The sequence below is a fragment of the Equus caballus genome, chromosome 2 (assembly GCF_041296265.1).
Source record: "Equus caballus isolate H_3958 breed thoroughbred chromosome 2, TB-T2T, whole genome shotgun sequence".
In the NCBI taxonomy this organism is placed as follows: Eukaryota; Metazoa; Chordata; class Mammalia; order Perissodactyla; family Equidae; genus Equus; species Equus caballus.
In genome coordinates, this window is record NC_091685.1 from 11,001,660 (window position 1) to 11,073,391 (window position 71,732).

Below are 71,732 nucleotides of genomic sequence, written 5' to 3' on the forward strand. Positions count from 1 at the left end.
CTTTTCAGTCTAGACAGGATGAAATTGGAAAGCCTTGATCAGGGCGCTGAGGGGAGGCATCAGCTCTGATGCAACAGTGAGGAGGAGGGGGAAAGAAAAGGCTGTAGCCAGGGTGGGGCTGGAATGGGAGCCCAGCATTCTAACCCCCGTGTGGACTTAACGCAAGTCCCTGCAGGAGAAGAGGAATGAGCCACTGCTAAAGAAACATCCAGGGTCATAAGCTCTGGTAACCGAGGCTTGGGGTTCACAGTACCTGGACTTTCTGCCTCCGGTTGCAACCCAGGAGTATCATCGTCAGAACAAGGGAGGTGATGGTCTCACCAGGCTCCACATAGAGTTCAAGATAAAGGCTAATGTGTGAATGGTAAAGTGGGTCACAACCAGGAAGCAAAGGTTCTCTAAGCCACGTTCTGGGAAAAACTGATGAAGGCAGAAAGGCTGTCCTCCCTGGAAAAGAGAAGGCAGGAAAGATGGGGTCACATCTGGAAAATGCAGCGGACTTTCAGAGAGTAGGAGAGCAGGCAAGCTGGCGAGTGTCAGAACAAAGATAAAAACAGTGCAGCCCCCAGTAGGTACTTGAAAAATATTATTAAATAAAATCACAAGGAGGCAGAATATAAGAAGAGCTTTCTAACCGACAGAGCCACTCGAAAGAGAGGATGCCTTGTCACTGGCAGCTTGTGGGCAGGATTCCTACATCAGGTGAATAAGGAATTAGGTGAGTCAGAAACGACAGACGTGTCACCTCCTTGCTCAGAAACCACATCTTCATTAATGCAGCCTCAGTTGTGCTTCCTTGCTCTGGCATTGTCAGCTCGCACTGAGCTTAGGTACCACTATGACCCCCAGATTCTTTTCATACAAAGAACTGTGAAGCAGACCTCACTGCCCTACACTCAGGCAGTCACTTTTCAAACCCCTGTTTTCAAACACTTGAACCTTGGTAAATTCCAGTTCCGGCATCTCCACTCACGCTTCCAGGTGTGTGAAATTAACAACAGAGAGTAGCCTCAGCAGCCCTGGCTGCAGGCAGAGGCTTGCTGCCCCTCACTGGAGACCTGCCTTTGACTGAAAGGCAGGGAAGCAGAGAGCCGCTCTGCACCATCTGACACCTGTAAATTGTTGGTTTTAAGATGCTGCTGTGCATACGGTGCCAAGTGCCCCAAGTCCCTGGGCTGGCTCCCAGAAGGCACAGAAGGAAGTCAGAAAGACAGCCAGGGCATCAAGTCTACCAACAGGGACCCCAAGAAAAGACGGATGGGGCATGTGAGCAGCCTCCATGGCCCTTGGAGCCCTGGCCAGACAAAGAGGCATCGTACCCAAGCATGGTGGGTCCAAGGGCCGCAGGCCACCCAGGTGGCCCGGGCACGCAGCACTGGCACTCACAGGAGACCAGCGCATACCTGTGGGGCCTACTCACTGCTCCTTCCTGCAGGAAGCACCTTCCCAAACAGCCAGGGCCTCGTCACACACACACACACACACACACACAAACCCTGAGGCCCTGGGGGCTGAGCAGAGATAGCAGAGGAGGTCAGGCCGCTGTGGGCTCTGTGCGCAAGAGGCGAAGGCTGAGCTCTCAGGCCCACTCCCCGCCGACATGCGGGCAGAGCCGGGTGAGGCCCCTGACCTCGTTGGGCCTCCTCTTCACTGCTCCTCAAGGTGGAAAACCCCAGAAACCTGGGGTCCACCCCCTCGGCTCAGACGAGACACCAAGCCCAGCCAGTCAGTGGCGGATCTGGGACCGGAACTCGGTCCCTGCCCCCAGCCCCCAGCCCCCTCTCCACCTCACTGAGCTGCCCCCACGCCTGCGCACGCAGCTCAGAGAGGGTCTAGGACACACCTCGGGCCTCCATGCCAGGATGCCACTGAATACCAATTAATTGTCGCAGCTCCGGAGGCTGCAAGTCCACAATCAAGGTGTCGGCAGGGTCACTCCTCGGGGGCAGAGTCTGTTCCAGTCTGGCCTGGCACCCTCCCTCGCACCCCTGGGCTTGTGGAGGCCTCGCTGGTCTCTGCCTCCTCCTCACATGGCCTCCTCCCAGGGGTCTCTGACTCCAGTCCCCTATTTATAAGGACACCAGACATTTTGGATGAGGGCCCACCCTAAAGATGTCATTTTAACTTAATTACCCCTGTGAGGACCTGTCTCCCGATAAGGTCACATTCTGAGGTCCTGGAGGCCAGGCCTTCAACCTGGGAACTTGGGGAGGACACGGTTCAGCCCATAACAGAGGGGTCTGTGATTCTGCTCAGGACCCTACACACATTCACACACACTTGCACATGCTCACACACGCTCACACACACTCACATGCTCACACACTCACGCTCACACACACATGAACGCACATGCTCTCACATGCTCATACATGCTCATGTGCTCACTCACACACGCTCATGCTAGCACACACATGCTCTCACATACTCACACGCTTACACACTCTGACACACTGGCAGCTGCAGCAGAGCAGCCACACTCACAGGGCGGCGTCCTGGCCGCATGGCTGCTCTAGCAACGCGCTCCCAGGAGGAGGGGCTGGCACGCACGCCCTTCACAAAACTTTCCAGTAGAGACGATAGGTGGGAGGAGGCGCCACTCTGAGGCAGGGCAGCAAGGGCAGGTGCTGCCCCCGGTGAAGGTCCTGCCCGCCAGCCCCATTGGGAGGGCTCTGTCACAGTGCTGCCCCACCCCACAGCTCCCTGAGACCCGCTGCCCCAGCCCTGACACGCACACGCACACACACTCACACACACCCCCCAGGACCCCACCTCACCTCCTGGGTTCCAAGAGGCCACTGTCCCGCCAAGGGGACAGAGACCATGAGGTCTCCTGGTGACTCTTCAGACAGCCGCTCACTTGTTCCTGTGGCCCAGTGCCTCCCTCCATCGTCACTCCCGTCTACGCGTCCACTCTTCGTCACACATGTGCCCAGTCGTTCGTCCTTCACATTCATCTGGATCGTCCACTCGCTGACCCCACATTCATTCCCCTGGACAGCCACCGACTTGAACACAAACCCATCTCATTTATGTCCATAAATGTTATCGGTGAGCGCCCGCCGGTGCTGGGCAGGTCCCAGGCTCAGGGCACAGAGTGAACACACAGCCAGAGCCTCTGCTCTCGGAGCTCCTGTCCCAGAGGAGGAAAACAGACAAATGTTTCAGACGCTGGATGTACGATGAAGAAAACAATTCAGAGTAACGGGATTGAGACCGACGGGGCAAGAACCCTCTCTGGAAAAGCTTCTCTGAGAAGACACCACTCAGGCTGAGACCTCAGATTGAAAAGTAGTTGCCCATGTAAGGCCCAAAGGGAAAAGCATGCTAGGCAGTGGGAACAGCAAGTAGGGAGGCCCTGAGACAGTGGTGCATCAGTCCACATTCCAACAGGAAATAGGCAGCACATTCTAGGAATCCTGGGAGGATCTCTTCCCAGAGGAGCTGTGGTGAAAGAGAGGGTGTAGGGAAACACACAGAACAGAGCAGTGACCCGGGCACAGGTCCCAAAGCTGTCACCAGTCTAAAAGGGAGGGTGGTGGAGGGGCAGCTAGAACTGAGAGTCGGCCTCCTGGAGAGAAGTGAGGGCCTTCCGTTGAGGGACACAGCCAGCCTAAGACACCCGTAGGGAGAGAGCACGGGACTAAACACCCTGAAGCGCTCAGCTCCCTCCTCCTGATCTCCTGGGGTGCCTCCCACCCACCAAACCCCGCTGGAGGCCAGGCTACAGGGGACCCAGCTGATGGAAGCACCCAGCTCAGTCTTGCCTCGGGGCACAGGGCAGGGCCTAGAGGGGTGCAGAGAACACCTGGAGAGCACGCAGAAGACGGGCCCAGGCAGGGATGGTCACTGTTCCCAGGGGTCAGAGCAGCCAGTGTGGCCAAGTGAGCACCTGGGCTGGTGGGAGGTGGGGCTGCGGGGCGAGCAGGGAGGGGCGATGGAGGGAGCAGGATTTACTCTGCCTGCAGTGGGAACCCACGGGAGGAATTCTGCAGGACAGTGACTGGGGCAGACTACTCCTTCAGAAGCCCCTGCCGGCCGGCCGCTGGGCGGGAAGTTCACTTGTCCACTCAGGATGGGCTCTGGCATTCACCGGCCCCCCTGACCTTCTCTCAGCCCTCCCCAGTTTCAGCAAGCCCCCCTCAGTCCTCTGTGCTGGGCCATCCTGCCCTGTCGTGCACTGAGGATGACGCAGAGATGCACAGACCGGACTCCACCCTCCAGAAGCCAGCATCTGACAGCAACAGCCAGGTGCCTGGTGACCTGGGACACAAGGAGGAGAGTGGAAGGAGCCTTAGGGAGCGCCCGGCGGGGGTCTGGGGTGGGGGTGGAGCGTATGGGGCGAGACCCAGGCTCTAGGCCAAGAGACATGGTCTCTGCCACCCACTCACTATGTGGCCAGAGGCCAGGTGGACAGCCTCTCTGAGCCCATGACCCGGGGGTGCTAATTCTGCCCGGCCACCCCTCAGGGCTGCTGCAAGTGGAGGAAAGTCTGGGGAGGCTGTGGCACCAAACCCATTTCCACGTCTTCCTGAGCATACAGCTGGACTGCATTTCCCAGCCTCCTCGCAGCCCAGTGGGGCCACATGACGAGATGCCAGGCAATGGGACGGGAGTGCAGTGACGTGTGCCACCCCCAGGCTGGCGCCAGAGCACCCACCTCTGCTCCTCCGCGCCCCTGCCCCATCGCCCAGCTGAGTGCAGAGGCCTCCAGCACCCTCGGGATGGCAGAGCCACAGAATGGAGGCTCCTGGGTCCCCGAATCACCACACGACCAGGAGCGCTTGCACTGGACTCTTAATGTGAGTGAGAAATCCACTGCTGTGCTAAGGCCCGGAAAGCTGGGCGATTCCTCAGTTGCAGCAGCCTAGGTAGCCGGCACTGAAGCTGAAGCCCCAGGGCTGCCTTGACCCGAGGGATGCTGAGGGCCCTGCGAAGTTGGGGGGAACAGGTCAGAGGGTACCCAGGGGCCCAGCCATGTGGGGACGTGGTGAGGAATCTGGATGGCACTGTGATTAGAGGATTTACAGGTGCCCCAATTCCCAGTCCCCCCACTACGTAGCCTGCATCCCCCCAACCGCCGCCCCCCTCAGCAGCCCAGGAGGTTGATTCAGGTGCGAACCTTGAGCCTCCGTGCCTCCTGTGGAATGCAGGCACAAGCCAGCCTCAGGCTCTGTGGGCCGGGGCGGTGGGAGGCCCCACCCAGGGACAGGCTCTGAGGCACCCAGGCATGAGGAGCTACCACCTGAGAGGTGGGGGCCAAGAGGACAATCTGTGTTATTTAGGGCAAAAGAAGAGGCAGCCCCATGTCCCCCACCCCCACCCCAGCCCACTGCAGACGGGGCTCAGAGTGTCAGGCAACCACTGACTGTTTAAGTGTAGGGCCCTGCAGGGACGCCTGGCCTTCACCATCAGATGGGGAAATGAAACCCAAGACCACAGACACACTCAAGCTCCCACAGTGGGACAGGAGTGGGGCCGTCAGGGGTCAGCTGGGAGTGCAGGGACCTGGCGCCAAGAGCAGCTCTTCCCTAGGCTGCCCGTAACCTTGAAGCTAAGACCAACCACCTTGAACAGAGACCGTGAGGATTACAAGAGTGAAGGTAGGACATCCCCACAAACACCCTACACGGCCAGGGCGCTCAGCAAAAGATGCTCCATTCAGTGAATCTGCTGCCCTTCGTGTGATAACCTGGAACCCTCTGCTGCCCAGCCGAGGGAGTGGGGCGCACTGTCCAGCCGCTGGACACTCATGCTGGGCCACATGCTGCCTCCAAGGGCCCGAACAGCCACCCCAGGGTCGCCCTGGCCACAGGCACTCCTTCTTGTGTCCCCAGGCCTGCTCTACTAAACTGTGACGAATAGAATAAGGAGGCAGAGAGGAGAAAAAGAGGTGGAACAAAAGAAAAAGGAGAAGAAAGAAGGAGGAAGGATGGGCCAGCTTAGGGGCTGGCGGGCAGCGGATGGGGACACCGTCCGCCCCTTGATGAGAAATCACTGGAGACCTTCCTCTGAGGCCTCAGCACCTCGGGGATTTGTGCTTCCTCCAAGCAAAGGGTCTGTGGGTATCCCGTGGGCACAATAAATCGCACCCAGGCGTGTGTCCCCTCTGCTGGGGAGCCAGGATGAAACGACTACCCGCCTCTCCAGGGAGCAGGACCCTAGGCAGGAATCCATCCTACTTTCCTACACTTTCTTTACATCTTTGCCTGATGGCTTATCTAACTTTACTTCCCCGTATTTTAGCATTTTTTCCGTGTAGATTGCTCCCAGTCGCTTCTGGGAAAAGACTGTGAAGGGAGGAGGAGAGAGCTCCACTCCCTGCTCGGCTTGGACCACAGGACTCTCCTCCCTCGGCAGGCCCCCTGCCTCCAGGAACGCAGCTGCGAGCTGGCCAGCCTCTCGCCTGCCCATCCGGCTGTCAGCTTGCTCTAGACAGAGGGCCCCACAAGACGCCAGGCCGTCAGTCAGGCTCACAGAAGATCAACCTGCAGGAGGCCTTCAAGGTAACCTGGGGGTGATGAGAGGAGGGGGGACGTGAAAGATTCAGCCAGGAACCCTGCAACTCCCGTATCCCCATCCGTGGATACACAACCTCCAAAGCCAGCCCCTTACCCTCCCCTGAGGCTGAGAACTGCCCACTACCTCCTCCCACCCTGCCCCGGCTCTAGGCACGGGATGGGGCTGGGCTCCTCGGCCCCCATCCTAGGGGGTGTCTTAGTCAGTCAGGGCCGCTATAATAAATTGCCATAGACTGGGTAGCTTAAACAGAGGGAATTTATTTCCCAGGGTTCTGAAGGTTGGGAGGTCCACACTCGGCAGCCAGCACGCTGGTTCTGTGAGAGCCCTCCTCCTGGCTTCAGACAGTTCCTCCCCAACGTTTTCGCGGGGTGGGGGCCGGGCGGGGGTAGCCAGCTCTCTGGGTCTCTTCTTAGAAGGGCACTGATCTCATGGAGAGGGCTCCACCCTCACGACCTAATCACTTCCCAAAGGCCCCACCTCCTAACACCATCGCCTGGGAGGTTAGGTTTCAACACATGCATTTTGGGGACACGAATGTGCAGTCCACCGCAGGTGGGGAGGTGACAGATTGTGGAAACTTCCACCTGACCCTTCCCCAGAACGCCCTCGCAGCCTACTTCCTCCCTGGAACTCTGCTGGTGCTGATGGGCAAGCCTGGGACGCCCCCCCCCACACACAAACTCCAGGCTGAAACGCCCACCGTGAAGGGCAGTGCAGGTGGTGAGTGACCTCTGAAGGTCACACTAGCTCTCCTCATCCCCATCCAGCATCCAGTAATCATTCCCTGAGCACCGACTCTGTGCCGGGCCTGGGTGGCAGAGGTATGGCGACACCACAGGCTGGGAGAAGACAGAGGCGGGGGGAAAAGTGCGATCAGGGACATGAGGATGAAGTTGGGGATCCTAGATTGCTCAGGGGGTCAGAAAAGTCTTCCCAGAGGAGGGACACTGGGCAGGGCCTTGAAGGATGAGAAGAAGTTTGCCAAAACCCTCAAAAAACTAAGAATTTTTCTATAGCACGTTCTTTGTTCACTTCCAATGTGTCATTTGGTCTTCCAGACTCATGACTCATCCAGCAGGGATTTAGAATGCGTAAATGTTTAGCTCTGGAAGTCTCTTTAGATAGTATTCTCATTTTAAGATTAAGATGACTGGGGCCCAGAGAGGGGAAGGGACTTTCCCAAGGTCACACAGCAGAGGATTAGTGACCAGATCCTGAAAATCTGAGTCTCGGGACTTCTCGTCTAATGTTGTTCCCCCAATGGCTCCCTCACCCCCTTTTCCTTTTCTACCCAACATCTGGCCTGACAACTGCCTGGCCCTGCCAGCCAGACTCAGGACAAGTTTTACAGGGAGGTAGCTGACTGGGGTGAGGGGTGGGGAGCAGGAGGGTGAGAGTAACCCCACAATGTTTTCATACTTGAGATCTGAAAACACGATTTCCCCAGCAAAGAAGCTTAGCGTTAAGCGGAAAATCGGCCGGGAAGGGCATGATAGCATTTCTAACAGTACATTAAATGCAAGCTGAGAACCCGACAGACTTAGGAACATTCAGCACACTCTAGACTAATAAACATTTTACAATATTATTGCACATGTTCATTTCACTTTGTACAAATAATCATTCCCTTCACATCTAATAAGTCTGTTTGACACATAAGTGGTCTTGGGCAAACACCTCGGAGGGTCTTGTTTTTCTGCGCATTGATCATTTATTTGTGTAGCCCGCCGGGACAGTGACTAATGATTTTGAGGGTTTAAACGTCCTCAAACATCGTCTTTGTCTCCCCGCCTGTTATTGCATAAATGTAAAATAATTTCATTTTGGCCGCAGAATGTATTGTTTTTCACGTATGAAAAATGCCTGCCCTTCGCTGGCTGGCATGGCATCAATCAGTTTAAAACAACATTTGGAGGAGCCTGGTCTCCAGCGAGCTCGCGAGGTCCCCGGGTGACAGGCCCAGGAACACCACTTACTGGGGAATTTCCAAACAAACCTGCCACCACCACCGCGTCAACCCAGAGGCCTCCTCGCCCTGCGAGGTGAGCACGGGTCCTCCCCTCCGAGGCCAGGGAGCCAGGATTCACTGCTGATAGCTTGCGCTCTCCTTTCTCCTTCTCCTCCTCCTTTCTCTCCAAGAGCAGTCACAGAGGTCTCTGAGCCTGGTGCTGCTGTGCTAGGAGCTGGGGGAACAGGGATGACCCCAACACGGTCCTGGCCTCCAAGAGCTTAGAAGCTGGGCAGGCCCCCACTAGCTCAAATAACTCCTGTGTGGGAAACAGGAAAAGGGGCTCCCTGTGGGTGGGCTCAGCCACTTGAACCTATCACTTGGTGAGCTGGTGCCTTTGTATGAATTAGACAAAAAGCACTCTTTCCTTTGGGCAGAGGAAGCCCGCGTCAGGGCACATCCCTCCACCGGGTGTTCTTGTGAAGCCTGCAACCTAAACAACCATACACAGAGGCCACCCTGGTGGAGGGGGAGTGGAGGTCAGCGGGCAACAGACAGACTCAGAAACAATGCTATGAAATACACGTGCCGTAGTGAGACAAGCCATTAGGAGTGGAAGCCCAGAGGAGGACAGCTGACGAGGCAGGAGGCTTCGTGGAGGAAGTGACCTTTGAGTTTGGCTTTGAAGAAAAAGTAGGAAGGGACAGGCAAAGAAGGGGAGCAACAGCCCGGCCCTCCCACCGAACAGAGGGAAGAGCCTGCCCACACAGGCATGAGGCCAAGGAAGCCAGCCATTTGGAGGGACTGAGCACAAGGAGAAGGAAAAGAAGGAGGGGAGGGAGAAACAAGAAATGGGTGTGTGAGGAGTGACGGATGGACAGACAGATGAAGGGGTGGATGGACGGATAGGAGACAGAGATTGTATTAAGAAGTCTGAGATTTCTCGAATGCCTTACTAAAAAATCTGTGCTTTATTCCACAAGCAGTGAGACTGGGGGATTCCTATGGGCTCGGGAGCAGGGGATGACAGAGTCAGAACTGCATCTGAGATGGTCACTCTGACGTAAATGAGGCGGAGAAAGTGAGGCCAGGCACTGAGAGGGCCCCCCTGGGCTCCACCAGAGCCACCATTTGGAGTCATCTTGTGAGAAAGCAGGAAGGAAGAAAAGTGATGTTTATTGAGCATCAATGGGGTAAATGATATATTTATTCCCAACTGCGTCATGGGAAAATGAGGCTCAGAAAAGTGATGTGTCTGAAGTTTCTTGTCTGCGGAGTTGCGAGTTGACCCCATGTGCCTGTCTCCACAGTTTGCGCCTCTGGCTGCCCAAGCGTGTCTGGCTGAGGGATGCCCCAAAACTGAGCCTCCTCATGCCTCTTCCTCAAGAAGCCCCCAGCCATGGCGAGCACGCCCTCACGTCTGTTCCAGCTGCCAAATACAGCCCCACTGGCCCCACAGGGCCTCCGTCTGGCCCTCCTCCCTGTCTCCTGCCCACTAGTTCCAGAAAATCCTGGAGCAGATTCACAGGTCAAGAAGTCCGGATGAGGCTCTAGCTCTGGCCTCCCTCCTACCCCACTCCACCACCCCCACCACACACAGTTTGCAAGACAATGTGGCATGCCATTCTACCTTCTCTGGGCCTTTGCACATGCTGTTCCCTCTGCATGACTCTCATTCTTTCTCTGTCTAGCTAATGACTTCTTGTCCTTCAAGGCCAGCTTCAGTGTCCTCTCTTCCAGGAAGCCTTCTCTGACTCCCATGGGTGGAATACGGCCTCCTCTGTGCTCCTACAGCTCCTGACTTTTCTCAAGATGGCACTTACATGTTTAGATTTTTATGGTCGATCTGCCTCATCTCTGTCTATCTTACTGTGGGCTGCTGGAGAGCAAGGAATATGTTTTATTCATCTCTCGGTCCTCGGCTCCTAGCACAGGGCCCAGAGTAGAATCAGAGAGTATTGTAAAGATAGATAAGTGGTCACATGGATGAATGGATGGGTAACAGTTACATGGATGGATGGGCGGATGAATGGATGAATGGATGGGTAAGTAGTTACATAGATGGATGGGTGGATGGATCGATGGACAGACAAACAGCTTCTCTCCCTTATGGGAAATAAACTTTGGACTTGACTCCACGACTTCGAGGAAGAGTCACCTGACCTGGAAAAAAAAATGCAATCTTAAAAACTGAGGCTCTTGATGGTACAGAATAACTGAAGATAACTTATGGATGCACAGACCCGCAAATCCAATTCATCCAACTTCACCGAGGAGAAGGCCAGACAAGGTGAGAAATTATTATGCAGGCTGGGGCTCAAGGAGGACCCCAGCTGGCAGTCATCAGGTCCCAGAGAGTCTTGTGCACAGATTTCAGGGGCTGGACCTTTACCGTGAGGCCGATGGGGAGCTGGTGGAGGGTTCTCTGGGCACCATAAGGAGCCATCAGCATCTCTTGAGTCCTCTAAGTGAGGATGAGATCGAGGTCAGAGGCCTTAACCTTAGGGATTCCTCCCTGTCCATCCTGCAAAGGCTGATCAGAAAAACAGAAGGTTCGCCAGACGTCAGGTCCCCATTCTGGGGAGAGATGGGTATTGTCAGAGTGACTGGGACCTGCACCGAGGACACCCAAAAAATTACCCCAAGGCCCCATCTTATACTCTCCCCCGGCCCCCTCTAGCTCTCTAGCCCCCTCTAACTCCACTTGGACACAGATGGATACGCTATGTCCACGAGGGCCAGGAAATACATAGTTCTTCTCCCACCTGCTCAGCCTGCAAGCAGGCAGAGATTCATGAACAGGTACCACATACCAGAGGGCCCATCATATAAACCATTTCTTAATTCATTTCATAAGTACCTATTGAATACCTATGAATCAATCAGGATTTGATCAGAGAAGCAGATTCGTTACAGGGGTCTGATCTTATGCAGTTGCGGGAGGTGGTTGAATGTTCTGCAGGCTTCTGTGTCCTGTCCTAGAAGCTGAAGTCCACAGGATGGGCAGTGAGGAAGGGAAGATAACGTGAAATAGAAGGAAGGACAAATCACAACCATGAGGGTTCTTGACCACTCTAAGCCCCTGACCTCAGTGACTGCATGTCCTCTGGGAGAAGCTGGAACCCTTTGTCACGGAGCTGCACACGCACCGGGCCCAGGACCAGGAAAGCTGAAGGAGGAGATGGGGGAAGAGCCGGAGCTGCCGCGGGGCCCTGGCTGCTGCCCCAGGTCAAGCAGGCCAGCCAGCAGAGAAGTGACCAAGCGTGCGAGCTTGGGCCCCGCACTGACCTTCCCCGCACAAAAGAGATATGGCTGCTCTTCACTGCCACCTGCCAAAGCTCAAGGCAAATCTCTCCTGCAGCCCTTGCTAACCTAGAACTAGGCAGGGAGGGAATTCTGGGAAACGAGGTTCCCGCTTAGCTAAGCTGGCACCATGGAAAAACACTAGGCCCGCCGGGTTCCTGGCAGGGAGCTAGTCAGTGGAGACCAGCAGAGAGAAATCACAGTCCCTCCCATCCCAGAGCTTAATCTCATGACAAAGAAAAACAATTTTTAAAATGCCACAGTCTGATCGACGTTATGGCAGGGCACATTTAGTGACTGTTGAGGGCACGTGCCAGTCTACCATTGAGAAGACGTGAATTAGTTAGGATTCCATTCAGACCCAAAATATCAATAGGGTGAACAGATTAAAGCTTCCCTCTGACTTCAAGACAGGCTGTTTCGGTGGGTCCTACACTATCAGAGATCCAGTGCCTTCCGTCTGGTTGCTATACCACGTGTGGCTTCATTCTCCTGCTCACTTCATGATCCAAGACGTCTGCTGGCTGATGTAACAGCTACTAGGTCACAATCCCAACCATCAGAGAGGAGGAAGTGGAAGGGACACACACACACACTCCCTTCCAGGACACTTCCTGGTCACTCCACACGTAACTGCAGCTAATTGGCTAGAACTCGATTACACAGCCACACCTAGCTGCAAGGGAGGCTGGAAAGCATGGTCTACTCTAGCTGGCCATATGCTCCACCAAAAATTAGAGGGTCTATGACTCTGAAATAGGGAAAAAGTGGGTGCGATGGCTCAACCAGCAATCTCTACCTCAGGTGATATATAATAGTGGTCAAGACCTCAGGTTCTGGAGTCAGACCACCCTAACTCCACTCCTAGCTCTGCCACTTTCAAGCTGTGTGATGTTGAACAAAGCAATTACCTCCTCTGAGACTCCATTTCTCTAGGCACATGACAGCATTATCATTCCATGCCAAGCACTATCCTAAACACTTTCCATGGATTGTTATTATTAATCCTCACAATGAACCTATGGGTTAAGTAGTACTATTATCCCCATTTTACGGATGAGGAAACTGAGGCTCAGGGAACCAAAATGACGTGCCCAAGATTATGTTGATTCATAAACACACACTTGGTGGGTGCCTGCTCAGTGCCAGCCTCTGTGCTGGGAAAATGCAGGGAGACCTCAGAATGGTCCCAGCTCCGCCAGGGCTCTCAGCTGGGGAGGGGCTCCCTGGGGAAAGCAGGAGAGGCCTGCTCTCTCCACTGCTACAGACCACCCCCCATGGCACAGGTGCAAGGGCTTAAACTCAACTAAAAATTGAGCTGGCTGTAGGAAAGGATGGTCAAATATTTCTTTGTTTCCTTCTTCCCAGAGCTCCCAGCCTGTGCCCACAATTGTTCAAGGGCATCGTCCCAGCCCAACATACACCAGCTTGGACTCATGGTCACAAAGCACTTCTACATCCACTATTGCATAAGGTCCCCCTTTTGTAGATGAACCTGGAGTCACTTGCTCACGATGACACAGGAAGTATTCCAGAAGCTTGCACCAGAGGTGTGGGAATGCCCAGTCTGTGTAAGAAATGACACACAGCTCAACAGCTCAAGTGGCCACGGCACTGAATGGGGCAGAGGGTGAGCATGGAGCCCACTGAAGAAACTGATTTCTTCCAGAAGGCAGCAGAGAGCCAGCCTCAGGGTGGACGATGCCACATGGGAACCCTGCATTTGGGGCTGCACATTAGGGTGGCTTTGGAAAAAACAATCAAAACTGTTGAGCCTGATTTCTTAGGCAGTAACTCGGGGCACCGACTTGAGCCCTCCCAGTCACTGGCCTCAATTTGCCCACATGTGACCAGACGGCCCCTTGGTGACTGTGAGAAGTTGGGTCAGAGATTGCCGCTCTCCAGGCCTCAGTTTCCCTTTCTGCAGAGCACTTCCTTCACCATGGTCCCATTTCTAAACACAGAAAAGGCAGGCCAGGCCACACTCCGCACACACGAGACCTTGTTCTAAACTAGGCCTTCCACCCAGCCTAGTGACAGGGCTTTGCCAGGATGTCTCAGGAGACGGGAAGAGGGAGGTAGACCTGGCACTCCATTCCTGGCCCTGGACTCCTGCCCTGCAGAAAGGGTTAACAGCGAGTGCCTCTCGGGGTGGCTGTGATGAGTAAATGACACAGTCTCCATAAAGCGCCAAGCAGAGTGCCAAACGCCCTCCACAGATGGGGATCCCCTCCTCTCCCCCTTGCGTTGCCCAAGAGAAAAGTCTGGGATGGGCACTATTTGGCAGCAGAGAATGCCAGGAGTGGAGACCAGCCCCCTCTGGGGTCCCACGATGGTTGTAGCCAGAGAGAAAGGACTTTTCCAAGCTCACGGAGCACGACACAGACCAGCCAGGCCCAGCACTCAGGTCCTCGGAGACCCACTGAGGGACCTCTGTCCAGACCACGATGCTGTGGGGGTTGTGGGGGGCTGAGCACTTGGTACTGGGACTTGCAAAGTGTGGGCCAGGGTCTCAGTGCGTCCTTGATAAACATTCAAGAAAACCACCCAGCCACATCCCCATCACATCTCCATCGCCTGTTGCCTTGAGGAGCAACCGGGTTATTTGTGATTTCTGACATTCGCCCCCTCCCTAAGCCCCCATCCCTTTCCTGTTTGGCCTGTGAATTGGAAAGGGCTGTAAACAGGCAGGCGGGCTCCTCGCCCCCGGGGCCGCCTGTCAGCCAGCCAAGGGAAAGGTAGGGCCCAGGGGACCCCCAACCCCACCGCCCCACGCAGCCCAGCTGAGGGGCTTGTAAAGATAGGATTTGTTTGTTTTTTTGGATCTGGCTCAGGATCTGGCTGAGGCTGGGCCCATGGGGAAAAGCAACTTTTAAATAAATGCTTCAAGATTGTGCAAACATTTCAGTAGTATTGGAGGCCTGGCGTTCTGGGTCAGGGAAGGAAAAAAATACCCGTCAATCATTCCAGAGATGAAAACCCGATAGCAGAGGGGTTGGAGAGGACCAGGGCTTGGGTTGCAGGGCTCAGCCGCGGCTGGCTGGGACCAACGACACTTAAGCCCTCTCTCAAAAAATCATTTGCATGTTAATCAATAGAGCAGCCCTGTTTGACTGGCACAGAGAACACAGGCGGCTCGCAACATGATCAGTGTGATGTGTGCAGAAAGGATGCGACTCCAAGGCACACAGAACTGGATTTTAGCCCTGGCTCTGCCACTGATTAGCTCTGTATCTCGGGTAAGTTATTTAGATTTACTTGGCCTCAGTTTTCTCATTGGTAAAATGGGGTTGTAACATCAATCTCATAAAGATGTTGTGAGAATTAATAAAATACAGACTGCAACAGAAAGCCTGGCCTAAGACAAGAGCCAGTAATAAATCATGACAATATTACAAGCTGCCGTTTATCGAGCATCTTCTATGAGTGGGGACTTGCATACGTTTTCAGTGATCCTCAAAGCATGCCCCCTGCATGGCCAGGCATTCCCAAGCATATCCTATGCCCCTATTCCCAGCTAGCTCTCTCTTGGCTTGAGTGGGCTCAGCCCCTGACCTCAGGCGCTCGTGGTCTTGAAACAAGGAGGCTTGGAGCTGAGAGACTGCAGGCTGGGCCAGAGAAACATGTACACAGCATGGAACTGGGAGCCAAGGCTCTGAGCAGAGAGTCCAGCCAGCTTCTGTGGACGGGAGATTTGATGTAGGTCTTGAAGGATGAGTAACATGTCCACAGGCAGGCACTGGGGAAAAGCATTCCAGGTGGAGACCAGCTGAAGCACGGGCTCCCAAGTAAGCCCTGTCTGTGTGCAGAAGGGTAGGATGGAGGGAAGAGGGGCATTCAGGAAACAAAACTGGTGAAGTTAGGTCTAAGTGCAAAGAATCCTGCACTGAAGGGGTCCAAGTCGGTTTCCCGGGCCAAGGGAGTGTCTCCTGCTCCCTGGTTCTCCTCCCCGCAGCTCTGCAACTAAGGCGGTTGCCCATCTCTCCATGTCTACGTGTCCCTATTACTCCTTCCCAACCCAGTTCAAAGGGCTCCAGGGGATGAGAGAGTTTTGAGGTTAAAGTGCTCCACCAACACTGGGTACTACTATTTTACATGCGCACACACGGAGACACACACATGTGTGTACACACACGTGCACACAAATGCACACGCATGCACAGGCTCAGGGATCAGAGAGACCTGGCTCCAAATCCCAGCTTCTCCACTTGCTGCGGCATGACCCCAAGCGATGCATCTATAGAATGCACACACAGTGCCAGTAAGATGCCTGGCACATAGTAGGCCCACACAATATGGTTCCCATCCGACACATTGACAAACTCAAACTATCTGTTTCTACTTCAAGAGGAAACTGCCACCCAATAGGGTCAGTTCCTGCGACTGTGTGGCCCTGAGATCAGCCCCCTACCCTCTCATCAGACAAATGGGGAAACTGAGGCTCAGAGAAGGAAGAGAGCCCGTCCAGGTTGGAAGCAGGGGCAGAGGAGCACTTGCAGAGAAGCCTTTGTGGAATGCCCAGTCGCTGTCTGAGCCATGGAGAGCGAGCAGGACTCCAAAGGTGGGTCCACGTGGGAAGGGCACTTCAACAGAGGGAACAGTGTGAGCAAGTGCCCAGAGACCTCAATGGGACACCTGGGGAAAGGCGAGTCACCTCATCTGTCAGGGTCTGTGCTGGAGTGGGACAGGGATGGAGCTGGGGAGTGGGGGCAGGTCCTCGAGTCCAGGCCGGACGGGCCCTGCAGGCTGTGTTTGGGAAGCTGGACGCTCTTGAGAGCAACAGGGAGCCCTGAAGGGCAGCAGCATCGGGTCAACATTGCAAGAAGAGTCTACAGGGTTAGAAGCAAGACTGGAGTCTTGGCCCAGGGCCACACCAGGAAGAATGGAGAGAAGTGGGTGGATCTGAGAGACATGGAAGAGATATAAGACTCCTCACGGAACATGTATTTTCTATAAGAGACGAAAGACACAGAGTGGACACAGCAGAGAAGACACATTAGATGATTTTAATTTTGGCTGAGCAAAGCACAAAGAGCCACCTTTAACTCACAGGACTGTGCCTACAGGATTTTGAACAGAGGAGAGTACTCAGCACAGAGGGCTTCCTGAGGCCCCATCTACAGGGTCCTGCACCACAACCCCTCCCCGTAAGGCTGCTCACCCTCCGCTCCAACCCAGGGAAGAAAGCAAAGGCCTCATGCCCAGAGAAGGAGGCCCGCAAGGCAGGATAGAGGAGAAAGCCCAGATCCCGTGGGGGGGGGGGGGGGGGGGAGGGCACACAAATCAGATGGCAGTGGCCCAAGTTCTCCTCCAACTTTATCTCCTTCCCCTTTCTTCCTGCCTGGCTCCACGCCCAGGGCTGCCCTCAGCCTCTGACTATGCACTTGGAGCCGCTCCCTGACCTCTCTGCCCCTCGGTGGCCTCCTCCGTAAAGGGAAGGCAGCGGTCCTCAGCAAGCAAGGCTGCTGGAACCGTGGGCAGGTGCCACGCACAGAGCGGCGCTTAAGGGCATCATTCCTTTCCACAAGAAACGATTCCATTGTTTCCATGTGTGTGGTGCCGCCCTTTCCAATTTACAAATCCCTGCTATTTGCTCAGCACAACCACCCTGTGAGGTGAGTCTTATTCACGCTGAGTCGGGTGAATCAGGATTAGAACCCGCATCCCTCTGACTCTCCAGCCACACTCTCCCCTACCTCTCGGGGAGCCGTCTCCCTCTCCCGCAGCCGGTTGCCGCCGCCTCCTCCCCTCCCGCCCCCAGCCCCACGGCTCCCCCTCCTCCCCCTCCTCCCCCTCCTCCCCCTCCTGCCCCACGCGTCTTCCCCTCCCCTTCCTCCTCGGCGCCGCCCCCTCCTCCTCCTAGTCCTCGGAGCCCAAATACGCGACACCTGGAGCAATAGCAGCCGCCCCGCGGCCTGGGCCTCATTACGGGCGGCCCTTATCGCGCCGTGCATCACATTATTTCATTTCAAAGAATCCGCAGAGAAGCCCGTCCCGGCCGACAACAGAAAGTAAAAACACAGCTGACTCCCATTAGGGCCCTCTCACAGGCTCCGCGTGAGGTAATGAAATATGGAAGCGGTGAGATATGTAATGCTTTATTAAGCGGTCTCAGCTACAACGGCGTGCATGCCAATTACGCCTGCAGGCTACCGCCCGCCCCCGGCCGCGGACCACCCAGCGCGCGCCCGGCCCGCGCCCCGGCCGCCACCCGCCACCCGCCAGGGAGCAGGGGGGCGGAGGGAGGAGCGAGGGCAAGAACCGGGAGAGGCGAGGAAGAAGGGGAGGACAATGGGGGAAGGAGAGGGGAGCATGGGGAGGCGGAGGGTGGGAGGAGGGAGAGGGGGGAGGGCAGAAAGAGAGGAGAGGGAAGAAGAAGAGGGATACAGAGGAATAGAAGCGACAGTGGTGGTGCCCAGCGCCATCTCTGGGTTGTGGAAAGTCGCAAAGGCATCATTAGGGCCCCTGAGAGAGCCAGAGCTATTCTCTCCTCCAGACCTGTGGGGCCCTGGGAAACTCAGAGTGACCCCAGCAAAACTGAGAGGACTCAGATTCTTAGAGGACCAGACAGGGAAGAGCCAAAACTAAGGCTCAGAGAGGGAAAGACACTTAAGGAAGGTCACACAGATGAAACCTGGGCAAGATGAAAGGGAAGCCAGACCGCCTGTTTCCTAAACCAGATAGTTTCCATTCCACCAAACTGCCTCTTCTTTTCCCTCTGATGATGTCTCAATGGCAAAGTGCTGGCATTATTGCGGGATGAGAAACATGTTCTTGTTGTACATCTGACTTTTTAACATCCCAAAATCCTCTGCCCCCTCTAACTGGACCTCCATGTTTTCCAGCCTTTGCACAAGTTTCTGACTCTGCCACTGCCTCGGCTGGCTGTTTAGCCGCTCTGAGAGTCAGTTTCCTCATCTCTACAACGGGGATAACAAGTCCACCCCCTTCGGAGCTTATGGTACAGGTTAAATGAGATAATGCACAGTGTGTGGCCCGTGGTAAGCATTCTGCGGTGACAGCTGTGGTTCTTCAGCACTACGATGAACTTATCCTGTCAGTCATTCAACAAATGATTTCCGAGTACCCACCTGGTGCCAGGGAATGTACTCGCTAACGTCCCTGCGTGGAAAAGGCGAGCAAGGTAATCTGAGCCCCATCAGGAAACTCTGGTAAAGGTTCAGCTGCAGAGAGGGAAGTGAAAATTACTGGCTAATATGGAATTTGGGATTATCTGGGGATTTGCATTATCCATTCCAGGAGTTCTCAGCCATATTACTACCTCAGTACAAACAAGCGATGGTTCACTGCCTCAGGAGGGTCCAGCGCGGGGCCTAGGGCAGATAACCAGGCTGCAAGCGGCGCGTACTCCCTGATGCACGCCCAGGGCCCCCGCTTACACCCACGCCAGCCTTGCAAAAGGCAGGAGAACTGGAGAGCTTTATCTTAGAGAGTGACCGGCAATTCCCCGAAGTTTCTTAAAAGAAAAAAATCATTTGCAAATTTGAGTTCTTTCTGTGGTTTTAGCAGCAAATTCCTTGTGACTCCAACACGCAGAGATTCCCAAGCTAAGATCTGCCGATCCAGTGTCCCCACCTCCCCTTAGCCTCACCCTCTGTCCATTCCCCTCCGCCCATCTTCTCAGATGGCTGGTGCCTACCTCCCTCTACCAGGGGAGAGAGAATACACTGACAAATGCTTACGAGAGGTTGCCCCATGCCAGGCACGGTCCTAAGTTTTATATATATATTTGTTGTTGTTGTTCGTGCCATCGTGTCGATTCCAACTCCTAGCGCCCCGATGCGCAGCAGAGCAGAACGCTACCCTGTCTTTTTGCTCCATCCTCTCACCTTCCAGCTCTGTATCAGACAGTGCTCTGCTGCTCTTCATAGGATTTTCATGGCTAATTTTTTTGGAAGTAGGTGGCCAGGTTCTTCTTCCTGGTCTGTTTTAGTCTGGAAGCTCTGCCGAAACCTGTCCAGCATGGGTGACCCTGCTGGTATTTGAAATACCTGTGGCATAGCTTTCAGCATCACAGCAACACGCAGCCACTACAGTATGACAGCAACAGACGGGTGGTGTGGTTCCCTGACAGGGAAACAAACCCGGGCTGCGGTGGTGAGAGACCCGAATCTTAACCACTAGACCACCAGGGCTGGCACATGTGTATATATATATAAATGTGATATATGTTGTAACATATATCCTATTCTATATTCTATAATATGTAATTATATATATTTTATTATGTAATTTAATATATTATATAATTATTTATAACAATGTAGAATATACAATAGAATAATATATTGTCTATATTATATTCTATTAAATATTAGAAATATGATTCATAGAATAGTACATAAATATAGGTTTATATTATATTTATGGCTTTAAGGGCAGTGCTCATCATTTTGCAGATGAGGAAACTGGACCACAGAGAGGTGAGCTGACTTGTCCAAGGTCAGCAGCTAGTAAGCGGCAGGTAACCCAGACAGTTTGGTTCAAAACCCCACCTCTCGATCACTGTACAATCTGGAATTCGCAGGGGGAGGCAGGGGCAGGGGCCAGCTGGAGGGATGCGATGAATAGCACTGCTGTTTCTACGAAAGCCTGTGAGCTACAATTGCACACTTATTTAATTCTCCCAACACTGTTGTGAGGTTTCCTTGGCCTCATTTTACAGCTGAGGACGAACGAACGGAGGGGAAGGGCCCTTGCTTGAGGTCACTCAGCAGGTCAGTGCAGAGCTGTGCTCGAACCCAGGGCTGACTGCCAGCAAGGCTGGTGCTCCCTCACTCTCACACCACCTCTGAGTCTCCCCACCACCAGAAAATAGCATGTTCAGAAGGCCAAAGGAAGCAATGATGAAGCCTGAATAGCAAAGTGCGGGCATTATTGTGTGAATGAGAACCATGTTCTTTTTTTACATCTGACCTTCTAACATCCCTAAAATCTCCCCCCTGCCCCCACTGACCCTTCATATTTGCCCAAGTGCACCTCACTCATTCAACGTACATGGGCTGAGCACCTCCTCTGGCCGGGTGCTGGGGAAATAAATTGAAACCCTTGTGGTCCGTGCCGTGGAGGAGTGCATGCTCTGGGAGCAGCAAGGACGCCTGAGCCAATGACAAAGGGGAAGGACACAGCTGTGCTGGAGATACCTGTTACACACAGAGAATCAGGCCGACGTGCCCAGAAGGTCAGGGAAGGCTCAGCAGACGTGATGTTGGTGCAGAGTCTTGTTGCCTTGGAGGAGAAGGAACTGAGAAACCTGCCTATGGAAAGTAGGGAGCACTGAATACCACAACTCCGTCCAGGAATTGCTAACACTTTTTAAGGCCCACTGAGCAAGACAAGTGTTAGCTAGATCTGATGATAGGAGAGCACCAGAGGTTTTGTAAGTTAAATTATTTACATCAGTGGAAAGGTAGGGCACTCACTCATCCCTTGTAATTGTTTTTCTTTTAAATCTTGCTCCCAATAGACTTTCTCCAGATTATTCATCCTCTCTTGAACAGAAAGGCCCAGACCTTTGTTTTCATCATACAGGTGACATTACCCCCTTTTTATAGATGAGGCTCTGAGAAGTCACTTAAGTCAGACAGAAAAGGATAGGACTTTCATTTACTGAGCACTGAGCATGTGCCAGGTGCTGTGCTAAGCACGTGATGTACATTGATCTCATTGGATCCTCGAAGATACCCTGTGAGACAGTTTCCTAAGACTTTCTGACTTCTTCACATTTCAGGTCTTTGGCCTTACTGTTTCTTCCGCCTTTCAAATATTCGTCCTTTGGACCTGGTACACTGTTTAGGCTTCAGACTAAATAATAGGCTTCTGATAAGACAGCCGACAACACAGTGGTTCAGATAGAAAACACGTTTCTCTCTCTCATCCAGTGGTTTGGAGACAGGCACGTGGTCCAAGGTGAAAGGGACAGCTGTGCTCCCCGAGGCCATCCAGGGACCCTAGTTTCTTCTGTTTCATTGTTTTGCCATCCCCTCATGGTCAAAACTAGTTCACCCACACTAGTCCGCATCCCAGCCATGGGGAGTGGTGGCAAGCCATTTCACTTCCACTCACATTGACTTACTTAGTAGAAACTCAGTCCCATGACTTCACTAGCTGCAAGGGAAGAGGGAAGTTTTCATCTCTAGCTGGGTGGCCAGGTGTCCTGCTAAATCCGGGATCGGTATTTCTGTTAAAAGAAAGAAGAGAAGAACAGAACTGGGAAAACAAGCGGAGTACACTGCCGCCCCTCCCTGTCTTTTATCATCCAGTTCACATGTTGGCTCCTCTGCAAAGCCTCTCCGGATGCCTTCCCCGAGAAGAATTCATTGCCCCCCCGCCCCCCGTGCTTCCACAGCCCCGTGTCCTTTGCTGCTTCGTACCTCTCATTTTGCAGACCTGTCTCCCTTCCTCTGTAAGTAATAGGCACTATAAATAATGAGCACTCACTATATCCTAGGCTCTGTGCTAAGCAGGTTTTATGCATTAACTCATTTGAGCTCCCCATGACCCTGGGGACTTCCTCCGCTGAAAAATGAGCATCACAGTGGTACTAACTTCATAGGGTTGCTGTGAAGATTAAAAGAATTGGTATTGAGATGGGTACTGAGTACATGCTCAATAAATAGTAGCTACTACTATGGTGTAAGTGTGAATTGATAGATGTACCCATGGACGGGGTTAATCCAGTCATAAGCTATGCTCCCTGCCCTACACAGCAGAGCTGTGAACGTTAACCTCACCTCGGGCTGTGTGGGCACCTAGAGGGACACGGCCCCAGGACTCTTGGTGAGTGGGAAGTCTTTTACAAATATAAAATGCCTGGGTCCTGGAAGGCACTACGTTATCCCCCGCCCCTCAGGTGAGAAAGCTACCTTGGCCAAGGCCACACAGCTAGTAAGTGTGGGCACCATGGCTCAAACCAGACTTATTTTAATTGGGGGGGTGAGGGGGGCGCGGATCGTAACTGGCTAAATACAGTGCATGAATCCCTGACACTTAGTAGACCCCAGGAGAAAGCTCAGATGCTTAGGCCATTCAAGACACTGCCACTACCTGGTGGCAGCCATGAGTATTGCAGGCATAGCATCTCGTTCGTTCAAACAAGACAAAAGTACCCCAAGCATCAGTTTTGAATTGTTTTAATATATTAGATATAATCAAGGCCTTCTCAAACATTTGGTGTTCTCTCTTTTATCAGTAAGCTACACCAGGCTATTTCCATTGTTCTTAGCCACTTGCATTTCCTAGATCTGTTCTTTACACTCTTAGAATTTCTGAAATCAGAACGTGTATGATAATAATGGGTCAGCCTCCAAGAGGAGGGGCGAGCGGTCAGGCAGTTGTCAGGTTTATGGAATGTTACTTCAGATGTGTGATTTACAAGGAAAATAACACACAGAGTTGGTTGTTAACTTCAGTTTGGATCCCTAATTACTGCTTTAAATGTCTTCAAAAATATTTCATTGTGATGCAAAGAAATGTTACTGTTTATGCAAGAGATGGCCTGCCACCCAGCCGTCGGTGCAGTTACTGGCAGTAAAAATTGCGCAGTCTCCCCAAAGAGACCAGAGAATTTTCTGAGTGGTGTGAGGTGGGTCTGACCAATTGATCCGTCAAGTCCTATAACTTAAGACGCTCAATACCTGCCTGTCCAAAGCTTTCGGCTAACTTTCAAGAAAAGCTGTTTAACTTCCAGCAATATGCAATGCAGTTAATGGAGAGGGCAGTGGGGCTGTGTGTTTATCCAAAGCAGAAATGCCCATGAAACACTAACGTGCTTCAATATGTCTTGAGATTATACTGTACATCTTAAAAAAATAAAGTTTACATACATGAGATGCAAAAAAGCAGCCCCATCGCCATGACATTCTGCATAATAGTTGATGACCTAAAGGGATTCCACAGCATATAGAGGCGCCAGTGTACCTTCAAACAATGACTGTGATGCCAAAAACAAATGAGTGATGGCAGGGACAACTGGTATGTTCTCAGTTACTTTTCTTATTTTTGTACCTGTAATGTGGCAACTCTTCCCCCAGCCCAAAGCGTAATTAAATCAACGGGGCATCTCACACGAGTGGAGTCTTAGTGTCAAGGAGCTGTCATTTCCCTTGACCTGAGCTGCTCGTTAGAGAAGAGGCCTTCAGTGTTCCATTCGCGCCTGTTCTGACACTCTTTGCTAGCACTGTTCCCCTACCCTGACGTCAGAATTATGATTATAATACTATCAATAACATTAATGAATAATTTGTGTAGTACTTTATAGTTTCCAAAGTACTCGCACATATTTTCTCAAATCATCCGCACAAGCGCTCCGCAGACAGTCCTGTTCTATTGATGAGGAAACGGGACTCCGAGAGATGACCTGGCCCAGCCAAAGTCACACGGCACGACTAAACCCCCGCCTCCTTCATCGTAGCACTCTGCTGACTTCCGTTCTCTCTTCCTTCATCCCTTCTGTTGCCCTCATCTCTCCAGGCATCTCTGTCTCCCTGTCTCTGTTTCTCTCTATCCTGGTCTTAGGGTGTATTTTTCTATCTGTCCCTCTCTCTTTTCTCTTCATCCCCATCTCTCTCTGCCTTGTGCCTCAATGTCTCTTTACTTTTCTGTCTTTTTATTGTTTTCCCTCTGTTTTTACCTTCTTATGCCTCTCTTTTCTCCCTCCTTCTCCTCCTCCTTTCTCTTTCCTTCTACTTCTTCCCTCATCTCATCCTCCTCCTTCCACCCTCTTCTCTCCCACCCCCGCTCCTCCCCCTGGCTTCTTAGTACCTGAAGAAGGTGAAAGTTTTCTCTCCTGGTGGCCAGCACCTCTCTTCTCTGAGGACAGAAGGAGGGGCTGGAGTGTGGGGTGGCCATGAGAAGGCGTCTTGGCCTTTGTCGCCCCCTAGAGCCTGTTCATTTTGCCCAGACCTCCTGCCCCAGGCTGACCCCCTTGAGCCCGGACCAGCAGTCCCAGAACATGGATTCCCGGGAAGAACCCAGCCAGGGACAGTCTCCCCATAGTCTGCCTGTGTGTATCTGAAAAGACCAAGTTAAATGGAAAGTTCTGGGCATCCTGACAGGTAAAGGAAAACTAATACCAAACTTGGAATCCTAGAACTGGACTGGATCCTGGCTCTGCTAGTTACCAGCTTATGACTCCAGGCCACAACCTTGTCTTTCTGGACCTCCGTTCCTCACCCATGAGGTGTGTCACCTCGCAAGGGCTGATGTTGAGGATTAATTAAGGCCACGATGGTAAAAACACCTGCCACGGAACAGGTGCTCTGTAAGTGTTGGTTTAGACTCAGAGTCCGACGAAAGGGAGGCTGTTCAAGAGTGAGGAAGTGGAGAAGGAAGGGGTGTTTAGGGCAATGGGAGCTTGTGAGGGACCCGGAGGGTCCCGCAATTGCAAAAAGTGGCCACAAATTCTCCCCAACCATCAAGAGATGGAGTCCGCTTCCTGACCCCTTGAATCCAGTTGGCCACGTGGTTTGCTTCGGCCTATGGGTCCTTAGCAAACGTGCTGCAAGCAGAGGCTTCGAGAGCACTTACGCATGGGGGCTTGGCTTCTCTTGCTGCTCTGGGAAGCCTGTGACAGCCACCGTGTGAAGTACCTGGGCTAGCCAGCTGAATGGTGAGACACGTGGCCAGGTACCCTTGTCGCCCCAGCCATCAGCCAGCCACCTACCAGGCATGTGAGTAAGGCCATCCCTGCCATCTGATCACCACTGCATGAGTGTTTTCGTTATTTATTGCTGCATAATGATTTACCCTCAGAGAAGCTTAAAACAACACTGATTATCTGGCTCAGTTCCTGAGGGTCAGGAATCTGGGAGCAGCTTAGCCCGAACGGGAATCTAGGGGCTGGCGAGAGCAGGCAAGAAGCGAGTCCACACCTGCCACACCCTGCCCTTACTACGGAGCCCCACAGCGCAGCCCCAGCTCAGCACCCTTGCAAGCCTGCTTCCCCTCGCAGGGTCTCGAAAATCAGAACCCAGAGGGTTCTCAGCAGCGAGCCTTCCAACCCCTCATTAAACAGCGGGGGAAGCTCGCCCAAAGTCACGCCACAAACCTGCACAGCCACAGGATTAAAACCGGCCCTCTGCTCCCGCCCTGGGCTTCTTTGCGGTATATGAAGAGCACATTGCGACCCTGGTGACACTTCTGTGTGGAACTGAATGTATTGTTCAATATTGCCCATCTGGGACTCAGCAACCAGCCCAGGGCGACAAGGAGAAACCAGCAAGAACAGGAAGGGGAGGGAGAAGTTATTACCTCTCGCTGGTGCACCGCCCTCTTACCCTTTCTTCCCACCCCTTGTGACTCAGACTCCTGCCTCCCCGTGTGACCAGACCTCACTGAGCACCCACCCAGCTCTGCTTCCCAGGAGGCACCTGTCAACCAGAGAATATCCAAATCTGAACCCAGATCTAGTCCTAGGATCTCAGCGTCTCAGGACAGGAAGGCACTTCTCCTGGGCTGTGCTCTCTCGATGGCAAGTGGCCATTCAACTTCTGCTTACATGCTTCCAGAGACCGAGAACTCACTACCTTCTCAATTGGTTGGAAAGAATTGTTTGAAAGAGTTGTGGAGATAGATCTACCTACATTGAAATCTCTGTGCGACAGCTGTGCCACCTTTGATGAGTCATTTGACCTCTCTACTCCTCAAATTTCTCCTCTGCAAAATGGCAATAATGCCTCCTGAGCTTGGTTATTGTGAAAATTAAATGAGTTTATAAACATGCGCAAAGTTCCCAGAAAGTAATGGGCACACGATAATTTTTATTACATAGGCACAAGGTGGGAGCGGGATGGAGCACAGGGTTCCTGCCTATTCCAGATCCTGCCTGCCCCAACCTCAGCACCACCCCCACCCCCACCCCAAACACTGGGGCTGCAAGGCATTAGGATCCCCTGAGGTTTCTCCCCAGACTTGGGAAGGCAGAATTCACCTGTCATCTCAGGGATGCAGGAAGGCACCGGGCAGCAGGGTATCCGAGGGTGAGGAGGGGAGCTTGGCGATGGATGGGCTGAGCCTAGAATGGTCAAGGATGGAGGAAGAAAGAGAGAGGAGAGAGATATCACATGTGTAAACAGAAGGTGATGGAGAGGCGTCAGCAGGAAGTTGCATGGGCATAGCTAAGACTCCACGGCTCAGGTACTGGGGAGGGGAGTTAAGAGTTACCTCCTCGACTCCGATGTGCAAGTTAAATAAAGGCCACTCGAGGCTGACTCTTTCTCCAACATCCAAGTGACTCTGCATCTCTGGGAGGATGGAAGACGGGGCAGGAAGAAGGCAGCAAGGCTGCTGCTGTGAAATCGGAGAGGCACAGGCCTTTTGGATGGAGCACCTGACCCTGCAGGCAGGGGAGCACCTCTCAACATGCAAATCATCTGCCACAAAGCAAAACAAATTTGCAAGCAAATCATGGAGTGTGAGAAGTTGCTAGGGAGCAAGGGACAGGAAATGGGAATTCATTACACCTTCCCATTGTCATTCACGTACAATACGCAAACTGCCACAAGAGCCTTTTCATTTCGCCGCTGCCTCCTGGTTTATTTCAGCATCATTAAACAGCTCTGAGGCTCTTCATGGGCTTGCTTTTGAGCTCACTATCTTCCGTTGCCGTCCACACCCGCCTCTACCCGTGCCCTGTGCCCCTGCAGCCGGTTCCCAGCCTTCCCCTCACCAGGTCCAGGAGAGGAGCCCACCCTGGGTTGCCAGCCCCAGGCCACTGCCCCATACCTGGTCGCTTTTCCCAAACCCCACCCACAACTTTGTGAACAGTCCCTTTTAAAGACTCACCTCCATGCCTAGAACAGGCAAATTCAGAGAGAGAAGGTCGAACAATGGTGACCATGGGCCTGGGGGCAGGGGGAGTGGGTACAGTTGGGGAAGATGAAAAGTTCTGGAGATGGATCATGGTGATGGCTGCACAACAATGTAAGTGTCCTTAATGTCACTGAACTGTGCACTTAAAAGTGGTTAAATGGTAAATTTTATTTTATGTTATATGCATTTTAGCACAGTTAAAAAACCCAGCCTGAGGGTGCCATCTGCTTTCTCCCGGGACCCTGCCTGAGAGAAACTCCCGCCAGCACTGTTTTCCGAGTACATCCACAGTTCCTGACCCTGGACTTCTCCAACCAGGGGGGTTTCAGGGGGTGACCTTCAGGGTTGGGGGGCAGCTGGCCTCTCCAGTGATGCTCTCGCTGAAGGCCAATGAGACCATTGTAACTGAGCTGAAGAAACCGAGACTCCTGGGAGGGTGCCTGCTGCTGGGGTCCCCCCCAAACACACACCCACACGCGTGGACAGAAGGCTCACCGTGGGGCCGTCATATCCTGGGGCACCATCATCTGCACATTTGCTTCCAGACCAGTGTTTCTTGTTCTCTGACTGTTTCACACACTGGCTCCAGCTGCTCACACAATGAGATGGGTCCTTACTCTGCAAATGTCTGTGTGACCTGAGGCGACTCCATGCCCTCTCTGGGCCTCAGTTTCCCCTTTTGTACATTAAGAAAGTTAACCAGTGGTATTCAAATTTTTCTTTTAACCAGCAGAATCCTTTCTTCAAATGAATCCTTTCAAAGAAGCCCAAAGTAAAAGTAAAATTAAATCAGAGCTGCTTGGGCTGAGAATGGCAGGGGATGCCCAGAGCTTCACTCTTTCTCTACAATCTGAGGAACCCTAGGGTTCCAGGAGGCATGGTTTGAGGACCACTGTCCTAGCTGGCTCTCAAAAGCTCTCCAGGCCCTGGCCGTGTATGTGGTGGGGACAGTGCCAAACAGGTGCGCTCAACATAAATGTCTGCTGGATGAACAACCCGGAAGGATACACACCCTCCCTCCACCTCCCCCTCGGCCTCATTTCTCCCCGCCCCGCACCCAGCAGAGGGGGCCCAGACCCAGGCCTGGAATTCACTAAAACCAGCCTCCTAACCGTGCAAGACCCACCCCTCCTCACTCTGCCAGTGACACTCCGGTGGACAAGAAATGGCTGAGCTTTTGCACCCGCCACCCCCACGATGGAAGCTTGCCGTTCCCCGGCCAGGCCAGCCTGTCGCCTCGAACACAGGCGGAGGGTCTGAGCTGGGCCAAGAATAATATTGTGTCAGGGAGTCCATTATGAAAATAATGGAATAGAGGGAGCCACCCCTAATAAGGGACGTGCACGCTTCCCTGCGATCTGCCACGGCCTGACGAGGGCTGAGATGGCCCTTCCAGGACGGGTGTGTGGCCAAGATGCTTTAAATAATCATTAAAAACATGTTTGTGATTTATCACCGGGGATCGGCCAGGCGGGGGGCTGCTCGAGGCTGGGCCTCTTCCCCCTTCAGCTCGGGCGTGTGGGGAGATGGGCATGGCCACCCTTCCCCTCCCGTGTCTCCCCTGAGCTGCGGACTTCCCCAAGGAGAGGAAGAACTCAACTGTAAAATGTCCGTCTTCCTCTCTCCTGGCCAGGAGAAAGCAAATCACGGTGATAGGTGACGTTTCCTGGGTGTTTAAGTGTGTCACCTCATTTTACCCTCTTGACAACCCAGTGAGCTAGGCACTGTGACAACTGTGCCCATTTTAAGACAGAAAACTGAGGTGCAGAGATGGGACTTGCTCACAGCGAGGGGTGGAGGAGGGGCATCTGAACCTCGGTGCTTGGCTCCAGGGTGCTGGACTGGGACTCGAGGGTGCCTCCCAGGGTGGGGAGCAGGGCTTCCCTCCTGTTGTCGCTCCAGGATTCCCAGTCGCCACTCTCCTTGGTGCCCTATGGCCTCTGTGCAAAAGGAACCCCCCGAGCCTCCCTCAGCCCCCAATCCCATTTATCATTTACATCCTGTGTGCAGAGACGTTGAACTCCTCACTCAGCCCGGCTCTCTCTGCACATGACCTCAACTTCAGACTCCTTCCTGAGTCTCTGCCGAGGCAAAGGGCAGAGGAAATCCTCCAGATGGAAGACGGCCATTCAAAGAGTGGAGGAGTAACCTAGAGGCCACCGGATCCAGGGCACCCGCTGCCTTGGAGCTCTCCAGGAAGCTGGAGGAGACCACATGTGTCTGCTTGGCCAGAAAGATCCCTCCCATGGGTGCAGGGTGAAGAGACCTGGCTGGGAGTCAGGACAAGGGCATCCTGGTCCCAGCTCTGCCCCAGGCTTGCTTGTGCTCATGATCTTGGGCAAGTCCATTCCCCCTCCCTGGGCCTCAACTTCCAACAAATGATTGTAAAAATCCCATTTTTCCTCCCAAGGCTTATAAGGAAGCTGAAGTGGGAAATTAGTTCAGCAGTGTCACCGGTGGATGACTCCGTTTACTCCTGTGGCTCCTCGCACAGCTTGCCGTGGCCAGCAGCCCCAGCCCCACTCCAAGAGTTCATCCGGCTTCTTTGCCTAAAAGCCACCTTTGCTATCCAACACTAAGGGCTTTGCTTGCACCATCTCATTAAATCCTCAAAGCCCCGGTGTGGCCTGTATGGCTGGTAGCCCATCCTATAGCTGAAGGAACCAAGGTTAAAAAGGATTAACTAACTTGGCAGTTACTCCTCCTCCCAGTCCATCATCCGTTCACCCATCCACCCTCCTACCCTTCCAGCCACCCATCTCCATTATTCATTCATGATCTCATGTATTTGTTCAGTCAGTCGTCACCCATTCTCAGATGCGTGAGCCTGTGCTCGGCCTACAGTTGGATCAGACAAGGTTCCGGCCCTCAGGGAGTTCACAGTCCAGCGAAACACACACTCAGCTTTTGAGGTCACAGCTCTGAGCAGCACAATGCTGTGGTCAGACCTAGGTCACAGTCTTGACTCCGCTCTAATCTACCCCTCTCTGGGTACCACCACCCTTTATTTTCATTTCCTACATACAGGCCAATTTCTGCCACCGGAGCCAGAGACTCTGAAGGACACAGGATTGAGTCCTAGTCATAATAATAATAATAATGATATCCTGCAGCCATTAAGCTGAGAGCCAGGGTAGCGGTCACTAAGCACCGTGCTAGGCTTGGCTAACCACTTACCATGGTGTTATGGACTGAATTGTGTCTCCCCAGAATTCATATGTTGAAACCCTAACCCCAAGGTGACTGTATTTGGACACAGGGCCTTTAAGGAGGTGATTAAGGTTAAAAGAGGTCATGAGGGTGGGGTCCTAATCTGATAGGACTGACCCACAGAGGAAAGGCCTTGTGAGGACACAGCAAGAAGGCAGTCATCCACAAGCCAAGGACAGAGGCCTCCCCAGAAACCAACCCTCCTGGCCCCTTGATCTCCGGCTTCCAGCCTCTAGAACTGTGAGAAGGTACATTTCTGTTGTTTAAAGTGCCCAGCGCATGGTCTCTCACTCTGGCAGCCCGAGCAGACTAACACATAGAGTGTCCTCATTCTTCTTCACAGCGATCCTGAGACAGCGCCCCTGCTTCCTGCTTCATACAGACGTGGAATGTAAAGCTCAGAGAGGGCAGGTCAGTTGCCAAGGATACACAAGTTAAAAGTGGCAGAATCAGGACTCACCTTTTGGTCAGGCAGACATCAAAGTTGCTGCTCTTAAGCCTGCGCTGTACTATCTCCCCTCTGTGGTCCAGCACCAGCCAAGGGCCTGGCCAGAGCAAGAGCTTCATGAATGCTTGCTGAATGAATGGACGGATGGATGACTGCCCACCACCAGGACACCTGAAGATGTCTCTTCTATCCCAGGCCTTTGAAGACATTCACCCAGAACCCGCCCTGCCATCTAGGGGAGAGCCATAGCACCCGGACCATCTGGGTCTCAGAAGGTGACTTCCAAACCAGAAGGGGAAGTCAGAGGTGGCTGGATGGATAGTGAGGGGAGGGAGCTCCAAGTGGCAGTGTGAGAGGAGGCAGAGGTTTGGAGGCAGGAGATCAAGGAGAGGTACACGGAGGGGACAGAGATGGGAGGAGAAGGAGAGAAGGTGTTGACAGAGAGGCTGGAGAGGAAAGCACTGCCTGCAAACCTTGAGTCAGAGAATCAAACAACTTTGGGAGTTGGCCTAGGCTCCTGGTCTCAAATCCAGGAGCCACTGACCAGACGCAGCCGACAGCCCAGCTGCAGCTCCAGAAAGATCCAGAGGCAGATGGAGGCTTGCAGGTGTTGGCACATGGACGCTGATTGGAACCACAGGAGACTCTATGGTCCCCAGGTGGAGGGACGAGAGGTATGAGGATGGGGTGAGGATGAGATGCCACTGGAGGGACGGCCATCGCTTTCCAAGTGCTCCTGTGGGCCAGTTGCTTTACATCCCGGAGAAGTCGGGGGCTTCGTGCCTATTTCAGACATGAGGAAATGGGAAACTGAGGTTTGGAGAGATGAAGCCATTTGTGTAAAGGCACCTGGCTGGTAGGTGGTGAGGCTGGGATTTGACCCCCAGCTTGTGTGATCCCAAAGCTTGGGCCTTATGTACACATTGTGTGCATTTGAATGAGCTTGGAAACTGCAACCCAGGCGACCCACAATAATGGATCGGAAGACAGGGCAATTTGAAACACTGTGCCTGGCACTGTGCTCATTGCATATGGTACCCAGTCAGCCAGCACTGAGGAATTAAATGGCCTCCTGATGGCTTCCCTGACCTTCCTGCAACTCATGTCTATCCCTCCATCATCTCCAGATGCCTCTACCCCAGGAATTCTTCCAGGAAACGCCACAGGATCACCCTCCAGTGAGGTGGAGAGCTCCTTGTCACTGAAAGCAGGGGCAAGTGCCTTGGGAGAGGCTGGGAGAGATATCTAGTGAAGTTCCTTCCTGGGCTGTGCTAGGAATCTCCATCACTCTGCCACCCAAGAGCCCACCAGGCGTCCCCTGCCTCTCTCGTCCAGCCTCAATGCTTTTCCAGATGTGGCTTATGGCTCCCAACTGTCAGCATCAGGGGACTCCACTCCAGCTGAACAGGCTATGGCTCCTGTAGGTTCCCTCTGCCACCCCAATGCTGCCTCTGACTTCTCCTCTTATCCCATTTTTCTAGGGTGAGCTCAGCTCCCATCTTCCAGGAAGCTGTCCTGACAGTTCAGGGAGAAGAGAGACCGGAAACAACCTGGACACTCACCTTCTGGACCCTTCACTGGGGTCCTTAAAGTATTCTACCCTAATGGCCTCATAGTCCCTAATTAATCCAAGTTTTGCAGATCACTTCCTTTGGGGGACGGCTCAGTGAGGAAGGCAGGAGCGCTGCCCTTGAAAAGTTCACAGACGGTGGGGGCAGACGTGTACGTGAAGAACAAAAGGGAGCATGAGCAAGAGCCGTGTCCCCGAAGACGAGCGACCTTTAGGGAGATGGGCATCCAGTGGTTTGGGCATGGGTGTTGGAGCCAGTCAGACCCGGGTGTGACTCTCTTCCCTGGAACTTTCTGAGCGTGCGACCTCAGACAGGTAAGTTCACCTCTCAGGGCTTCAATGTCCTCATCTATCAAAGAGGACTGTTGTGAGAGTGAAATGAGAGACTGCTACTGTGCAGCATGCTGAGTGCGGTTAACAAGGCTGCGTTGTATATTTGAGAGCGGCTAGGAGAGTGGATCCTGAAAGTTCTCATCACAAGACAAGGAAAATTTGTAACTATGCATGCTGACGGATGTTAACTAGACTTATTGTGGTGATCATTTCTCAATATATACATATATTGAATCATTATATTGTATACCTGAAACTAACATAATGTTTTATGTCAATTATATCGCAATAAAAAAATAAAAAGAAAAAAATTATAAAAAATTATAACTAAGCATTCTGCAAACATTAAAAGATAAGAGGATATTAGGACAATTTTTTGTACATAAATATAAAAATGTAGATGAAATGAACAAACTACAATTTTCCAAAACCCATTCAAGACAAAATAAAGTATCTAGGTAGCTCTACAGTCATGAAATGTTTTAATCTGTAGTTTAAAATATTCCCAAAAAGGAGATCCAGACCCAGAGTTTTTACTGATGGAACAAGTAGTTCCAGTCTTCTACAGCTGCTAAAAAATATTTAAAAAGAGAGAATATTCCCAATTTATCATGTGAAGCGATCATAAATATATCAAAACCTGATAAGAACAGTATGAGAAAGGATAATTATAGGCCAATGCGACACAGACGCAAAAATTCTGGGAGATATTAAAAAGCTGAATACAGAAATTATAAAGAGGATAATCCATGATGACCAAGCTGGATTTATCTTAGTCATGCAAAGATGACAGACGTACAAAAATGTTTAACGTAATTTGCCATATAAACGGTAAAGGAGGAAAATGATATGCTCATCTCATTAGATGCAGAAAAGCCATTTGATAAAATTTAACATCCATTCATGATTAAAAAATGAGCAACTTTTTAGCAAATTAGAAATAAAAGAGAACTTCCTTAACCTGAAAAAAGATGCTCTGCTGTTCTGTTAAGACTGCGAACAGCTCTGTTCCCAGTGCTGACTGATGTCCTTGTTCTCAGTTGACTGACATGTGCAACCAGCACCTCCTGAAGCAGCGACTCAATCCAGAGCGTGAGTCTGACGGCAGGAAGTTCTCGGACCACTGTGGTCAGGCAGAAGAAATGGTTATGGCAAGCTTCGGGATGCTCTTCAGATCTTATCACTATGCATAGACTACTGTTTGTGCATTTTCATTCATCCAATAAATACTTATTAAACATGCAAAAAATAAATAAAATTTCAAACATATTATACATTGATGCCTGATCTATGCTCCTCAAAATGATGACAAAAAGTCTATCCTTGCATTAGAAACAAATCTAAAGGGTGAATTCCCAAAATCTCTATGTGGTAGGATTACAGGTAAATCTTATTTTCTTATTATTGCTGTTCCTTCATTTATTAAACAAATATTTATTGAACATACCTATTAGGTGCAAGGCACTATGAAAAGGAAATATAGACAATGGTTAAGAGTGTGGACTGTGGTGCCAGACTGAGTTTGTAGCTAGGGTCTGCTATTCACTAGCTGTGCATCCTTGGGTAAGTTGCTTAACTTCTCTTTTCCTCAGTTTGCCCATCTGTAATATGGGGATATTAAAAGAAAAAAAAAGAAAATGCATGTAAATTGCCTGAACTGTAGTATCTGATCAAAAATAGCAACTATTATTACGTATAACCTGCAAGGAAAAGTGACATGTCGCAGAGGAGAAGGGTAGACGAGGTGCTCTCAGTGCTCAGAGTAGGGGTTGAGAAGACATCAGAGACAGGAATGCTACCTGGAGGAGGTAGCATTGGAGCTGCACCTTGAAAGCTAAGTACTTCAACAGGCAAAGAAGGGGTGGAAGGGCATTCCAGGGAGACTGGACAGCATGAGCAAAGGCCCAGAAGTGAGAAAATGTTGCGTTAAAGGCACGAGTCTGGTGTCGCTGAAGCACAGGGGTTCAGTTGTGCTGGGGTTGATTCCAGAAGCCTTACTGAACTCCATGCTAAACGCTGCAGGACAGCTGCTCTCTGCCCCTCAGTTTCGCCATCTGTAGAATGAGGCCGCTGGAGTCAGTCACCCCTGGGCTCCCAGCCCCTCCAGGACACTTCATTCTATGGTGCCCAGTCTCCGGACATCTAATCACTTCCACATGTCAACCCTGACCCAGCTCCCTCGCCTTGCCTGCAGAACTGCAGCCAGCACGCCCTGCTTCCGGGCCTTGGACGACCTCCCCACAGTCCTGCAGCGCACGGCTATTCCAGGGCCACCAGTCATGTGGCCCCCGCTCCAACAGAAACACAACGCCCAGGGCGGTGGGCCCTGTGGAAACACCAGCCTCCATTCCCTCCTCCGGCCTCGGCAGCACCCGAGGACAACGTGGATTTCCTTGGGGTCTGCGGGATGCAGAGAATGTTATCATTCTCAGGGAACTCCGAGTCCCGTTCTCACTGCTTATTCTGGCCGCTCTCCGCGATGCTGCAGGCGCTATCAGGCAAGGAGGTCTCCCTCCTGCTCTCCTACCACCAAGGGCTTCCAGTTCCAAGAGAGGTTTCGGGTTTCAGAGAAATGAAGTCAGTGCCCAAGGGGCAGCGGGCGCCTTTAACAGAACAGAGGGCTGAGCAGGACTGCAGGTTCAAGCTGTGTCACTCCCCAGCACGTCCCCTGACCCCAACTCCCACAGATGGCAGGCATTCGCATTTTCAACCTGGAATCTGAGAATTCTAGAATCTTGGAATCTGAGAATTCTAAGATCTTGAAACTAATGGAATCTTAGGCTACCAGGACCTTAAGAGTTGTGGAATCTTAGATTTCCAAAAACAAAGAAATGCTAAAATCTCAGAATCAGAATCATTATGTCCAGGGAAGAGATGGGTTCCACCACGTCCTAGCTTTGTGACTCTGGGCAGGTTATTTGACATCTCTGTACTCCATTTCCTCATCTGTAAAATGGAGTAATAACACTATCTACTTTCTAGGGTGATTGCAAAGTCAGAATGAGTCAATATGTGCAAAGCATTTACAACAGTGCCCGCGGCACCTGGAAAGCGCCCTAGAAGTGATGGCTATGGTTCTAAGATCACCCTGCAGGGCTGGTGCTACAGTCCAGGTCCCTGGCTTTCCTGTCTAGAATTTTCCCCATTCCAGCCATACCACCTCTCGAGATAATTAGGAGGCAACCAGCCTTGGGACCAGAGAGAAACTTCAATGATGGCTCCACCCCCTATCACAGAGATTCTGCTGTGGAGAATCACCACGCAAGACACAGGTCTTCCATGACTCAGAAATAGAATGGGCAGAACCGTGTTCCCTCCCAGGACACAGAGCACCGGGCAGGTGGAACCAGAAAGGCTCTGGCATCACTGGCTACTCTCGGTGGGCTGACTGGGCTGAGTTGGGTGGTTCTTCTGCCCCACATGATGTCATCTGGGGCAGCAGTCTTCACGGGGCTCAGCAGGGCTGGAACATCCAAGATGGTTCACTTCCATGTCTGGCGTGTTGGCAGGGATGGCTTGAAGGCTAGACTCAGCTGGCACACTAGGGTACCTGGCCTCTCCCTCCCCAGGTGACTTCTACATGTGGTCTCTCTATCAGGGTATCCAGGCTTCTTACATCACAGCTCAGGGTTCTCAAAAGGACAGGAGCGGAAGCTGCCAGGCCTTCTGAAAGATTGGGCCAGTGTGATAGGCAGAATTCTAAGATGCTCCCCAAGATTCCCACCCACTGGTGTACATGCCCTCTGTATTCCCTTTGCCTCCAGTGTGAATGGGACCTGAAAATGATGGGAAAGTCACTCTCTTGATTGGGTTACCTTTATAGGGCAAAGGTGATGACATAGATTCTGTTACAGTGTGTATGACTCTATCACGCAGACTGGAGAGACATTCTCCTGCTGCCTTTGAAGAATGAAGCCACCATGTTGGGAGAGGGCCATGCCACTGGGACCTGAGGGCAGCCTCTAGGAGCTGAGACACACCCCTGGCCTACAGCCAGAAAGAAAACGGGGACCTCAGTCCTACAGCCACAAAGAACTGAATTCAGGAAGAGAACCCCGAGCCTCTGAGGAGATTGCAGCCCCAACCCTCGCCTTCATTTCAGCCTGGCGACACCCTGAGCAGAGAACCCATGCCTGGACTTACAGAACTGTGAGCTAAGCAAAGGGAGTTGTTTTAAGCTTCTCCGTTTGTGGTAATCTGTTACACAGCAGTAAACCTTATAGCCAGAACTGGCTGATCATCACTTCCACTACACTTCACTGGTTACAAGAGTCACAGGGCCAGCCCAGGTTCAACATGAGTGGGGACCACACGGGATGTGAATACCTGGAGGGATGGTTCATCTGGGGCATCCATGGATATAAATGATCACAAGTGTAATCAATTCCCTGACACCTAGATCCCACCTGGATCCAGAACAGACCCCCGTGTCTGGCTACGTTTCTAGAAGGCCAAGTGTACACCTTCGGAAGGTAAACTGTTTCGGTGGAAGTTGCATTTGATGTCTTACCTGACTCCCTCTTGCTGTAATGCCAGTCTACTGTATATCAGTCCAAATAAAGCACGTTCTAACTAGAAGGATTCACAAGCGGCATGTAGGTTAAACCCCCTTACTGAGAGTGAGGGTCCCAGGAGGAGGGGGATTTGCAAGGTCTCGCAGCAAACCAGAGCCAAGGTTAGGGCCCATGTCTGTGGACTCCCAGCCCATGACTGCCTCCAGCTACCTCTCATTTTGTGCTCAGTGTATCATTCTCTCTTCTGGCCCCAAAGGAAAGCACTCAGTTTGCCTTGACCCTTTACCTCTCCTGGGCCCCACCCCGTGCTGACCCCTTGGGGATTCTGGGCTCATATTTTTTACTCCCCTGAGTCTGAGAGATTAAGAAGAGAAATCTGGAGTCTCTAGGGACTGGACCCCACCATGCCTTCTCCTCCAGAAGAGGACTGACAGGGTGGGGGGCCTCCCTACTCAGCCCAGCCAAGGCCGGGAACCACGGAGGGCAGCGTATGCACCAGGAGCTTCCACACGGGGCCCCGGTGTGAACCCTTTCCTGACCTGCTCTGGATCTTGGGTAAATCCCACCCTGTCACCATTCTGTGTCCTCACTGTAAACGAGGACAACGTGCTGGAAAGTGACGGGAACTGAGTGGTGCCCTTCGTGGACCACAAAGGGTTGATTTCCTGGGCTGTTTTTCCAAGGGAAACCTGATGAATCGTCCTTCTCTCTCCAACTAAGGACTCGAGCCTCCCATCATTCTAGTCCCCTTGCCCAACTCCTTCCCTTTCTCCAGGAGAAACAGGAAGCCAAAGGCCACGGCCTCCATCCCTAGGATTTCCTATCCTGCCCAAATGTCACCTCCTCAGAGAAGTCTTCCCAATCTTCCTATCTAAACTAGCATCTTCCTTCCTGCTTTGTTCTCTTCCCCTGCTCCTTTTTTTAATGGCACTTACCAATATCTAGGTAATTTGTTTACTTGTTTATCATCTGTTTCCTACACTAAATGATAAGCTTGAAAAGGACAAGGATGTGTCTGTTATTTGCCACCATATCTGAAGAGTTTGCCAGATAATCGTGCTGAACAAGTATTTGTTGAACCAGTGAATGAAGGAAGGGAAGCAAGCCAAGCACAGTATGCAACTTCACTGTTGGTCCGCGGGAAATCGTATCTGAGATACCAGTTTGTAAAGCAAAGAAAATAATGTGCAGGAAGCAGGACCTGAGCAGCCCACCGCCCACCAGACCCTCTCTCCTCTGGCTCCTGGTTGCACTCAGAGCCTGAACCACTCGCTCAACACTGACTTACAAATTGCTGAGACAGTCGCTAGAGTGCTGATGTTTGGAATGAATAAGCTCTGTCGGTGTGAGTCTGGCTTCTCCCAAGCTTACTGAGGGCATAGTCACTCTGTGTCCCTCCCCAGAGTGCCTAACAAGTGCCATTTGGGTGGTTGCCCCTCAATGAATTAATGAAGGAGTGACTGAGTAAGTGAGTGAATGGGTGGGCGAATGGATGAATGATGGACAGCTGGACTATTAGATGGATGGATGGTGGATAGATGGGTGGATGGGTGGATGGTGGATGGATGGATGGATAGAGAGACAGAGAAAAAAGGGAAGAGGGGATGTATTGATTGATGGATGGATGATGAGTGGATAGATGGATAAGTAAGTAGGCAGATTTGATTTACTGTGTCTCAAAATCTCCAAAGTCACGGAGCACAGGAAGCAGATTTGCTCTGTGGCCCTACAGGACAGAGTTAGGACCCCTAAGCCAAAGCTACAGGAAGGCAAGTTTCAGCTCATCAGAAGGTAGAAACTTCCTGTTCTGGAGATGTGCAAGTAGAAAACAGGCACCACCACCCCCCACCCCACCCCCCACCCCCACCAGTCAGGGGGCTGGGGCAGGTAAGAATCTGGATTCTGGTTGGAGGTTGGGCTACATGACTTTTTCCTGCAGATGCAGAAACTACAGGATTCTAGAGGAATCAGAAGTGAACTCCCCCATCATCTGTCTTTGGCAAAGACTGGGCCTTCATTCTCTACCCTGAATCTTGCAGATTTTCTACCTCGACATCTTTCCTAGAGCTGAAGACAGAGTCGATGACAACTGGGCTAACACTGAGCACATAACAGGCACACTCCCAACAACAGCCAACGAGGCTGGGATTGCTTCTCACCCCACATCTATCTGCCTTTTCCACTGTGTCTTGGCTGCCTTGTAGGCAAGAGTGCTAAAATCCCAGAATCTTAAAAGACAAAGAAAAACTGTGTAGCCTTGAACAAGTTCTTACCCACTCTGATCCTCAATGGCATCCTGTGTAAAATGGAGAAAACACCACCTTCCTACAGAGCTGGTGGGGAAATTAAATGCAAGAATGACGCCATCTGCCTAGTGAAGGGCTGTGCACATAGAAAGCCCTCGACAAGCGACGTTATTGGAACTCGTATTGGTTTTAGCACTGACGGCAATATTCAAATCCACATTTATATTTGTATTCATATTGATCAGGAATAGTACCATAGTACACCCTAGTATTACGTGTATTACATATTGTTGCCATAGATTCATAAATCTAGGACCACAGATCCATAGATTGAAATAACGTTGTGAGAAACTGACCATCTCAGAAGTTTAGAACTTTAGGATTACCAGACCCCAGAGCCATGGATGATTCATTTCAGCAACTCCCAGAAAAGGCAGGGCCTCTGAGGTCAGCTGTCCAGCCACCCCGACCAGTTTCTACCCAGGGCAGCTGCCTCTCTCCGGCGTCCTTCACTCCACATCTTCAGGCCACCTTGGGGTGCCTGCCTGGACCCCTTGGACCTGTGCTCCTGTTCTCAGACAACCCAGAATCCTAGGAATTTGCGGCCACAGTGAGTAGGGGCCTGGGACTGGGCCGGGGGGATGATGAAATATGGAAGCTCCCAGAGTCGGGGCTGGTGGGGAAGGCCACATTTTCTGTGTCATGTTCTATTGCACGCCAATCAATTACAGTGCGCCCTATATAAACACATCATGAGGGCTTTGACAGGGGGCCGGGGTGAAGTTGGGTGTCAGGGTAAAACAGGGGATAATAAAATCACTGGAGATTTATTTCTCTAAATTGGAAACTTCATGCTTACACCTGACTAAATCATCAGGCTGAAATTGGAGCCGACTCCCACGGAAAACACATGTAACCTTATCCCATCTTTGTTTCACGGCGACCCATCAAGCTGCCTGATGGATTCTGCAGATGCGGCCAGCGTCCTCCTCTGGCTCCGTGATTCTAGGGGTCTCGATCAGACCTGTCTTCACTGTGCCCACCCTGCTCTCTGGGTCCTCTTCCCAGGCAGGCCAAAGAAGCAGCCCCCCCCCCCCCAGGCAGGTGTCCACGTGGGTCTCCTGCCCCTTGATGGCTTCCCTTTGCTCCCATGGCGAAAGGACCCCATTTGTACACCTAAAATCCCTTCACCTCAAACCCTCGTGGTCCACGGAGCCGTTCTCCCTGAGAAGGGGAACCATGTGGAAGAGCAGGAGAGGCAGCCGGGACACCAAGGAAAGAGCTCTAGGCCAGAAGTTGTCTCCCTGGGTTCAGATTATGGTTCTGAGATAAAACCCTTTATCTGTCTCCGTGAAATGACTCTGCTGCTTCCTTTCATCCTCTCTCTTCTCTCATAGAACTTTCATGAGGATTTGATGAGCTAACGGGTTGAAAGTGCCTTATCGTTTATCAATTGACGGCGTATGAGTGTATCGTTTTCCACGGAATCATGAAGCACCGTATGCAGTGCTGGAAGGCAGTGTGAAGTCATCCGTCCCCATGTTCAGGAACTTCCCTCTTCCTGGGAGTGACCAGCCAGGGTTGGGAGGAAGAAGTTAGGAGGGAATCTAATCAGCGAGCCCCCTCTGTATGCTGGGCACTGGGTTAATGTGGCTTATACGATATTTCACGTGATCCCCACACCGTAGGTAAGCGTTATACCCACTCCGAAGATGATGAATCAAGAATCAGAGAGGTTACCTAACTTCCCCAAATCACACAGCGAGACAGTAACTAGGAAGTCAGTCTAGGTTTGTCTGACTCCAAAGTCCGTTAAAACGCATGACAAGTGTTCCATGAGGCCCAAGGGAGGAAAGGTGGGCAGTATGTCTCAGGGCTCAATATAGGCCCTCCCCTCTCCCAGCCCCTCCCTCCAAGTCCATAAATTCTCACACACACACACAAACACACTCGCCCCAGTGCACACCACAGGTGGTCAGTGGCTGGGAGCCTGAAGGATGAGGCTCCCTCCTCAGAAGAGGACCCCAGGCTCACACCTCCACTGTCGCCCTCTGGGCGGAGCGAGGGGCAGGCGAGCAGGAGGAGCCCGTGTGTCATTTTCGGCAGCCGTCAGCAGAGCCTTGCAAAGTGCAAGATGGCTTTTTTAGCCCAGCATAAGGATCTAGTTAAAAACCAATAAATCAGCAGTGAAATGTGCATAGCAGCCTTCTCCGTAAAATCAACATGGCTTGCTCCTCTGCAGGGAGCCCTCTGACCGCGGGGCTGAAGCCTGGGGCTCCGCATGGCCCTCCTCTGTCCCCTAGGGATCTTTGGGGAGATGGTCTCCACTATCCCCGGAGATGAGCGCCAGGCGGCCTGGGTCCTGCCGAGCAGGCGCCTACATTCGAGACGTCCCCTTCTAGACGCAGAGATCAAGAAACGTGCGAGCCGGCCCTCGCCTCCTCCCCAGCGCTCCGCCCTGACACAGAAAACGTGCGAGCCGGCCCTCGCCTCCTCCCCAGCGCTCCGCCCTGACACAGAAAATCGAATTATGAGATGAATGGGCTGGGGAGTGGATGAGGAGCGAGAGCCGCAGGGCGTCTCCCCAGCGCAAAACACAGCCAGCCATCTGCAGAGAGGGGCTCGGGACCCCCTTGCGAAACCGAGCCTGGGGAAGACACCGCGCTGACCTCGGAGAGACTGGGCGACCCAGCCCCCCTGTGCCCAGGCCAGCCCCCCGCGGGGGGTGGGGACTTAAGGAGGCCCCAGATCACCCTGCGGACGGTATTTAATATCTGTAAAACTGCCACTCGGGCAGCCAAGGTAAACAGTGTCCCTGGCAGTTCAAAGGTGAGCGAGTTTAAATGTTTCCCCTCTGCCTGAAAGGAATCCGTGGCGGGCCTGTGGCCGGCCTGGGGAGGGCCGGGCCCCCCGCGCCGCCAGCCCGCGGCATCTGTGCGCACAGAGGCGGCGTCTCCCACGCAAATACTCAAAATTTCTCATTAAAACTTATGACTGTGTCAACAGCGCGGGCCGGGCCCCTAATCTGGAAAAGACATTTCGCCACCCGGCCCGCCCGGCCCCGCCCGCTCCACGCCCGGGAGCCCGGCCGCCGCCTCCCCGCCGCCTGGGCGCGCTGGCGCTGCTCCTCGTCGCGGGGCTCCGGGCACCGGCCTGGCAACGTGCGACGCAGGGCCCGTGGGGGGCCGGGCCGGGCCGGGCCGGGCGGGGGTCGTCCCCGCGGCCTTCAGCGCCGGGTGGCAGCGCGGGCCACGGGCGCCTCCCCTGGGCTTGGAAGGCGCGTCCTCCTGGCGGGTTCACTTTAGAGTAAACTAAGTAGCCCCGCCCCTGGCTGCACCCCCGCAAAGCCCCCAGCCGTGAACACAGCGACCTCAAGGCCCTGAACCAGGGAGATGTGGAGGCTCCTGAGCCAGGGGCGCAGCAAGAAGGCCGCTCGGAAGAGGGTAGGGTGACTCCACCCTCAGCAGGTCTAGACCCGCAGACAGAGGGGAAGAGGGAAAGCAGAGAAACACTAGGGAGAAAGAGTTCACCCCCGGTTCCAATCCCGGCCCTGACACCTGGGATGCTCCCCTTCTTCCTCCATAAAATGGGGACGATAATAGGAAGTTAATACCTATACCCAGCTTCTCCAGTTCCTGGCACGCAGTGAGGACTCCATGCACAGTGGTTAGTTATTCATTCAGTCGACCTGTGTTTGCTAAAGCCCTCGTATGTACAGCCTTGAACAAGGCAGCTGATAGTCGAGGGGGGAACAGGCAACAGTTAGAACCAAAGGGGCTGAAGGCTATGAAAGGGGATGCAGAGGATGCTGAGTGGGTGCTCCAAGCAGAGGAAGGGACAGACACACTGTGACTGAAAGATGAAGAGTGCCAAAGGCAGCGGCGGAAGGAACAGCCTGTGCAAAGGCCCTGAGGCAAAAGAGAGCATGTGATCACTGGTAAAGGCAAGGAGAGAAATGAGGTTGATGGAGAGGGGTTGGGGGAGAGACATGCCTACACCGAGTACGGCTCTCCGTGAGCACTTGTAGATTTAATTCTTTGTAGCATGTGGGTGTGCGCTTCCTCGTACACATGTGAATACACGCCTAATGTATGTGTCTTTGAACATGCCCAAAGATGTGCACCTACACATATGCCTGTTTAAAACGTGTATGTCCTTTTGGATGTGTGTATGTGTGCCTGGGGAAGCTTTTATTTTTTACGGTTATTATTGAAGTGTAGTTGACATATGATATTGTATTAGTTTCAGGTGTACAACATGGGGACTCGACATTTATTTACATTAGAAGATAATCACCTGATAAGATAGTAACCATTTGTCATCATGACATATGACAACATCACTGGCTCTATTCCCTGTGCTGCACGTCACATGCCATGACTGACTTCCTTTAGGCTGGGTAAGCAGTGAGATGTGAATACGAGTGTACTTGGGTGTGTACCTATACACACGACTGTACATCCCTGCTTGTGAGTCTGAATAAGGACTTGTATATTAGTGTCTGCACAAGCATCTGTACCTCTTGATATGTGTCTTTGTGTACGCACCTGTGCTCACACACACTTTAACAAATGCTGATTCCCCACTCCCTGTGCCCGCTCTGCTGTCTGTGTGTGGGAGCTGGGGCGGGCGGGGTCCTGACCACACCCTTCCCTTCCACTGAGGGCAGACATTCCCCGGGAAAGGCCGTGCCTGCAACTGCTACTCATCTCATCGGCCTGACGTACCCACTTCCTTCTGAGGCCACACGTTCTGTTTGCTCCAATCCAGGCAACAAGAAAAGAAAAGCATGTCAAGATTTCCCTCCGGAAAGTTGAAACCTGGGCACCCACCCTCTCTGCCACTGTTATACCCAGGTCAAGGTCTGTGGAGACACCGCTGCATGGAGAGCAGGAGTAACTCAGCACTGGGCGTGGGCAATTGCTGCCCCAACCCATGCCAGCAGGTCTGCTGCAGTGCTGTGTGACCTGGGACAAGTCACTTTACTTCTCTGAGCTAGTGAAAATGAAGTCCATGCTCCCTGGCTCCATCTCAGGCTGAAATAGAACACAAACAGGAATAGGAGCAAGATGATGATTATCTCACCAAATTTTTCACTGGGCTGGGTTAGCTGCCTTAAAAAAATAAAAGAATAAAAAAAGCCTCATGTAGTCCAAAGGATCATGTTGTTTCCAAAGGGTCAAGAATTTTGCCTTTGTCACCTCTGGGCTCCCCTCCTAGAACAGTCCCTGGCATATAGAGAGTGCTCAATAAATATTTGTTGAACTGATAAATTTGTTCATTCGCTCATTCATTCGCTCAGCAAAGAACCGTTGTGTCGGTGTTCGGGGCCAGGCCTTACCCACCCCCACAAGAAGAAGGAACTCTGGCTTAGGCGTCATGAAAATCCCAGGAAAATTGGTACCACTTTAAATTCACAGCCGCCTGCCTCCATCAACTCAAAACTGCCAGGTAATGTGGCTGTCCCCTGCTCCTCTGTGCCCATGCGGCTGCTCAGACCTCCCTCTGGGAACTGCCGGCCTTCCCTGCCCTGCCCGCCCAGCGGTGACCTTCCCCGAGAAAACAAAAGCCAGCCACTTTCAGCCACAAAACCTACACCTTTCCCTGTGCCGGCTCCAAATCCCACCTCGCTCCCTCCTACTGGAATGACAAATGGGCTCCCTCCCCCATGGAAGCCAGACCCTCCCCTCGGATCCCACCCCTCACCAGACAGGTCCCCTGCCGCCTGACCTCTCCGTACCTTCTACCTCCATGTTCTCAAAGTGACCATTGTGAGCCATTCGAGCCATTCCATCTGGGGTGTTGTGACCAGCGGTTATAAAAAGTAAAATAGGAGAGAAAATATCAAGCGCGTCCCACCCAGTAGAGGCGAGTATGTGTCAGGAAGCTGCGGGTTCCGGCGTGTCTGTGTGTGTAGGTGTTCCCGTCTGGAAGGGAACGCGGGTCTGACTGCGGGTTGCAGGCGGGAAATTGTGAACGGCCCCCTTCGCCCTCTTCTCTTACCGCCCTTCCCATGGCGGTTAAACATCCTTAAGAATCTCATGAACAGCCTCTCCCTTAAGCCCACATTCACCTCCAATGGGTGCACCCTGTCTGCCTGACCACCCCCAAAATCTCTTCCAAACCAACCTTCTTCAGAGAGTTGTCTACACTCAGCATCTACGCGCCCTCCCCTCCCATCCTTGGCAAATCAGCACTCTGAGTAAGGCCACCACTGCCCACAGCAAGATCCAGGGAAAGCTGTGCCCTCGGGGCTCTCAGGACACTGTTTCCTTGGCTCCCACGACCTCCTCTTCCCCCGGTTTTCCTCCCACCTCTGTGGCCTGCCGTCTCTTCTGTGGGCTCATCTGCTCCTGCCCAGCCCCACGGGTGGGCGCCCCTGGGGCTCCCTCCTGACCCTCTGCTCTTCTCACTCTCCCGTCAGTAACAGTGGTTTCAAGGTCTGGTAGGCTGATGGCGCCCACCTCCATCTCTGCATCCCAGCCCCCCTCCCAGACCCCAGGCTCACCTCCACCCTCTGGCATCTCTGCCGGGTGTCCCACAGGTCCCTCCTACTCCGCACACCCAAAGGGAACCCAGCTTCTTCCCGCACCCTCCCTGATGTTCCTGTCTTTGCATCAGCACCTCCACCCACCACATCACCCAAACCTGAAAGCCGGCATCATTCTGGGCTCCTCTGGGGCCCCGCTGTCCAGTCACTACCTCCCAACAACTACCTTCCATCCCCTCACTCCTCTCCACCTGCCACCACTCTGAGTCAAAGCTGTCATCATTCTGCCTGAATTACTTCCAGAGTCTTCTAACTAAGGGGTCTCCAACCCATCCTTCTCCTAGGGCCGTGTTGCTCTCTGCTTTAAACCCTCCAGTATGTCTTCTCAGCTGCTGGAACAAAGTGCAGGTTCCCCACACACTTAGAAGACATGTCCACGCTGACCTCCACCTTCAGCCCTCGGAATTTTACACTCTCACCCTTACTGGTGCTCCTTGGCCTGGGGCGCCCGTGACTGCTGGCCCCTCGACTTGCTTGGCCTCCCTAAACGCCCTCACTCTCAGGTTCCTCTGGCTGAGGCTGGGCTGACCCAGGACACCCCAAGCTCACGTTCAAAGACTCAGGCCGGGCCCAGCTGCTCAACCCCATAAATGAGGATTAGGGCCCCCCTTTGAGGCGGGCGGGTGGGCTGTGAGAAGAGTTGGTTTGGTATAGATTTTATGGCAGGATCACATTTCGTCATCAGACCCCCTCTGAAGCCAGCCAAGGGCAGGTCAGGGGCAGGGAAGCGGGAACCTGAGCCGCCCCACCAGCCCAGAGCACGGAGCTGCTGGCACAGGAGGGAGCCGTGGCTGGGAACCAGGGGCCCCGAGTTCCAGCCTCCCCTCTGTCCCCCTCACCCCCCATACCCCTGCTGTGTGAACTTGGGCACATCCTTCCATTCTCTGGGCCAAGGTCTGTAAAGCAAGGGCCCCAGACTCGATGGGCTCTCAGGCCAATTCCATTGCCAGCCTCCAGGCCCCCTCCCAGGCTAAGCCTAACAAAAGATCACCCTCCGCAGAAGGTTGCAGGGCTGTTACACGTTTACAGACTTGTGGAATAGGGTTGCCAAATAAAATACAAGATGTTCAGTTAAACTTGAATTTCCGATAAACAACAAATCATTTTCAGTATAAGTATATCCCAAATATTGCTTAGGTATACTTATATTAAAAACTACTTGTTTATCGGAAATTCAAATTTAACCAGGCATTCTATATTTTTATTTGCTAAATCCGGCACTCCTGCCTTGGGTATCCTGGGGCTTAAGGGCCACAGCCTCACGGTCCACTAACCAACACAGGTCAGATTCTGACTCATTAAGTGGTCTTGGGAAAATCATCAAGTTGGGCAAAGATTTCTGGTCAAAAGCCAGCAGGGGTTTTGTGGAAGGGTGCTCCAGGCAAAGGGAATAGCATAGGCAGAGGCCTAAAGGTGGATGGCCTTGGGCATATTCCAGGAAAGGCTAATAAGGGACCACAGTGTGGGATACAGGCTGTAAGTGGCAGGAGATGCACGTGGAAAGATCAGCTGGAGTCAGACCACACTGTATCCAACCTTTGCTGCTGCTGCTATTAGAGGACTGGGCCCAGAGGAGGGCTGAGTTGAAGCAGGGTCACAGCCAGACATTGGGGTGCAGGGAGCAGGATCCAGCCACACAGAGATTAGGGCAAGGGAAACTGGCATGGCCTGTGGGTAAGGGACCTCCAAGATCCAGCCAGGGAATTTGAGCTCAGATCTGTTCTATGTACAGAATAAACAATAAATAGCAGTCAGTAAATGGTAGCTGTTGGGTTGTCATTATTATCAGAAGTTCAGCTGTGTTTTGGTAACCGCTGACCTCATGTCAGGCTCACAGCAACTCTGAGAGGTGAGTATTTAAGCCTCATTTTATTTTATTTTATTTTATTTTATTTTTGAGGACGATCAGCTCTGAGCTAACTACTGCCAATCCTCCTCTTTTTGCTGAGGAAGACTGGCCCTGAGCTAACATCCATGCCCATCTTCCTCTATTTTATACATGGGATGCCGAACACAGCATGGCTTTTGCCAAGCGGTGCCATGTCCGCACCCGGCATCTGAACCTGCGAACTCCGGGCCGCCGAGAAGCAGAACGTGTGAACTTAACTTCTGCACCACCGGCCGGCCCCAAGCCTCATTTTAGAGATGTGAAAAACGAGGTCCAGAGAGGGAGAGCCCCTTGCCCGAGGTCCCTAACTAATAGTAGGAAGAGGCCAGGTTTAAACTCAAGAGCTCTTTTCCTTACATGAGGCTGAATCTGTGATCAAAGCTGCAAAGCCTGAGCCCAGCGCCCGCATCATCCTGGGCAGCCTCCTCCCCCATGACAGGCCTAAACCTCCATCACTAGGTCTGGGAGACCTGGAACCCATCTTGCCTCCAGGTCCCATAGGTGCTTCTTTCATGCTGCTGTGAAAAGACTAGAGAAGTCAGAAACCTTGGGCCCAGTCTCAAATTCCCCAGTTCTTGGCTACATGATTTCAACTTTCTGAGCTTATCCTTCCTCCTCTGGAGAAAGGGGATAACAGTGCCCTCCTCCCAGGAATGTTGTGAAGACCCACCGTGATAACATATAGGAAAGCACTTTCTAAACTGGAAAGCACGGTGCAGACTTGTTTCATTGCCCAAATTGCAAACAACATCGTCCTACAAATATAAAAGCTTTTACTAGTTCCAATCTTCCAGAATCATCAGGAGGCCTCTGCTCTAAGAAACAAGTCTAGCTCACAGCTGATTTGCAAGGCAGAGGTTATTGACGCCACTTCATTTATTCATCTGTCAAACATTTGCTAATCTCTTCTGTCTCAGGCCCTGTACTGGCCACTGGTGAATAGAGACACAGTCCTTGCCCTTGGGCAGGTGGTCAGTGGGAGGACAGAGATACACAATAATGATACAGTGATAATCAGTGACAAGTATAAGCAAGTATAAAAACATTGTAAACAAGTGAGGTGAACTTGCCTGAGAACTGGAGAAGTCTGTCAGGTGAGACTTCTGCAAAGGGGATATTTGTGCAGGGTCTTAAATAATTGGTTTAGTCCTTCATTCAATAAGTATTTATGGATCTCTTCTAAATAAACTATAACATAATATCATATCATATGTATGTCTGTGTAATATAATATATATAAATACATTATACTGTATCAGGTGTTATGAAAAAAATAATTCAGGGTAAGGGGACAAAGACTGGCAGGGGTGAGGACTATTTTATACAGATTGATCATGAAAAGGCTCTAAAAAAACTGACCTAAATGAGCACAAACCTAAATGAAGAGAGAGCATGAACACTGAATAATAATGAAAACACAACATAAACTTGTAAGATGTAGCTAAAGCAAGGCTTAGAGAAAATATTATAACTTTAAATGTTTATATTAAAAAAGAAGAATGATTTAAAGTGAATTATCTAATTTTCCATGTTGAGAATCTTGAAAAAGAAGAAGAAAGTAAGCCGATGGGAAGAAATATTAAAGATAAGCATGGCATGCATTGAAATAGAAAATAAACAATAAAGAAAAATCAGTGAAATCAAAATCTGGCTCTTTGAAGAGATTAATAAAATTGATGAGCCCCTAGCTAGGTTGATCAAGAAGAAAAGACACAAATTGCCAATATCCGAAATAAAAGAGAAGACATCACTACAGAGCCTACAGACATTAAAATTACATAAGGGAATATTATGAACAATTTTGTGCTAATTAATTCAACAATTTAAATGAACTGAACAAATTCCTTAAAAGACACATGTTGCCAGTACTGACACAAGAAGAAACAGAAAATCTTAATAGCCCTATATCTTTAAAGAAATCAAATTCATAATTTTAAAAAACACATGTGTGGTGATGGATTATAGTTAGGCTTTGAGTGGTGAACATGATGTAATCTACACAGAATTTGAAATATATTATGATGTACATCTGAAAGATATATAATGTTATAATTCAATGTTACTGCAATTAAAAAAGAAAAACTCCCACAAATAAAACTCCAGATGTTTTCAATGGTGAATTCTTTCAAACATTTAATGAATAAATCATACAAAACTTTTTCCAAAAACATAGGAGGAGGGAATCCACCAGCTCATTATGTGAGATTAGTATAATCCTGATACCAAAACCAGACATGGACATTAGAAGAAAAGAAAAATACAGACCAATATCCCTAACAAATATTGTCAAACTCAGCAATATGTATAAAATAGATTATGATCAAGTGGAGTTTATCTCAAGAATGCAAGGTTGGCTTATGCAGTTCTCCACATTAACACAATAAAGGAGAAAATCAAATAATCATCTCAATAGATACTGAAAAACCATTTGATGAAATCCAACACCCATTCATAGTAAAAGCTCTCAGAAATCTAGGAATAGGGGCTGTCCCGGTGGCGCAGTGGTTAAGTTCCCACGTTCCGCTTCTTGGTGGCCTGGGGTTTGCTGGTTCGGATCCCGGGTGCGGACATGGCACTGCTTGGCACGCCATGCTGTGGTAGGCATCCCATGTATAAAGTAGAGGAAGATGGGCATGATGTTAGCTCAGGGCCAGGCTTCCTCAGCAAAAAAAAGGAGGACTGGCAGTAGTTAGCTCAGGGCTAATCTTCCAAAAAAGAAAGAAAGAAACCTAGGAATAAAAGAGAACTTTCTTGGGGCCAGCCCAGTGGCACAGCAGTTAAGTGCGCACGTTCTGCTTCGGTGGCCCGGGGTTCACCAGTTCAGATCCCAGGTGTGGACATGGCACTGCTTGTCAAGCCATGCAGGGGTAGGCATCCCACATATAAAGTAGAGGAAGATGGGCAAAAACATTAGCTCAGGGCCAGTCTTCCTCAGCAAAAAGAGGAGGATTGGCAACAGATGTTAGCTCAAGGCTAATCTTCCTAAATAATTAATTAATTAACTAATTAATTAAAAAAGAGAGAACTTTCTGAATCTGACAAAAGACATCTATGAAAAACCTACAGCTAACATCATGCTTAATAATGAAATATTAAGTCCTTTTCCCCCTATGATCAAGAACAAGGCAAGGATGCCACTCCTACTATTTCTATCGAACATTATACTAGTGATCCCGGCCAGTGCAATAAGGCAAGAAAATGGGAAAAAAGGCATAAATATTGCAAAGGCAGAAGTACAATTATCTTTATTCACAGGTGACAAAATTCTGAACATCAAAAATCCTAAGAAGTCTAAAAAATATTTATTAGAACTAACAAATGACTTTAGCAAGAATGCAAGATATAAGGTAAATATTAAAAAATCAATTCTACGTATGCAATTAGAAAATGAATTTTTTTAAATAGCATTTTAAAAAACCATAGGGATAAATTCAGCAGAATATGTGCAAGACCTCCATATCAAAACTAAAAAGTATTGCTGAAAGAAATTAAAGAAGTCCTAAAGAAATGGCGAGGTATACCATTTTCATAGATTGGTAGGATTAATATTAAGATATCCCCCAAATAAATTGATATATTCAACACATCTCAGTGAAAATCACAACAGCCTTTTCTGAAGAATTTACGTGCAACAGCAAATGCCCTAGAATAGCTGAAACAATCTTGCAAAAGAGCAGAGAGGACTTAAGACTGCTTGACTTCGAGAGTTACCATAAAGCTGCAGTAATCAAGGAAAGTTGGAACTAGCATAAGGATAGGCAAATAGAGGGATGGAACAGCATAGAATCCAAACTAGATCCATGCATATATCATCAATTGATTTTTGATCAAGTCAGTTCAATAGGGAAGGAAAAGTCTCTTCAACAAATAATGCTAGAACAACTGGCTATCCATACGGAAAAGAATGGAACTCCAACCACTACCTCACCTCATACCAAAAGAATTAACACAGACCTAAATTTAAAAGCTAAAACTATAAAACTTCTAGAAAAAAAAACATAGGAGAATGTATTTGTGAATTTGGACCAGGTAAAAATTTCTTAGGACACAAAAATCAGTAATCATAAAGTAAAAAATTGACAAATTAGATTTCATCAAATTTTAAAACTTTTGTTCATCAAAAGATATTATTAAGAAAATCAAGATTGCTTGCCTATTACCTCTATTCAGAATATATAAGGAATTCTTAATATTAAAATAACAAACAACCCAACAAAAACTGGGCAAATACTGAACAGTCGCTTCACAAAGGAAGAGATACAAATAGCCAATAAGTGCATAAAAAAAGTACTCAATATCATCAACAATGTGTAAATGCAAGTTAAAATTACAAAGTGATACAACCACACCCCCAGTAGAATGGCTAAAATGAAGAAAGACTGACAATGGCAAATGTTGGCAAGGATGTGGAGCAACCAAAATGTTCAGACACAGCTGGCTAGACTGTGAAACGGTACAGCTGTGTTGGAAAACTCTTTGGCAGTTTCACATAAAGTTAAAAATGCATCTACTCCACGACCTGGCAATTCCACTCTGAGGCATTTACCCGAGAGAAATGAAGACATAGGCCCGTTTCTCTTATACAACAGACATTTATAGCAGCTTTATTCATAATGGCCTCGAACCATAAACAACCCAAATAAGTGAATAAACAAAAAGTGGTATATCCATACAATGCAATACAACTCAGCAATCACAAAGAACAAACCACTAATCCACCTACGACATGGATGACGCTCAAAAACATGCTGAGCAAAAGAAACCAGGCACAAAAGAATACATCCTGTTGGGCTCCATTTATATGGAGTTAAAGACAGGCAAAAACTCATCTACGGTGTTCGAAGTCAGAACACGGTTTGCCTCTGGGAGGGGAATTGACTGGAAAGAGTCATGAGGGCGCTTTCTGGGTGTTGGAAATGTCCTGTGTCTTGCTTTGGATAGTGGTTACATAGACTTACGCATCTGTCAAAACTCATTCAATCACACTTAAGATCTGTCCATTTCATTGTATGTAAAATAAACTTTCATTTTAAAAGTTTAGAAACTTGAGATGAGATCCATGAAAAGTGGGCCAAGGGAGGATCAAAGGGGTCCAGGAAAAGGTGTGAGCAAGGCGGAGACGGCATTTGCACCGAGTCTTGAAGAGCAGGCAGCATCTGGATGGAGTGCTGCGAGAACCACAAAGAGATGTCAGATATGAAGGGGCCTAGGCAACTGCTGAATGTGAGGGATTGCTTAGCTCACCCACTGATGCCTCCTCAGAGCGAAAAAGGAAAGACCAGAATGAGCATTTGGGGTAGGGGTGGCGGGTGACCACCTGGAGCTCCGTGTTGCTGGAGAGAGATTGGTCAGGGCCAGATCCTGGAGACCAGAGTATGTGTACTCCTGGGGGTGTGCAGCAACGTGCCAGGAGTAGACTAGGCACCTAGTTCACGCTGGGCACATGGAAAGTATTTGATAAATGTTTTTCAAATGAATGGAATCTAAATACAGGCACTGCTAACAGATCTGAGCCTGAACAATGGCTCGGAGCCCCAGAGAGGACCCGGCACTGGCTCTGGTTTCCCCTGCAGAGCCGCCAAGCACAGTCCTGGAGCGCTGAACTTGGACACATTCTATCACGCAGCTCAAGCCGCCCTGGGGGGGCCATATAACTTTATTGTAAGCTCGTGCAATAACACAGGCAAATGGAATAACAATGTAAAGTTGGCTTTAATTAAAATGAAGGGTGTTTGCCTCTCCCTCCTTTTCGTCCTAAGCCAGGGCAGCCTGCTGAGCTGTGCAGAGCAATCGGAGGAATGTTTCCAAAGCAGGAGGCAGCCTCCCCACCCCTCTCGGAGGTTCACCAACATTGGAGTGGCCCTGCCCCCTCGCCAGCCTCCACCGCACTCCTTTCTTATGTGATCCACATGGTAGAAAGGCATGAAGAAGGAAAACAGGAGTGGCGACGCCTTTCTGAGGGCATCAGGAAAGGAGAGAGAATGTTGTGAAGCAGTGTGGGGAAGGGAAAGGGGTCCAGCTCCAGAGATCTCGTCCACTTAGCCATTCTTCAAATGTCCCCTGAACTATGATGTGTTAACCTTGTGCTGGGCGCTGGGGCTATCCTCAAAGGACTCTCTGTCTGGTAGGAACTCATCAGTGCAGAAGAGCTATCCACCCAGGGGAACATGAGAAAGCCATGAATCCAGGAGTTCACCTATCTATCCTGACACCCAGAAAATAGAGTTGAGGCTAAGAATTTGCTCACTGGGGAGAAAAACCACATGCAAAAGGACCAAGACAGATGCACAGTGCTGGGCACTTTATATACTGCGTACCCTGTGTCCTAGCCTGTGGTGGGCTGGCACATGTTTAACCATATGAAGTTGCCATATCTCGGAAGAAGGGAGCCTTCATTTGTAGCCTTTGCCAATTTCCGTGGTGTAAATTGAAATCCGTGGCAGATTTCAAGTGCTGTGAACCAGCTCACGAAACTCCTGAAAAGTTAACACTCTGCAGATACAGGTCAGTTCCAGCAGACCCCTGGGCTGAACTCTGCAGTACTCTGGGCTGGCCAAGAGAAATTCTGAACACTAACATCTCAGCCCAGGATTTCTAGTCAACAAACATTTAAAGAGCATCTTCTCTGTGCTAGGTTTTGTGCCAAGAAGTCTCAAATCCATTAATAATAATATAAAAATAACTACAGCTAGCATCTAGTAAGAGCATACTATATGCCAGGTTCTCTTCTAAGGGCCTTTTCACAAATCAGTGCATTTAATCCTCACAACAACCCTATGAAACAGATACTTCTATTATCCCAATTTTGCAGATGAGAAAACTGAGGCTCAGAGAGGATAAGGCACTTGCCCGATATCACACAGCTAGTAAGAGGCAGGAGCACACAGCTGCCACTGTTGAATGCCCTCCCTACACTTTGATGATTTCCTGCATGATGAGTCCCACATTCTCTGCGGAGAAGCTAGAAAAATCTCATCCTCAGACCCCTTTGCGCCTCGGGTTCAGACACGTGGCCCAGAGCCGTCAATCAGACACACCTATGTGAAACCTGGATTCAAAAGAAGGAGGCAGCCAGGTGAGGGGATCGATCTGGTGGCCAGGGCAATGGCAGAGGCATCCAGTTCTTTGGGAAGAGGCGTGGCAGAGCCGCTAGCATCCAGCCCTGAACGCCACATCGCCTGAGTGAGGGGCAGTAGTGTTTGCACTAAAAATGCCCCACGTTTACTCAGGCCTCATTCCTGGGCCCTCAGATTCTGTGAGCCAGCCGACAACCCATAGTAAATTCCTGCTCTGCTTAAACTAGCTGTAATGCACCTTGTTTGCAATTAGGAACCTCGATAAGATGGCAGATCCAGGCTTCAAACACGGCTCCAGGACTCCAGCTTTCATGCACAATGCCATTTTTCTCGTCTCCCCGACTCTGTAAGTGAGCTCCACTCCCATTTCACGGATGAAGAAATTAAGTCTAAAAGGGATCAGAGCAGCTGCCTGAGAGTACGTATTAAATCGAGCCACGTGAAACTGTTGCTATTCAATGGTTTCTGGCCGAGAAATGGCAATTTCATGTGGTTCAACCTAACAGAAATAGGATTTTAGTCTAGATTTGTCTGACTCCAAAACCCTTGCTGTTTCCGGGGCCTCTGGTTTCTCACCATCAAATTACTCATAGGACCTGGTGGGTAAGAAGCTGCGCTCAGGTTGTGGCGTAGGGGAGGGGAGGAAGGGAGGGTTCGCCTCCCAGCAGAACCTAGGGACCAGGAAAAGAAGAGACGCAGGCTGCGGCTGCCGTCTGACTTAGTGCACCTCTACGTGCATTTCCCTCTGCCCAGGCCTGCACCGCCCACTGGGGAGGGCACTGGAAGAGGACTCGGTCCCTGCCTGGAAAGACTCTGGTCAAGGATGCTCGCCCAGGCAGGACTGAAGGAAAAACAGCACGGCGAGAAGAACAAGAGAGACTCAGCCTGTTCACATGCAGAAAGAAGGCCTCCTGGAGAAGTGGAGGCCCAAGTGGAGCCTTGTAGGACCGGTAGGTTGTGGTGAGTGAAGACAAGTAGGCAGGCATCAGGCTGTAGCACCAGAGACGGCAGAGGCACAGAGGCCAGAATGAGTGTGGCGATGTGAGGGGAAACAAGGAAAGTACTTACAGGGATGAAGTGAAAAGAAAGGCTGGGTGTCATTCCCACCTTCTCCAGCACTTGCTGGGCGCCCGCTGTGCGTCAGGCGCCGTGTGAGGGATACAGCTGGAGCCCCACAGACCCAGCCCCTGCCCCGCGGGCCTCAGGACCCCATGCAGAAGCCATGTGCTCAACAGTAAGGACCCAAATAATTAGCTAATCGCAGCCTACCCAGATGTCGTCAACATGAAGATCAGGGAGCCAGGAGAGCATGTGACAGGATGGTGTGACCTGAAAGAAAAGCCAAAGAAGGCTTCCTGAGGAGGTGACACAAACTGAAACCTGAAGAAAGGGAGTCACCCGGCCATGGGGAGCCTTCCTAGCAGAGGAAGCAGCTGTCGGCAGGCTGGAGCCGGGAGGAGCTCGCCATGGCGGGCACAGCGCCCATATCGAAGGAAGAAGGAACCGAATGCAAGCAGTGTGGCGGTGTGAGCGGAGTGAGGGCCGGAGGACAAGCGGGAGGGGCCCCTGGCCATGCTGGACCTGGCTGATGGGTCATGGTAAGGAGTTCGGAACCGTAGAAAGTGATACAATCAACTCTCTATTTTCTTAACCATCACTCGGGCTTCTCTGGGGAGAAGACACTAGAAAGAAGGAGAGTGGAGACTGTTGGAGCAGGGACATGGCCCAAACGGGGTCCTGGCAGGGGAGATGGCGGGATGTGGAGCCCTTCACATAGATTTTGGAGGGGGAGTTGACCCAGTAAAGTGGTACAGTACACGTGTTATGTGATAGAAGCTCCCCCTTCCTCAGTTTCATTGTCTGTAAAATGGGTCTGTAATCGGACCTTACTCACAAGCCTGTTAAAAAATATTTGAGTTGATCCTCCATAAAGTGTGAAATGGTGAGAGTGAGCTACGATTGACACGGGCAGCTTTGGGGGGAAGGCGGGAGTCCCATTTTGGATGCACTCAGTTGGAGACGTTTATGGGACATCCCATGGAGACACCAGTTAGACTGCTGGGCCTCAGGAGAGCAGTCTGGAGGAAGCTGGGGACATCCCGGTGGGCGGATGGTACCCAGAGCTGCAAAGAAAGAAGGACAGAGTGTCTCGGGGACAAGTGCAGAATGAGATGCCCGTTGCCCAGCGGAGCCCTGAGGCCTCGCTCAGCTTTTGGCAGGCCAGGTTAGGGCATCGGAGCTGCTCCTGGATCCCAGGAAGAACAGTGGAAACAGCAGTGGCTTTGGTGGTGCCCCTGGAGATGCCAAGCAATTCCTCCTGACGCTGGCCCGGGGGTCTCAGCTGGCCGCCTTTCCTTGATTCCCGGGGGAGCCAGGCCTGAGTCAGCTCCTCCAGGCCCTGAACCTGTCTGAGCCTTCAGACCCACGGCTTAGGCCGCTAAGCCCCAGCTCGTGCAGACAAATCCCTCCTAATGGGGAGATCAACCTTTCAATACGACTACCGCTGCTCAAGGGACATGTTCCAGGGCAGTGGCCGGCAGGCCGGGCCGCAGAGCAGCAGGAGAGCGAGTGTCCCAGCACGCGGGCTCTCAGGGCCTCTCTGCCTTGTCACCACCCACTCCAGCAGCTGCAGGGACTCCCAGGGTCCTCACTTATCAAGGCCACAGTCTGGGAGCCCCGTGGGGAGATGGAGAGAGCAGATGAGCAAAGAATCTTGCAGGGCTGAGAAGAGCAGAGCCCATCAAAGGAGCTCCATCCGGAGGCTTTGGGACACAGGAGGGCTTTGGCGCAGTCCCACCCCAGGCCCTTTGCTCTGCCCTCTGCCTGGAACGTCCTTCCTCCAGGTGTCTGCAAGGCCTGCTCCACCACCTCCTTCAAGCCTCTGTTCAGCCATCCTCTCGGGGAGGCACTCCCTCGCCACTCCACTTCAACAGCCCCTCGTGCTCCCCATCCCCTTGCCAGCTCTATTTTCATCCATGAGATCCTCATCTGCCACACTCTATCTCATCTTCGCAATTGTCTGTCTCTCCCCACTAAAGGGAAAGTTCCCCAAGGACAGAGAGTCTGTCTCTGTTGTTCACTGATGAAGCCCCAAAGCCAGAACAGAGCCTGGTGCACGGCAGACAGTCAAGAAAAATCTGTTGATTGACTGATTGATTGATTAAAAGGTTGTCTCCTAGGCAGGTCACTGGGCCCAGAATCAGAGTCCAGAGTTTGAGTTCTGATTCTCCTCACATCCTTGGTCAAAGACTCTCTCTTTGAGACAAAGCCTCAGTTTCCACATCCATAAAATGGGAGTTATGACACCTGCTCTGGCTCCCATAGAAAAGGAGGCTTTGAAACCCTCTTAATATATTAAATTATTATGTTATTACATAATCTGCTACATTATTATTTACATAATATTATTCAGGCTGTAAAGGAGGAGCAGGGGGAGAGAAGGCAGTAGGAGCCGGGGCCCAACACTGTGGGGTCAAGCGCAGAGGCAGAGGGCACGCAGGAGGCCCGCACTGTCATGCAGGGGAGTCAGGTAGCCGGAGACTAAATTGGGGAGAGCTTGCCGGGAGGTCTTGAAGAGCCATCTGATTCATCGCTGAGGCCCCAGCCTCCAACACTGGGGAGGTCCCTCCTGGGTCTGAGCCTGCAGACTGAATCATCCTCCAGGAGGGGCCCCATCGTCTCCTGGAGGGCAGACTTCCTAGGAAGCTGGGAAAACCCAGATGCTACCTCCAAATGGCCCAGGCACCTTGGACCAGTGGAGAGCTTCAGGGGAGTGGCCCAGCATCCTGAATCTGGGACAGAATTGCTGGTTCCCCGCATTAGGGCAGCTGTGGGGTCAAGCAGAAGCCCCTGCTCCAGACCTGCCCACTCCCCCTCACCATCTTCCTGGCAAACACCCACGGATCTTTAAGACATGGCTCCAACATCACCTCCTCTGGGAAGCCTTCCTTGACAGCTCCCTCTCACCTCATCGCACCCCAGGGAGAAGTGACCACTCCTTCATTTGGGCCCCCTGTGTCCCGTTCAGTCATGCATTCCCTGAAAAAATTACTTATGGAGTGTACTATGCACCAGACACAGCCCAAGGACTGGGGATACAAGAGTGAAGGGACAAATGAATGCCATGGCCTGTCCCCATGGAGTTTACAAACGCTACCACGATGCTCCGCTGGCCTCGCGGATCCATGTCTGTCTCTGCCAAAGCACTGTGAGCTCATCAAGGCCAGAAGCTCTGCCTAACACTTCTCTGTATAACAGCCCAGGGCTCTGATATAACTGGTCCTGAAGATGGGGTGGCTTCTGTACTGAGCCCCCATGAATATCCTCCAATTCCTCAGCCACCCATACTCTTCCCTGAGACCCTCTGCTCTTGCCTCCATCCATCACTGACGCATTAACGCCCAGCGCCATAGCGGTGATCCGATGACCTGATTGGCCAGCACTTGTGCCTGTTGTTAAGTACTGTCAACATCACTCCTTCCTGCACCTAGAACCGCGTTGAGCACATAGGAAGCACTTGGTTGGTATTTGTTGAAGGAAGAAAGAAAAATAAGAAGGAAGGAGGGAATGAATTCTGGCTCTGCCACCACTTATCTACGCACACTTTGAGTTACTCATCCCCATTACTCAAGGGTGCTCCATGGATCTATAGCATGTGCCTCACCTGGGAGCTTGTTAGAAATGCAGAATCTCAGGCCGGCCCCAAACCTACTGGACCAGGATCTGCAGCTTAACAAGATGCCCGGGTGATCCGCATGCACGTGAATGTTTGCGAAACACAGTTCTGAGCTACAAGGACGATAAGGCCAGCTCTGTTGACCTCCCAGGGAAGTTGAGTGTCAAACGGGATGACTAATGTGAAAATGTTTTGAATATTGGAACATGCTGGGCAAATGAGATAGACTGCTATGATTATTCTTATGATTAATAATAGTCCTTGCAGAAAAACCACTTTATAGTTCTGTCATAAAACCTCATTAAATTCTGTTCAAATGTGTTATTAAAAGTTATGTTCTAGTCCACTTAGTTTTGTAAACCCCAAGCCTTTTAAACAGAATGGAGTCTGGGCTCCAGGACAGGAACACAGGCCCTGCTGATGATGGTTGCCATAGGCATGATTGAATGCAAATTTATTTCCCACGACTCCCTGCCAAGTGATTGATCCTGGGGCAGGAGGAGGTGATGGGAGCCCAGTTCCTCAGAGAAAGGAAAAACTAAGTAGAGGCAGAGGGTGGAAAAAGACAACCATGGGGTTTCACGCTGGTTTGTGGGGTTGTACTGCATGCCTATAATCTTCTGCCTTTCAGCCTCTGCCAAACCAAGTGGAAGGAAAAGAAGGGCGCTGAAGAGAAGGGAGCAGACTGGCGGGGAATTACCTCACCACAGGCTGGGGCCGTGGGCTGCCACGGGGAGGATCCTTCAGCCGAAGCAGCCGCAGTGGCAGCTGCAAGTAACTGCGAGGGCTTTTGATGAGAGACTGGCCTGAAGCCCAAGGCCCTGCCGACAGCCCCATCGGCTTCTGGCCCCAAGATAAAGGCTAAGAGACAGTTAGGAAGATGCATCTTGGACTAAAGTTTGGGCAGGGGGTAAGAGAAAGCGCAAACCAGGGTTAAATGAGGTGGAGACTGATAACCAGTCAGCACTGGAGAGGAAAGCAGGAACTACCAGGTGTGGGGGGCGCTGGTCCTCTCCTGCTCCTGGTTACGTCTCCATGCTCGGCCTCCACTGGCCACCCCAGGGCGGGCCCCTCCAACGAGAGACAGCAAAGAAAAGCCCCAGGCTGGGGCGACTTTCCAGCTGGGTCTCAGGCCTGTGGCTCAGCCTATAAACTCTAAATCTAGCTTTACAGTCTCCTCTGCTTCTCCCTCGTCCTTCCAGCTTTCAATCTCCCAGCTCTCTGCCTGGGTCACACTGCCCCCTGCCAGCATGACCTCTCAACCCTTCAAAACTGCAACACTGACTCTCTCTGTCAGTCGGTCGTCAAACATCCCCTGGCACTTTCATTGGACCAGGCCCAGCGCAAGTGCCAGAGACACAGAGATGAATTAGACCCGGATGCGACCCTCAAGGACCCTGCTGTCTAGTGGGAGAGACAGACACTGACTCACAATAGGATAAGTTCCAGTACCATGGTAAGTGCAGGGGATGAAGAGAACAAAGGGGAGGCAGGAAACACAGTGAGGGGGAGCAGTCAGGGAAGGCTTCCCCGGGGAGGCGTGCCTGAGCTGAGACCCAAGGACCAGCAGGACTGCACCCAGATAAAGAGGGAGGGGGACAGCCAAAAGGACAAACAAGGATAGGAGGGACCCTCAGCCTCACTCGTCATCAGATATGCAAATTAAAACTATACGGTACCATTTTACACCCATCAGACTGTAAACACAAGAGTGGAAGGATACCAAGTGCTGGCAGAGACTTAGGGAAACGAGGGCTCGTGCAGCTCCGGGGGACCATCAGGCAGTACTAAGGGAACTTTAAATCCAGGTATGAGCCCTCTGAGCAATACTCCTCGTGGGTACTCACCACAAAGAAGTTCGCGCCTGGTCCCTGAGGGAGAGGTCCCGGAAGGCTCTCTGGGGCACTGTTCGTGGGGCTGAGGAGCAAGGTGTGCGGAGGAGGGGGTAAGAGAAACACAGCTATGTGCACAGTGCACGTGCAGTCAGAGGCAACGCACCAGACTCCAGAGGGACGTACAGTGACATGGATAGGTCTGAACAGCATGTGGCAAGTGGAACAAAAATAAGAAACAGAGGTGCTCAAAAGCAAAATACCATTTATATAAATTGAAAACATACACAAAGAACAAGAACACACATTTTTCAAAGAAACAAGCATTTCCAAGGAAAATCATACACACAACAAACCAGAGCAGGGCCCGGCAGGACAGAGGAGAACGATGGGTGGCCACGTGGAGAGAGGCCACTCGCCGAACTTGCTGGACCTACTGGAGATTTAAAAGAGAAAAAGTAGGAAGGCATTGGAGTCTGGGCAGAGAGGACCTCAGGTGCAGACACCCGGGGGCAACAGGGAGGCCTGTGGAGGGACACAGAGCGGGGCGCATGTCAGGGCAGACCGCGGGGAGGGAGGAGGCTGCGCGGGCGCGGGGCCGCAGTGAGGACTCGGAACCTGTCTCTCATCCGCTGGGCATCCCTGGGGGGGTTGCAACTGGGGGATGGGGTGCGGCTTGCTCAGATCTGGGTCTTAGCTGCTCTCACAGAACCACAGATCTGTGGAACGTCCTGAACACAGGGGCCTTAGAGATCACACCGTCTGCCATCCCTCCCCTCTCACACCTCCCAGGACAGGAAGGTCAGCCTAGCTTTTCATTGTCTACAAAGCACTTTCACACTCAGTCTCCCTGAGCCCCGCAGCACCCATGAAGGAGGCCAGGCGGGTGTCACTACCTCCAGTAACAGATCAGTTCACTGAGGCTTGGGAAACTCAAAAGGACCTTGTACTCTTCAAATCACAGAATTGCAGCCTTTTTTCCAGAGGTTACGAGATCCAAAAAAGTCTTGTCAAAGTCGAGCTGAATTAAAGCACACTGAGTTAAATACGCCAACTAGGGTTACATCCATTTGCGTTATGCTCAGTCGAATCCCTTCATTCAAAAAATTGTTTTTAAGTGCCCACTGTGTGTCAGCCTGTGCCAGACGCAGGGAATGTGGCCGTGTACAAGACGGTCCCGACCCTCTCAAAGCTAACAGACTAGCAGGAAAGACCGACTTCAAACAAGTCTCTGGGATCTCACACTGTTCTAGCCACACTGGCTTTCCCATCCCTTGAACTAACCTAGTTCCTTCCTGCCTCAGGGCCTTTGCTCCTGCTATAGCCTGTTCCAGGAAAACGCTTGCCCCAGGTAACCAAAAGCCTTGCTCCTTCACTTTGTTCAGGTCTCTGCTCAAACGTCATCTCCTCAGAGAGGCTCTCTGTGACGACCATGTTTCTGCATGGCCACCAGCACCACTGCTCCACCCCCATCATTCTCTACCCCTCTCCCCTGCTGTATTTGTCTTCACTGCCTAATGCTATAACGCACACATCCACAGGTATACGTGTTTATACATTTTTATTTTATTTCTGTCTCTCCCCCTAATGTAAGCTCAAGGGCAGAGACTCTGCCAGCCTTTTCACTACAATACTCATGGCACCAGAATCCTTCCTGGCACATAGCTGAATTAATATATGAAATTTTCATAAGTTGGATGGTTGATACAAGAGGCTGTAGAATCAAATCAAACTTAAAACATAATAAAAAAAGTTTTTTTAATTAAAAAAAAATCAAATCAAACTAAGACCAAAAAGTTGAGTTAAACAGAATTGGTTTAACTTGGGCCAGGAAGGGTTCGTTCAAGAACTCATTTCACAAATATTTACTGAGGACCTACCATGGAGCAAGCACTGTTTTATGCATTTAGGATACACGGGTGAATAAAACAAAGATCTCTGCCCTGAGCGAGGTCATATTCTAAGGAAAGTTACTGAAGGATTGAGATAAAGTAGATCAAATCCAGAAAACTTGAGTTGAGCCGGATTGAGTCAGACGGGGTTGATTCCGGTTGGACCGAGTTGCTTGGAGTGGGCCGGAACAAGCCGGGCAGCGCAGGGCTGGTGGTGCCGCAGCTGGCGGGGGCGGGGCTGAGACACCTGGGGCTGTAGCGGGTTGGGTTGTGTTGATTTAAGTCCGGTTGAGCTGACGGGAGAGGGCGTGAGTTGAGTCAAGTTGAAAGTGTAATTTGTGCTGAAAAAGTATTTTGTGCTGAACTGAGTCTAGGCACTAGCTGAACAGATGTGGGGTAGGTCGAGTGAAGTTAAATTGGGTTTGAGCTAAGTTGAACTGGGTCAAGTATAGTAGGTTGGGATGGACCGGCCAGAGCAAGGCTGGATTAAACAGGGCTTCCTTGAGTTGGGTAGAAGGAAGAGACTTCGTGCTGAGTTTCTGAGCCTTGTGGAGCCGGGTCATCCTGAGTCGAGTTCCGTCAAGCAGAGCTGGGTGGCGCCCCGGTTAGAGGAGGTGTACGTGGCTGAGCTGAGCGGGCCTGCTGAGTCGAACGGATCTGTGCTGAGTTGGGCTGCCCAGACCTGCAAGGGCTGAAATAACACAGCCGGCAACGGAGCACAGACTCAGGCGGCTTGGAGGAAGCGCCCCTCATCACCTCCACACAGTGTGCTCGGAACCAGCACAGCCCCCGCCTGCCTTCCCATCAGGCTGGTGGAGGCCAGGTCCTCCAGCTCCCCAACCTCAAAGGCTCTGACAACTCTTTCAGACGTCCATCTCAGACAAGTCCCTGGGAGGTCCCTAAACGCAGATGCGTGGGCCATCTCCCACCCAGATCCTCCCTCCAGAGACTTTGGCAGATGGTGACAGGCTGTGTTCGTTCGCAGATTCCTCTCTGCCCTTCAGCCTCCCCACAAGCTCCCTACAGCCATGACTCATCAGGAGACTCGCCTGAGGCTGCACTCCACCCTGCTCCGCCTCCATGGCCACATACAACATTCCGTGGGGCTTCTGGCAACAGCCCCCCATCCCTCAGTTGCCATCAGGGGTCTGCTAGAGCAATCTACCCTCGGTGTCTGACTCCAGGGCCCCAACAGCACCTTGTAACCAGCCAGCCAAAGACAACCCCCTGCCCCTCTCCCAGCTGAGCCCTGAGCAAACTCAGCTGTGCCCGGCCAAGGTGGAGAGCGCCTCCCCACCCCCCATCCCCCGCTGCTGCCATCCACATGCTGGCCCCAAAGCCTAGCAGGCCCCTGACTGTGACCACCACCCGCTCTTGTCACTGCCTCCCACCACCCCAGCCTTTGCCAGTGTCTCCCCATCAACTCTCAGAATGGGGTAGGATTTCCCTAGGGCCTTGTGGAGGCCATGACTTCATGGAAGACACACGCACACACTCACACACACACACCCCATTTGGGTCACCTGCATTGGGAATGAAGCGATTTGACACAGATCACAGGAAAAAAAAAAAACCTCTAGGTTTTTCTTCTCCCAACAGACAGTGATAGAACACAGGGGCAAAGAGCCAGGAGAGGAGAAGAAATGAGAAATAAGACAATCCCAGCCTCATCCACCCTTGTGTGAGTGAGGAAACGGGAGGAGAGCCTGAGACACGAGGAGCACCTCCATGAGGCTTGAAGGGGGAGTGGAATTGCCTTCTCCAGCTTCCTCCCTGCCCCCTTGTGACTCTTTGGGGCCCAGAGAACAGAATAAAGGAGGGCCTGAGCATCCCATCTACTGTGAGAGGCAGTTCTCATGGGCCAACTGAGATGGGAGGGTGTCAAGGACCCTCAGGAGGCAGAGCTGAAATGGTCCTTGTAGATCATTTGCTCTCTCTGCCCCAGGACCTTTGTACATACTGTTTCCTCTGCCTAGAGTGTTCTCCTGCCCTTGTGCACACACCCCTTCCTTCCCTCTGCATAACCCACTCCCACAGGTCACTTTCTCTGGAACGCCTCCTCTGACTCTCCCCCACCATTGCCAGTCAGTCTTAGAGTACCCTGCACCTCTCCAATTCAGCATTCACCACAGTGCTAACTACTCATTTGCGCATCTCTCCCATTACAGCGTAAGCTCTACGAGGGCTAGGACCTTGTCTCCATCCTTCATCACTACGTCCCAGCAGCCAGCGCATAACAGGTGCTCAATTAATACTGCTGAATGAACAAATGAATCCAATACGCGCGCACACACACACACACACACACACACACACACACACGGTGACAGATGAGAAAAGTGGGCCTGGAGCCAGAGAGTGACACCGTGGTTCACTCACAGAGCTGGTGCTTGAGTCAGGACTAGAACTCAGACCCCCAACTGCGGAGCTGTGGGGCCAATTCCTCTCCCACATCTGGACAAGCTGCATGGTCTCCAAGCAGGGGGCCGGGTGAGCTCCGAGGCAGAGACTGATGTGAACTAGGGACCCCACCTCCCTGCTCCCTCCCTGGGCTCTGAAAGCCTCTCCTCCCCAAAGTCCCTGGCAAGGGACAAGCCTGGAAACCCCTCCCAGCCCTCGGCCACTGCAGCTGCCACCAAAGCCCTGCCTGATTCCCCACCGCAGAACCACAGGCTTGGCGGGGAGAGCACGGAGCCGCCGTGCATCAGGAACAACTGTTGTGACAATTAGTTCCTGAGCCTCAGCCTCCCAGACTCGGGGTCCAGCATCCCAGCTGGTGGAGCATCCCCCCACCCCCCACCCCGCAGCCTCATTCCACCTGGAGGCATCCATCTATTACATTCCAGGCCTTCAGGGCCTTCAAGGCATGATTGCATTCCCTCTTCACAAGCACGTGTGGAGGTAGATACTATTGTTACCCCATTTGACAGATTAGGAAACCAAGGCTTCACAGGTTAAGTGGCTTGCCCGGGACCACACAGCCAGAAGGAAACACGATAGGGATAGGAAGCCAGATGGACATGACTTCAAAGCCGGTGTGCTACCCCCCCTTCAACCGCCCTTTCCCTGGGCCCCACACCAGGCCCAGCACACAGGCAGCCTCGTGGGGGTTTGTGGGGCTCGCCTTCCTTGGACGAGTGGGGCCCCAAAGGCTCTATGAAAATCTCCAGGGGCCGCTCTGGAGCAGAGAGGGAACCTGAGTGGCTGGAGCTTCAAAACTCAAGCCCAAGTACATAGTCGTGTGTCACACAGATATGCACACACACGTGCACACACACACGCCTCCTTCAATAAAAGCAGGGCCAGTCTCCACTGCTTTTCTGCATAAGATGTGTCTGGACAGAAGGTTCCGGTGCTAAAACCATCTGAGGAGCGAACCGTCACCTCCTGAGCCTGTCCTGGAGAAGGGCCCTGGTCCCCTCGTGTCTTCCTAGTGGACAGGGCAGGGTGGTCTCCTCACTCCACCCGTTCCAGTCCCTTGCGCCAGAGCAGGACTTCTCGCTGACCAGCCGGTGGGGCTGGGAAAGGGGCTGGGCATGAGGGGAGAGGCACCAGCGAGACTGGTGAGGCCAAGGGCAAAGCAGGGGCAGCCGTGCAGGTGGGTTGGTCCAGAGGGAGAAGGAGAGCGGCTGGAGGCTGGGAGGGAGCACTCCCGCCAAAAACGTTAACCCGAGCCCAACCATAAGAACGCACTCAGGACAAGTCCACATCCTGGAAGATTTCGCTGAACAGCTGATCTGGACTCCTTGAAAGTGTCCATGTCGTGAACGGCAACAAAAGAGGGCTGGGAGACTATTCTAGGTCAAAGGAGGCTGGAGCGACACGACAAGTGAAGTAAAATGTCCTCGGGAACATTGTTTAGAAAATTGGGGAAATTTGAATTTAGACTATGTATTAGATAATAATAGAGTGTCAAAGTTACAACTTTAGGGCGACAATTTTATTGTGCTTATGCAGGAAAATGTCCTTTTCTAAAGAGATACACACTGCAGTTCAAGGGGTGAGGTCTGTTATTGATTCATAAGCAAGGAGGAGGGAGGGAGGGACCCAGGAGGGGAGGAAGGGAGGAGGAGAGAGAATATGTCAGTGATGGTGGATCCAGGTAAAGGGTATAAGAGTGTTTGTTGTATGATTCTTCCAACTTCTCTGTTCTTCAAAACGTTTCAAGGTAAAAGTGGTTGGGGAGGTGGCTAGACTGAGAACACAGGAGAAGGCACCCCGGATGCAGAGGTTGGCGGACTGCAGGGTTGGTGGGCCCGCCCTCATCAAAGGAGAAAGGGAGTGAGGGGGGCGCTTTCCTGGGCCAGATGGCGCAGGGCTCTGACAGCTGGGAGGGAAATCTGGATAGCTCTGGTCCCACGGAGCTCTGGGCAAAAGAGAGGAGAGGGATGAGGTCTAAGGGGATGCTCGGGGCTGCAGGGTGGCTGGAGTGATCGTGAGCAGCAGAGGCAGAGACCGAGAGGGAGGGGCTGGGAACAGGGAGCTGAAAGAGGAAAAGAGTCCTGGCCAAACGCATGGGACTGGATGGACCAAGATGGGTCTGAGAGCTCATGCACAGGCAAGTCCTGGTGACAGTGGAGAGGCTGGGAGGAGGGTGGGGGGTGGCCCCTGATCATGGGCCAGGACACCAGCTCACCCCCACCGCTGGCACTGTGTGGCACACGCACTGCAGGTTGGACGCAGCATGGCGAGGCAGTCAGGACCAATCCCTACACCACTGGGTGCCTCAGTTTCTTCATCAAGACAGAGGGACAGGAGCACACCTTGTGGATTGGTCGCTGCGCCCACCTTATGGATTGGTTGTTGCGAGCACTTAGTGAGCTGGTGTACGTGAAGTGCCCAGAAAGCGTGTAATGAATCCTAGCTGTTACACTCACAAGCCCGCTCTCACCCACAGGTGACGGAGCATACACTCACCCAGCACGGGCGGTCGGGCCCTGTGCTGTGCTGCGCGCTGGCTGTTCCAGGTGCCCCGATGCAGCTGCGAATAAAACAGAAACCCCTGCCCTCAGGAGAGACAGACAATAAACAAAATAAATGGTTAAGATACACAGTGCGTTAGATGTAGGACGTGCCACAGAGAAGGTGAAGCAGGAGTGGGACATGGACACTGGGGGGGCGGGGGGGTCTGTCCAGGAAAAGCTCACCACAAAGGTGACCTTCGGGCAAAAACAACAAAGAGGCAAGGAAGGGGTCTGCCAAGTCCTGGGGGCCGGTCCAGGCAGAGAGAACAGTAAGGGCAAAGCTTCTCAGGCTGAGGTGCAACCAGGAGGCCAGTGTGGCCGGAGCAGAGCAGCCAGGGCTGAGCGAGGAGGGGAGGCCAGGGCAGAAGCCGGGAACAGATTACGGAGGACTTTGAAGCATTTTATTTCTCTCTGAGCAGCTGGGAGGCCCCCTGCAGGGCCGGGGGCACGAGAGTGGTGTGATCTGACGGCCATTTTAATGGATTGCTGGCTCCAGTGTTAAGAACAGACTGAAAGAGACAGGGGCAGGAGCGGGGACCAGACAGGAGACTCACTTAATAGTCCAGGAGCAAGATGTTGGTGTCTTGGACCCGCAGAGTAACGGGGAGGCCGAGAAGTGGTTGGATGATGAATAAGGATTTTCTTGCTATTGTTTTTCCTGAGGAAGATTCGCCCTGAGCTGACCTTCCTCTTTTTGTATGTGAGCCGCTGCCACAGCATGGCCACCGACAGGTGGTCTGCACCTAGGGAACTGAACTCAGGCCACTGAAGCAGAGCACACCAAACTCAACCACTAGGCCACCAGGGGCTGGCCCATGAATAAGGTTTTGAAGGTGGAGTCAGCAGGGCCTCTGACAGAGGGTCATACACCTGTCCTGCCTGGTCATGGGGAGGTCTGGAGAAAGATGTCCAGGTCTGCACGTCTATGCCATGCTGCCGCAGGCTGACCCGCTGCCATAGACGTAGTAGACGCTCAGTAAACGGGCCGTTGGGGCGCACGGGAACACCTGACCAGCAATAGCACTCCACTAAAGGCTCCCTATTGCAGCCAAGCAAGCAGGGATGTCCCCGGGGCTGCGAGCCCCTCCCCACCGCTCCCTGCCCGGACAGGACCGCAGAGGCCACAGGTTACAGAGAGGGAGCTCACCCTCCGGCAGAGATTGATGCCTTTTAAACAGACCCAGAGTGAGAAGGACAGAGAAAGTCAATATTTGTCCGAGCAAGCCAAACAGGCAGGCTCGCCCAGGAATGTGAGGGAGGGAGGGAGGGAGGCCCAGCGCCCGGAGAACATTATTTCAACAGACTGATATTTGGAAGCCGTTGCTGTCCTGGGGGTGCGAGGAGGGGGCAGTTCATTCAGCCCTGTTTCTGCCCCAGGATGGATGGGACCAGGCCACGCGGCCAGAGGGCGAGGGGTGAGGAGAGGGGGCAGACTCTCCTAGTCACACAGAAGAGCCCGCCCACCCCTTCCCTCGACTGGAACTCGAGGCTCAGAAAGGGGGAGGTTTGACCCAGGACACACAGGTGACCCGGCCGGCTGAGCGGCTCTTCACACTTTCGGGCTGCACTACAGACACCTTGGCCGGCTCTGTGGGCTCCCCCTGCCACAGGTCCTGCCGCCCTGTGCCCTCCCCACCGGCACTCCAGCCGATCGGAGCATTGCTACCGCTCTGCTTTCACACACACCATTCCTCTACCTGACACACCTTTTGTTAACTCTGATTCATTCTCCAAAACCCAGTTCAAGGTTCACCTCCAACGGCAGCCTTTTTGTTTTGAGGTTAAGAGCTTGAGGCCTGAGACCGGGGCGGTGGGGGGAGCGGGGGTGCGAGGGGGCCACTTACTGGTAAGCGACCTAGGCAAATCCCTCCACCTTCGTGACACTGAGTGCTCTCACCTGTAAGACCCTGTGGCCAGCTGAACAACGCCCGCCACCCCCCAGATGTCCGTGTCCTAGTCCCAGAACCTGTGCACGTGCTGCCTTACGTGGTAAAAGGGACTTTGCAGGTGTGACTCAGTTAAGGATTCTGACATGGGGACATTATCCAGGATTATCTGGGTGGCCCCATGTAATCACAAGCGTCCCTATAAGAGGGAGGCAGGAGGGTCAGGGCCAGCGCAGGATATGCGACGAAAGAGCACAAACTAGAGGGACGCAGAGGGCCACGAGCTGAGCAATGCAGGCAGCCCGCAGAAGCTAAAGTGGTGGGGAATGGATTCTGCCCTCGTTACCTCCAGAAAGCACCAGCCCTGCCCACACCTTGACTCTAGTCCAGGGGAACTGGTTTTCAACTTCTGACTCCAGAACCGTGAGACGATAATTTTGTATTGTTTTAAGCCCCTAAGTTTGTGGTAAGTTGTTACAGCAGCAACAGGAAACGACTTCAGAGGAGGACACTCACGTCCATCTGCCGGGCTCTCGTAAGGACCAGGTAATATTCAACATAGAGACCCTTGAGCATGGCACCTGAGACCCAAACGGTGGGGGAGTCGGTGTCTGAGGTGGTGCCACCATAACCCCCGAGCCCTACACAGTCCCTGATAATTTGATCCTTCATTGCCTGTCTCCATCTCGGTCTGCCCCCCAGACTGTGAGCAAGTTGAGAGCAGGCTCGCAGTTCCTATCAGCCTTGGCATCGCCAACTCAGCCACAGAGCAAGTGCTCAACAAATGTTGAATAAATGGATGAACGCATGCGTGCTAGCATTTGTCCATCCACAGATGGCTTTAATCACACAGTAGAATGTGTTGAACCCCAGACAGAGTAAGACAAAATTCTAGAATCCACGCGACCAAACCTTGGAAGTCACATGCCAGAAGAGATCTCTGGCAATGGTTGGGTCCTGCAGGGTCGACAGGCGGATGTCTGGTCACCCACTGCCCTTGCCTCCGCTGTGGTTTCCAGGCAGCTTCTCCTCGCTGACGGGGTG

At 51.9% G+C, this 71,732-nt stretch overlaps 1 long non-coding RNA gene across 1 annotated transcript; it reads right to left on the bottom strand.

Moving 5' to 3' along the window:
- Positions 1 to 6,882: 6,882 nt before the first annotated feature.
- Positions 6,883 to 33,340, bottom strand: LOC138920267 (uncharacterized). Its single transcript, XR_011431141.1, has 5 exons — positions 26,957 to 33,340; positions 26,724 to 26,807; positions 20,938 to 21,974; positions 18,865 to 18,957; positions 6,883 to 10,633 (listed from the first exon to the last, which is right to left on the bottom strand). It is a non-coding gene; the product is annotated as an uncharacterized lncRNA (long non-coding RNA).
- Between the last annotated feature and the right edge of the window lie 38,392 nt (positions 33,341 to 71,732).